This window comes from Ochotona princeps, chromosome 13 (genome assembly GCF_030435755.1).
Source record: "Ochotona princeps isolate mOchPri1 chromosome 13, mOchPri1.hap1, whole genome shotgun sequence".
NCBI lineage: Eukaryota > Metazoa > Chordata > Mammalia > Lagomorpha > Ochotonidae > Ochotona > Ochotona princeps.
Window position 1 is genome coordinate 32,002,888 of NC_080844.1, and position 63,479 is coordinate 32,066,366.

The 63,479-nt window shown below is 47.4% G+C and overlaps 3 protein-coding genes across 4 annotated transcripts in view; all 3 read right to left on the reverse strand.

Annotated features, from left to right (window-relative positions):
* Nucleotides 1-1,660, reverse strand: part of TYSND1 (trypsin like peroxisomal matrix peptidase 1) — a 5,791-nt gene extending 4,131 nt beyond the window's left edge. The window contains exon 1 of the mRNA XM_004583447.2: nucleotides 449-1,660. Coding sequence (XP_004583504.2) covers nucleotides 449-1,614 — 1,166 coding nt within the window. The 5' untranslated portion in view covers nucleotides 1,615-1,660. The remainder of the gene's footprint in view (nucleotides 1-448) is intronic.
* A 4,821-nt stretch (nucleotides 1,661-6,481) lies between these two features.
* On the reverse strand, nucleotides 6,482-19,348 carry SAR1A (secretion associated Ras related GTPase 1A). 2 transcript variants are annotated; one of them, XM_004583449.3, is made up of 7 exons: nucleotides 19,221-19,348; nucleotides 14,709-14,782; nucleotides 14,472-14,591; nucleotides 14,021-14,086; nucleotides 10,552-10,655; nucleotides 8,038-8,169; nucleotides 6,482-6,647 (listed from the first exon to the last, which is right to left on the reverse strand). In XM_004583449.3, the coding sequence occupies exons 2-7, from the start codon at nucleotides 14,764-14,766 to the stop codon at nucleotides 6,531-6,533; spliced, it is 597 nt and encodes a 198-aa protein (XP_004583506.1). In that variant the 5' UTR covers nucleotides 14,767-14,782; nucleotides 19,221-19,348; the 3' UTR covers nucleotides 6,482-6,530. The 2 variants fall into 2 exon arrangements, with proteins under 2 accessions (XP_004583506.1, XP_058527262.1); XM_058671279.1 differs by having other exon boundaries at nucleotides 14,709-14,778; nucleotides 19,221-19,306.
* A 10,098-nt stretch (nucleotides 19,349-29,446) lies between these two features.
* Nucleotides 29,447-58,204, reverse strand: PPA1 (inorganic pyrophosphatase 1). Its single transcript, XM_004583450.3, has 11 exons — nucleotides 58,048-58,204; nucleotides 54,457-54,515; nucleotides 43,389-43,442; nucleotides 42,577-42,696; nucleotides 41,071-41,157; nucleotides 39,116-39,242; nucleotides 33,753-33,880; nucleotides 32,794-32,879; nucleotides 31,513-31,582; nucleotides 30,584-30,626; nucleotides 29,447-29,798 (listed from the first exon to the last, which is right to left on the reverse strand). The coding sequence occupies exons 1-11, from the start codon at nucleotides 58,109-58,111 to the stop codon at nucleotides 29,767-29,769; spliced, it is 870 nt and encodes a 289-aa protein (XP_004583507.2). The 5' UTR covers nucleotides 58,112-58,204; the 3' UTR covers nucleotides 29,447-29,766.
* Between the last annotated feature and the right edge of the window lie 5,275 nt (nucleotides 58,205-63,479).

The following is a 63,479-nucleotide window of genomic DNA, read 5'->3' on the forward strand; positions in this document are numbered from 1 at the left end:
GCCGCCTGGCCCCATCTCCAGAGGAAGCTGTGCTGTGTCATTTCCATACAGAAAGGAGATCTGGCCAAAGAGGGATGCCAAGTGCCACATGCCCAGCCTGACAATGACAAGGGTGGCACTCTGGACTCCCAGACTTCCCAGCACTTCCAGGGGTGTGTGCAGGGGGGGTGTGTTTCTGTTCTAAGGACTAGTGAGGTGTAGGGCTAGGAGGTAGAGAAGGGTGCTCTGAAGAAACCCTATGGGGGCTCACTGAAGCCAGGCCTGGCCACTGCGAGTGTAGCTTCTTGCCCAAGCTCCCTTCAGGCCATGCCAGATGCCCCTCACTTCCCAAAGCTGGGGGGTTGCAAACAGGGGGACCCCCTACATGATCCCCAAAGCACAAGCTCTGAACCCCAGACTTGAGACCTGATGTGGGGTGGAGCATGGGGCAGCTTCACAGGGGCCTTACTCAGTGGTGTCACAGCGCACCAGGACCCTGGACTCCTCCCCGGGGACCACATGTCGGCAGGTCAGCACGAGGTGGGGTGCCACGGCCACTCCGGAGCCCCACACGGCACCGCACTCCACCAGCACAGCGGCGGCTGCCCACGGTGGTCCGGGGCTTCGCAAGGGCAGTACTCGCGGGGTGCCCAGCTCAGGTGGTAGGACAGCAGCCAGGGCGGCGTCTGCGGGGCGCAGGTGGCCGAGCGCAGTTCGCACAGCCCGGATGAGAGGGGCAGCGGCGCAGAGCAGCGTGAGGCCCACCCACTCGCGGGCCTTCCAGCACAGCGGCGCTGCCACTAGCGCCACAAGGGTCCCCGGGGGCCCCGCTGCGAACACACCACTGCCCTCGCTGCCCGGGAGGCAGCGTGCATCAGTGAGTAGCAGCGGACCGGCTGCATTGCTAAGCACGCCACGGCTCAACGTGTTGAGGAAGATGTCCGGGCAGAAGGCCCCGAATGGGGAGCCACAGGCCAGCAGCGGCGCGCCTTTGGGCACCGTCCCCAGGGACGCCACGGCCATGGCAGGCCCTCGCTCCTCCGCCACCTCCAGGCTCGGCCGCACGCGCAGCAACGCAAACCAGCCCAGCGCTCGCAGCTGATCCTCCTCCTCGTCTTCTGACGCCTCGTAGTCCGGCGCTACGCTCGCAAAGCGCCATTGCTCTGCCTCCTCGTCCCCGAAGAGGCGCTCGAAGTGGGCCCGAAAGTCTGGGCAGCTCAGGAGCAGCAGCAGCTCGGCGCGGCGCGGGGTCTGCAGGGACCGTCCGTGAAGCGGGGCTGGCGGGCCAGGCTCCAGGCCGGCGCACTGGGGCGTGCACAGCCCCGGGCGGCCCTGGTCGACGAGGCCGTTGGAACCCACAGCAGCCGTTGGCGCCCACTGCACTTGCAGGCGCAGATCGTCGCCACAACTGTCGCCGGGCAGGAATATGGCTTCGGCAGTGGCCAGGGTCTCACTGCCAGCCCGAAGAAAAGGGAGGAAGATGCCCCCGTGGCACAGCACCAGGCCCGGGTTGCGGCTCAGGATCACCCCGCTGCAGCTCCACGACCCCGCCTCCGGCTGCTTGGCCCGGGAGGCGCTCACCACGCATCCCGCCTGCTCGGCAGCCCTCATGGCGAGCCTCCACTGCCGCCCCATGGCCTCCGGGCCTGACACCTGCAGCTTCCCCAAGAACTAAGAAGCTAGTGAGTTGCTGGCTGGAGACAGCACCGCGGAATCCACGGCTCTGCAAGCGACTGGCGCACTGAGTTGGGTCTTCCTCGTCCAGCCGGATTGGCTGAATCCCAACCGACCCGAGCCGATTGGCCGCCCTTGCGGCCGACCCATTGGTGCGGGTGCGATCCCGCCTTTCCCCGCCCTCTTGCGTTCGTCCAATCTGTGCGCCGAAGAGGGAGCAGCTGTCCTGCAGGAAGAATCCCGGGAGAATGAGAGGCGTGTTGGGTCACAGCGAGATGGGGCGGAGGAGGTAGGGGAGGGCGGGTTCCTCCAGGCCTGGTGTCTCCTATTTGTCCGGCTGGAGAAAGGAAGAGAGAAAAAACGAGCGCTGACGTGGCTCAACCTGCCCAGGTCCTGACAAAGTCCTGTCAGGCTCGACCCAGGCCCCGGCGACCTTCTGCCTTTGACCCGGGGCCCAGTTCAGTATTCAGAAATGTTAAACACAAACCCTACAGCAATCCACTAGGGGGAGCTGAAGTCACTAGGCCCTTTTGCTGCCAAAGCTCCAACAAGCCGAATTTCATGGAAACTGGATTTGCTGTTGTCAATTAAACAGCCCTTTGAACAGACGATGCTGGACAGTGTCTCAAGTCAGCCCTATAGCAGGCAGTGAGCACTTTCCATGATGTTCATAACCATCTCTCAGCATGGATCTAGGTTGTTTTGTAGCAGGCCGGAATGTTAACAGGACAAGTTCTATGGGCCCTGTGTCCCAACTTCAACTCTGCAGTCGTAGCACACCAAAGCTAAAAGCACAGTAATGCCTGTGTTCCAGTAAAGCCTTACACTTTAACTTGTTCCTTGAGTCACAATATCTCCCCCTGCTTTTTTTTTTTTTAAGATTTATTTTTACTGGAAAAGTAGATATACAGAGAGGAGATACAGAAAGATCTTCTGTCCGCTGGTTCACTTCCCGGGTGGCTGAAGCTCAGATGATCTTGAAGCCAGGAACTTTTTCTGGGTCTCCTACATGGGTGCAGGGTCCCAAGGCTTTGGGCCGTCCTCTACTGCTTTCCCAGGCCACAAGCAAGGAGCAGCCATGATACAAACCGGCACCTATATGGGACCCCAGGTGTGCAAGGTGAGGTTTTAGTCATTACGCACCGGACCCTCCTTTTCAATACTGTAAAACACTTCCCTATATCACGTGTCATAAAGACACAAGCACCAGAGGTAGATGAAGCCCACAAGTCACAGTTTGAATCGGTAATCTAAGAAACACCCAATATGCCTACTTTTCCAAATCTTGGAGTACAGAGACATGAACATGGATGTTTAAGGGCCCTTGTAATGCCACCCCCCCACCAAACCTCAAGCAGTTACCATCAGCTAGACAGTGAAAGACAACTTTGATTCTGTCGATTCAACCAACACTGTCTGGTACACCCCTGGAAGAAGGCTGGAGCATGAACCCAGTGCTCCTCGTGCCATCAGCCTGAAAAAGAAATGGCGCTCTGGAAAGACAGGAGGAAGGACCGTCAAGCATCTTCCAGGAACAGGTGCTGTTGTCCTCCAGTTCTGTAGCCCAGACAATGGCCTCATCTTCACTACCCCAACTTCCCAGGAACCCACTCTGCCCTTCTGGAGTCCCATGCTTCTCCCTCCCTTAAGGGCACTCAAGCCTTCAGCATGAACTGTTAGGTCTTCCTTCCTGGGCTAATGGCAGGCCACAGCACACAGAAGTCGCCTTCACATCCAGCAAGTCAAGCTGAGACCCCCAAGTACCTGCTGACACACCTCAAACAAACAAACACCTCCACCTGCAGGGTCTACAACATTATATGAGAACAACATGGAAGCCGGAACAACCTCCAGCAATTTCACTCCTGGTTGAGAGACTCAACTACACTGGGGTTCCCATGCTGGGGTCTCAGTGCATGGGTTCTGGAGTCCCTGTGGGTTTTCTGATAGCAGAGCTTCCTACAAGCAGATTCCTTCCCCTAGCTCACCAAATGTGGCAGACGTTGATCCTCTCTGGCTTTCCATACAGCGCAGGTGCCCTGAACTTGGGCTCAGTGCTTGCTAGCACACTAACACAAGGAGGCCCCAACCGCTGCTGACCCAGAGTTCCCGCAGAGAGCCACTGACATGCTGTCCCACAGTGGGCCCCAGAACGCACTTCCAGCCCTGCATGCAGGATCTTAGGTGGCCCAGCTTTGGTTTGGTTCTGGCAGCAAATCTCAGTATCTGACACACACACCCTGAATGTCTCTTCCTATGTAGAGGGAAGACTCTGGCTGGGCCCAGCATGGTAGCCTAAATGGCTAAATTCTTGCCTTGCATGTACTGGGATCCCATATGGGTGCCAGTTCATATCCCAGCTGTTCCATTTCCCATCAAGCTTCCTGCTTGTAGCCTGGGAAAGCAGTACAAGACGGCCTAAAGCCTAGGGACCCTGCACCCATGTGGAAGACCCGGAAGAAGCTCCAGGTTCCTGGTTTCAGATCGGCTCAGCTCTGGCCATTGCATCCACTCGGGAAGTGAACCAGCATATGGGAGATATTTCTGTCTCTGCCTCTCTCTGTAAATCTGATTTTCCAATAAACATTTTAAAAATTAAAAAAAAAAAAAGACTGCCTCTCCCTCCCCACACTGACATGGTGAGTTCAGACTCAGCAGACCAACAGGGATGAAAAGAAAAATAAAAGAAATAGCAAGTTGGTTGTAACTTTTTATTAAAATGTTAAGGATACAGATTGACTTTCTTTTGTAAATGACTGTTTTACTTTCCCTGAAATAGGACATATATGCACTCTGATAAAACAGAATCGAAGTCTCAATCCTGGGAGTACAAGGCTCTGAAACTGACTTCAGCTATCATTACATGAATGCTGCTGTGCGGGCAAAAAAGAGATAGAACCTACTGCACTCCGCTTTCTCCGCTGGGGCAGTGAACCACTTTCACAAAGAGATGACCTTTGTGGAACCCATGGCTTCCTAGCTTGCTACAAAGTGACAAGGGGAAAAGAAGGGAAAACAGAAAGAAAATTAACACTGAGGCAGTCATACTTCCTGGGTTTTGAGAAGTGCAGGAAACCTCTGTCTAAAGGAAATAAAAAGTCTACTAGTTAACTACCTAATGCATTCAACCCTTAGCTACATTTGTTCACTTAAGGCTTTAGCCCTCTGCCAAACCACCAGTGTGTCAATCCATCAATGGAAAACATGCATTCTGAGACTAGGCTCTCCCCAGGCCTGCCCTGAGCACCTGCTGCTGACAGCAGGCCTCCCTGCAGGTCAGGACTGAAGATGAAAGATGAGAAATCCAACTATAGGATGATGCTGTCCCACCCCAGCAACTGGCTATCTTCATTTTCCCACCCCTCAAACCAGAAGGAATCTGTGGAATTTAGTTCAGAACTCTGCAAATAAACAGCATCACTGCAAACATTATCTCAGTCTTTCTGAGGATAATAAATGCAAAGTCAAATGAATAAAGGAAAAAATGCAGAGTTCCTTCCCTTGTGGGACCACCTGACACCCCTCCCTTCTATGGCAGGGAAGGAACATGGGCTGAGATCAGGAAAACCCTACTGCACACTAGAAAATGGGATGCATGCCCACAGCCTGCAGCCTGCTCGGGGATGCCCACAGACAGCCTACGTTAGTGTTTCCCACCACTGATTTCTGAAAAGTGAGAAAAGCAGTTTCAATCCAAACAAAAAATCTGGGAAGGCTAGACGCTGACCTTTCAACACACACAGAGGAAGGAAGGAAGGCAGGAAGGCAGGAAGGAAGGAAGGAAGGAAGGGAGGGAGGGAGACAGAGAAAGAATGATGATAATGATCGGTAAGAAGCCATGTAAGCAAAATAGCTCATTAATAGCCCAATGAAGGGACCAAATTCACAAAGAGAAAATTTTAAAGCCTACTGAGTAGATCCTTCCTGTATTCAAACAAGTACTATAACAGCAGATTGTTAACTCTTCAACTCACAGAATTAAGTTCTCTCAAGCTGTTAACTTTGTCCTCCTGTTCAGAAAAATTTCCCCCAGAATCTGTGCAAATGGAGTTGAGACAACCCTGCAGTACATGACTACTTTATAACTGAAAATGAACAAGGTGCTATAGGAAGAAATGAAATTTCATGGCAGTATAAAATCAAAGACTGCAATTTGTAATCTTGTGAGTAAAAACAATAGCAACAAACCACTCCTTGTAAACTACTCCTTCCCTGTAAAAGACACGCATACACTGAGCCGTGAGGGATGACCCCAGTCCCCACAGTGGAAAGCTGCTGCAACTGTGAGGCCAGGGTTCGGCCCTCCCCTGCTTTCCACACACAAGGCAACGCCTCCTGCTGCAAGGTGATTAGAGAGAGCTCAGGAATGCTCTCGGTAGGAGTAAGGCCGCACGGCTGGGCTCAGGCCTCTAAACTGTACTGGTTCATAATTTTATGAAATAGCTAAATGCCATTCACTAGTTAAAAAAAATAAAATAAAATAGAAAACTCTGGACCAAGAAAATTGTGAACTTAAATAGTTAGGAGGGAGACCAATTACAGTAACAACACTTTTTTTAAAAAATAGAATCGCTTTCTTTTGGAATGAACCGCAGTGGTGAGACGTGTTTTTCTTTTCAGGTGCCCCGATGATGGCACACAGCTGTACTCCCCAGGATACTGACCTGTACCAGCATGTGGGGGCAGCATTACCTTCCAACAGTGTGCAGAAGAGCACATGTCACCACTGGGCGAAGGGACAGCTGACAGAGATTCTTGGTTTCTCGCGCCAGCCATGGTTGGAGAGCTTTTCTTGCTCTATTAGAAAAGTTCATGAGGAAGCTGTGAATAGGATCAGTCCAGAGAAGTCAAACTCTTTTATTTTCACTGTCCACACATCAGTCAATATACTGGGAGAGCCAGCGGAAACCCTCGCCGTAGCCTTGCCTCTTGAGCACACTGCACATGAACACTTCCATGGGGCGGGCGTTGAGCTCCTTGAGGGTCACGTTCCCCTAAAGGAGGCAAACAAGAAAAGCCTATTAGTATCTCCACAGAAGAAAAGTCTGGAAAGGCGATCCTTGCCATCAGCTTCCCCATTCCTGAAAAGCAAACCTAAGCAGGTACATAAGAACATGGTCCAGGCCACATGAGGACCTCCCAGGGGTTCCTGCTTGCAGGGTGTCTATTCCCAGCCTCTGGCTGACATCCACTCTCAGGAGTATGTGCTCCAAACACACCATTTAACTGGAAGGTCAGGACTGTGCTGGACGAAGGTCTGGGACTGTCAGGACATGCTCATTAACACACATCTAAAAAGGCAGTGAACAGGCTGCATCAAGGGAATTAAGAATTCACATGTCACAACATTCATACAGAAGAGGGGAAATTAAATAAACTGAGGAAAACATTCCTAGAAAACTTCAGTTAACCAGGAAGAGGCAAAAAGTTTGGAAACTATATCACAGAAAAGGACGATTCTGTTAAATATGCTAAAACCTCAGACTGAAAAGCTGAAAGAATTCCTGCTGAACTGTATCTGGCCTCTGAATCAAACTGGAAGGCTCTAGTTCCAGTTCCGGTTACACTGCTGGCTTGTAGCGTGGAACAGCTTCTCACCTGTAAAATGGGGTAACAGTCTCACTTCTTCAATAAGGAACAGTGAGGATAGTAAAATGGCTTGACTTCAGCACTTCCAAAGTGATATACACAATTACTCTTCTTTGTAACTCAAAATTTCCATTATCAAAAAATAAATAATTTTTTTTTTTTGGAGGGCGAGGACTAAGAATGGTTCCTTCAAAAGAAATTTCTCAGAATCACATTTGCAAGAGAATCAGAAAATCCTCAAAAGAGCAATTTTGCCTTGTCTACCAACTCCTTAAATACTGAGGTAATCACGTATTAGAAAATAATTTAAGAGCAATTTTGCCTTCAGCAAGCTCACAGAAATATCCAAAACACAATAAATCCAAACTAAGCCTGTTGAAACTTCTCAAAATGGCAAAAAAGGAGCCCACCTTGTGGTACAGTGGATTAAGCTGTCTGCGATGCTAGCACCCTATTATCAGTGTTGGCTTGAGTCCCAGCTGCTCTGCTTGCAATCCAGCTCCCTGTTAATGTGCCTGAGATGCTGGTGGTAGATGGCCCAATGAGATGGCCTGGGATGGAGCTCCTGGCCCCCCGGCTCCTGCTTGGCCCAGCTTAGGTTGCTACAGCCATCTGAGGAATAAATCAATGAATGGAAAACAGCCACTCCCTACTCTCCCTCTTTCCCTTTCTCTGGTTCTAAAACTGCCTTTGAAATGAACAGATGTTTAAACAATAAGTAAAAAAACAATGGCAAACCAGTGACACTTTAGAAGCTGTGTACAGCATTTAGTCTCATCAAGATTTCTCTCTTACCTTCCCAGTGGTCTGTCCATAAAGCCCAAATATCTCACGGAGCTTTTCTTCACTGATTGCATCTGATCTGTCAATTTTGTTACCCAAGATAAGGATTGGCACATTGGATATTGTTTCATCAGTCATTAAAGCCTAAAGACAAGATAAAATAAAAGTGAGAAACCTGTAAAAGTCCATCGATATTGAAAATCGATTTGTACAGACCTTATACGGCATCAAACGTAAAAACATGACTATACCCACAATTCACCTTGATATTCTAGAACACACTTTTCACATTAGGTCAAAAGCCTCTTAACTGCTTCACAACAACCCCAATTCCAGGCTATTTTGGAAGCAACAGGGGGCTTTACCCACCAGCCGCAGACCATCGTTAGAAGGTCCTAAAAGACTGAGCGCTCTGGCTTAGAGCCTCCAAAGTGATTACAGGAACACTCCAAGTGCTGCCCAGTGCATGCAAACAGAAATCCACAATGAAGGATAAAACACATCCCTGCAGTCAAGAAACCAAGAAACCCTCATTCTTACGTTCATGTTCACAAAGCTAAGATTACAGTGGATAACTGGTCACAAAGAGTGGGGAAAAGTTCAGAGAAACACAATGGCAACTGGGTTTTGAAGAAAGTCTTAACAAAGCTACAGAACCTAAACAGGGATCAAAAAGAAAAGCAGGATTTGGATAGGTGGAAAGGAGGAGGAACATAACATAAAATTCAATCAGATAAGAATTCAGCAAGCCACACAGCGCACTACAGGCTAGAGTGAAGCATTGATACAGACAAGCAGCCCCTGAGCAAACGGGATAGGGAGGCACAGCCGCCATCATGGTTCCCATTGAGAAGTTAACACAAATCCAGAAGCTGGTGGGTAAAGCCCCCTTGCAGCACATTGAACTCACACATGGACCTAGCCTAGGGCACCAGCACCAATGAACAGTCCAGAGGTATAAAGGCTGTGACACAGATCCCACATCTGGGCCACAATAGGATGCTATGACTATCCTGAAGCCCAGAAAACACTGGAGAAAAAAAGCGGCTGTCTTGCATTAAGCACTGATAAAGTACCTACTATGTGCCCAGTGTTTTTGCTAAGTGCAAGGGCTTCACAATAAGACAAGATTCCCAGATTGGAAGTTCAGTTCTGGTGGGAGAAAGTCAGCAAACGTAATAAACATGGGCAATGCAGGGAGGGGTCAGGACATCTTCCCAGAGGCAGTTTTATCTGAACTCCAAGAGCTGGTGGTGCACAAGTGAGGCAGACAGGCAGGCAATAGCTCCCTGTAACTCATCAAGATGACACAAATGGTCCTCTAGGTCTGAAACATGATTCCAACAGGCAGGAGAAAGAAAGGATGCTGGAGAAATAGCGAAGATCATGAAAAGTCTTTATGTGCTACATAAGACTGATTTTATCCTGAAAGTGTCAGAACCACTGAAAGACACTACGTAGAGCAATGACAAGTTGCAGAAAGTGCCTTCTAGTATTTCAGTGCATGGCAATGGTAACAGGATCTACAATAATTCACAGGTTTCTGGACGGCAGGTGCAGGAGGGTGGTGGCTTAAGATGAACAGTTCCATTCTGAGAAAACAGAATCAGCAAGTGGGGTTGCCTAATGGTCAGCAGAGTTCAGAGAGATCTATATGGGAAAAATCTATTTGGGAATCATTGGTGTGTGGGTGGCAGATGAAGAAACAGGAATAGGCAAGGCGAGCCTTAAACCAAGCTTAAGGGCTGAGCAAAAGACCAGCCCCAGAACATTAAATCCAGGAGTATAAAGGGGAGTTTCAAGAACCAGCATGGGAGCAGGCATGCTGACTTAACCGGTTAAGCATCAACATGCAGTGTTGGCAGCTCATACGATTCCAGTTTGAGTCCCAGCTGCTCCACTTCCAGTCAATTTCCTGTGAATGGCCTGTGAAAGCAGTAGAGCACCCACATGGGAGACCTAGAAGAAATTCCTGGCCCCCAACTTTGGAGTGGCTCAGCACTGACCACTACAGCCATCTGAGGAGTAAACCAGCAAATGGAAGATCTGTCTCTCCTTTTCTCTCTGTAGCTCTGTCTTTCAATTAAAAAGAAGACAACATTGCCAGAGGAGAAAGTCGGCAGTGGGTCCCCAACAGTCTGTAATCCAGAACAGACTGTCAAGGTCTAGCAAATCCGTTCGTGGGACGGTGGGAGGCACAACCTGAGGAAGCAAATTCAAAATGTGATAAATTTTAGTATCTCGGCCAGGGTTTCACAGGGTGAACACTAAAAAGAGTGACCACACATGCCATACAAGCAGGAACAATGTTTACTAGGTTGAGCCAGACAGGAACCCTTGGATAGCAAACCACATGTTGATTTCTGCAATTAAGGCTGGGTTTCCTCAGGACACTAAAAAGCAGTGCCATGGATTTTAAGACATTTTTCTTCCTGCAACTAGAACTCCCACCAAATGTGAACCAGAATGATTACGTATCAGCAGTACTGAGTAGTAAAGAAGTAAAAAATATATATGTAAACATACATTAAGCTCAACTTTGGATTCCAGGAGGCGAGAATGATCTGCACAATCCACCAGAAAGACAATTCCATTAATTGCTGGGAGGTAATTTTTCCAAACCCGACGTGCTAAAAGACAAAGTAAGCGGTTGCCTTCAGTAAAATACATAAATATATGTAAACTGAAAACGAATAAGCTAAGGGTCTGTGAAATGGACAAACCTAGTTAGTGACAATAATTCCCGACAGATTCTCAGGAAGGCAAACTGATGGGTCCATGAACTGAACCTGGTTTTCATAAATTCAGAATTTATCTACCTTGACATCACTGCAACTCTGGGCAGTCCACCCAACCCACTCTTAGGCCAATAACCAGCTGGCACAGAACCACTGCTTCTCTTTTCAATACGGCCTGGAGTTCTTCAGTTGGCCAACATTTGCTTTACTCGTCCCTGTCCAACACCCAGTCAACTGACCTAGATGCCCCGTTCCACCCCTGCAGCAGATCTGGTTTGTAACCCTGACTCCGTTCCCTTCGCTGACACACTCATCCGATCAGCCTTGGCAAGGACTGAGCCAGAGGTGCCTAACCTGCCCGATGAAAGTTACTTTAATTGTATCATGATTTCCAAGCTGTTTAATTCTAGTCCTTGCAGTGGCATGAGTAACAAGCACATCCTCACCAGTAAATGTTTACTTCTGAAGAGTGGGATGGGGAACAAGAGCTGTAGGAACTGTCTCTTTTACTTTCTATATCACCATACTGTCACAGTATTGAGCCTGTACTGCTTTTATAAGATAAGATCTTAAAATTACAGAAATGGAAAAGGAAATGAAACCCATAGATGAATTAACCACTGCTGTAAAACAGGAGCTAGGTCATAATGAACAGTTTTTCTGTTAAGCACATTCTCCTTCAAAGAAATAAAACTACATACATCAGCACATTTCCCTTCACTTACAATGCCTGTAAACTAAATTTGTCACAGCTAATCTACAGTTCCCAAGTATCTAAGGACGGGTGTCTATTCCTTCAGCATTGTCCAGATGGTCTCAGTCAATCTCACCTTGCTCTGAATTCAATGTTAGCTGCTACAAACCTCTTTGAAAAAGACGACGCCACATAGCCATTCCTACATACAAGCTCATGATGGAAAAAAGGAAGCAGCCCCTGCTAATGTTTCAGCTATTTTCTTCCCATCTTTTTTCTATGTAAGTATTTTATGAAATCATAATCATACTACAAATATGATTTCTCAGGGTATAAACATTAATTGAGTAAAATAAATACAATTACATTAATGAAGTAACAAACCACGAAATTCCTAGGCTACTGATTGGATACTACTAGTAATCTATTTTCTTAACTATACTTTTATAAAAACTAAATTAGATTCAACCCAGTAGAATGTTCTAAAAAATTTCCAGACTCAATAAACAGTAAATCTGACATATTCTCAACAGCTTCTTAAGCCCATCTTCTCAGATTATTCTAACATTTTGAGTATTATACTCCACGTTTAGAGTCTCATCAAACATAAACTGAGTGTCCATCAGATTAAGATGCCCACTTGTGTACATCTCCAGAACACAGACACCCGACAGGCATCTGGGAACCAAACACATACTGCATGAGGAGCAGGAAAAGGAAATCTCAAAGAAAGCAAAGAGCTGGGAGAATATTCCAACTGCACCAAGATAGAAAAAGTATACAAAACAAGCCATTAATTTAAATCATAGTCACCCTACTTAGTCATTGTTATTTTTGCAACTTTCTGACAAATTTGAGATTATTTACAAACAAGTTAATTTCCTACATATTTACAATCCACTGAATAAAGGATACAAAAGAGACTTGTTAACCAAATACAATATATGACATTGCACTAGACCTGTCCAACAGGAAAGTACTTCATAAAAATTGAGGGTCAGTGCTGTCGCACAGCAAATTAACCTGCTCCTTGCAATGACTGCAACCCTACAAGCCCTGGTTTAAGTCTCAGCCTGCTTCAGATCCAACCCCCTGCTAAGGCAGGGGAAGAGGACTCCACTGTTTGGACCCCTGCATTCATGTGGGAACCCAGATGGAGCTCCAGGTTCCTGGTTTCAGCATGGACAAGTCCCAGCCACTGCTGCCATCGGGGGAGTAAATAGAAAATCTCGGTCTCCCTCTCTCTCTGCAAACTCTTTTTTTTTTAAATACTTATTTATTTTTTATTGCAAAGTCAGAAACACAGAGAGGAGGAGAGAGAGAGAGGAAGATCTTCTGTCCAATGATTCACTCCCCAAGTGAGCGCAACGGCCGGTGCTGCGCCGATCAGAAGCCAGGAGCCAGGAACTTCTTTACTGGGTCTCCCATGCGGGTGCAGGATCCCAACGCTTTGGGCCATCCTTGACTGCTTTCCCAGACACGAGAGGGAGCTGGATGGGAAGTGGAGCTGCCGGGATTAGAACCAGTGCCCATATAGGATCCCAGCACGTTCAAGGCGAGGACCTTAACCATTACGCTACCGCACCAGGCCTGAAAAAAAAATTTTAAAAGGTACCTCCCTCTTGGAACATGAAAACCAGGACTGGGGCAGGCATGGCTAGACAGAGAGTGGCACCCACGAACACATGTGTGGGCTGGTTAGTGCGGCTGGTTGGGTTGAACTAGGCTGGACCAGTCTGCTATACATACTGGCAAACAAGGCAACCAGGGAAGGGGCCGGGACAGGAGGGGGTTATTGTGGGTCAGTCCAAGTAGGCTGCAGCTCCCACTAGTTTGCGTGAGGGCCATGTGGTGTGCAGGATTAGCCTGGACTGCAACACCCATTGGTTTGCGTAGAAGACAGGGCTAGAGGCAGAACTGACCCAGCAATTTCAACCACCTGCATATTCATACTCTGATTGTGGCGACAGACTGTGCTGGCAAGCACTCACAAGAATCAGGTCTGGGATTACCTCAGATGAAGTTTCTTTAGGGATCCCCACAAACTAAACTGCTGAACTTAGAAGCCCAACCATGAAGAGAAGTACAAGTTCCATGGTCTGACCATGGATCCATGTGTCAAAGCTGAGCCTCGGGCCTGACGCCATGGCCTAGCAGCTAAAGTCCTCACCTTGAACCACGCCGGAATCCCATATGGGCGCTGATTCTAATCCCAGCAGCCCCACTTCCCATCCAGCTCCCTGCTTGTGGCCTGGGAAAACACCTGAGGATGGCCCAAAGCCTTGGGACCCTGCACCCGCATGGGAGACCCTGAAAGAAGTTCCTGGCTCCTGGCTTCAGATTGGTGCAGTACCAGCCATTGCAGCCACTTGGGGATTGAATCATTGGACAGAAGATCTTCCTCTCTGTCTCTCCTCCTCTCTCTACATCTGCCTTTTCAATAAAATAAATAAGTCTTAAAAAAACAAAAAACAAAAAACCCTCCAAGAGGCAAAAACCACATACTGTTTGAGGGAGTGGGATGAACCAGAAGCCAACACCAGGCTACCACCAAGCCTCTTACCTTGCTCGTGCCCTCCGAGATCAAAAGTTGTAAAAGTCATTCCAGCAATTGTCAGCTCTTCTGATGCTGAAAAATTGGCAAGAAAGAGGAAAGAAATAAACTCTTCTACCAAGAGGCTCAATTACCAGCACTGCAAGGCAATCCCAAAACAAGCCCCAAGTGAGGCCTTCCCTTATAATGAAAGGAACACAGTGAGAATGTTCTGAAACTGTGCTAAAAAGCCAAACGCTTCCTTTTCTCCTGCTTCTTAGAAGCAGATGGGGAAATGCGCTCCATTACGTGACCAGATCCAGAGAGTCAGATCTAAGAGTCTGTGCCTTCACTATGTCCTCCAGGTAACTTTTCTAAATAGGCTGAATTTTGGGACCTTGGTTAATGAAAGTGGAGATTTTCCACTAAACTTGATGTTGACCTTCAAAGGTTAAAGGTCACCGGGCATTTTCAAACATACTCGGATGTAGTGTTGGAACATGCTGGCCCAATCTGTCATCTTTGAGCATATGAAGAAGAGTGGTTTTGCCTGCATTGTCCAAACCCAAGAACACAAGTTTTCCAGATTTCTTATAGAGCCCTAAAACAGAAAAAAAAAGTTCATGTAAACTTGCTTTTCACATAGTGAAACCTGTAATTAAATTGTTGAAAGGCATGCACAAAACTTAAAACCCACATTTCGAGGAAATGGCTTTACCTAGGAACTGGAGAACACTGCTGAAGCCATTGTAGATCCACTCAAAGATGAAAGACATTATTAATGCTTACTACCTGTGTGAAACAGCAAAGTGGTACACATTAGCTTTCTCAACGCCAGACAACTCTCTTTTTTTTCTTTAAGATTTTATTTTTATTTTACAATAAAATAAAAATTTACAGAGAGAGGGAGAGACAGAAAGATCTTCTACCTGCTGGCTCACTCCCCAAAATGCTGCAACAGCCAGAGCTGAGCCATTCTGAAGCCAGGAGCAAGGAGCTTCTTCCAGGTCTTCCACACAAGTGCAGGGTCCAAGGCTTTGGGCCATCCTCTACTGCTTTCCCAGGCCCCTGGCAGGGAGCTGGATGAAGTGGAACAGCCGAGCCAGGACACAAACCGCTGACCATATGGGATCCCAGCACTAGGAGGCAGAATATTAGCCTACTGAGTCAGCTCAGAGGGTCCAAAACTAATCCTTATGGTCCTGATGCAAACTCACAGAGCCATGTTCCACGTATAAGGCAAAATGAAGACATCCTAACTCCCTTTCCTCCCAAGACTTAAGAATGGTAAATCCTGGGCTCGGCGGCGCGGCCTGGTGGTTAAGGTCCTCGCCTTGATCCCATATGGCCACTGGTTCTAATCCCGGCAGCTCCACTTCCTCTCTATCTCTCCTCCTCTCAGTATATCTGACTTTGTAATAAAAATAAAATAGGGGCTTGGCAGTGTGGCCTAGTGGCTAAGGTCCTTGCCTTGATCCCATGTGGCCTCTGGTTCTAATCCCGGCAGCTCCACTTCCTCTCTGTCTCTCCTCCTCTCAGTACATCTGACTTTATAATAATAATAAAATAAAATAAAATAAAATAAAATAAAATAAAATAAAATAAAATAAAATAAAATAAATCTTAAAAAAAAAAAAAAAAAGAATGGTAAATCCTGGGGGAAACCTCATTATTTGAATCACTCCTGCTCTCCTAACAGTTATAAATCTACACCAAGAGCACTCAGTTTAAGATATAATTTCCTCCTACTATGTGCCCACCTACATTATCAAAATACAGCACAGCTGTCCACAGTTAGCAAAAGCTTTAGAGAATATTCCCCATCAAGAATCTGGATCAGGGCCCTGTGCAGTAGCCTAGCAACTAAAGTCCTCACCTTGCATACTCCAGGATCCTATATGGGCACCGGTTCTAATCCCAGCTGCTCCATTTCCCATCCAGCTCCCTGCTTGTAATCTGGAAATGCAGTCGAGGACGGCCCAAAGCCTTGGGACACTGCACCTGCATGAGAAACCTGGAAGAGGCTCCTGACTCCTGGCTTTGGATCGGCGCAGCTCCAGCCATTGAGGCCACTTGGGGAGTGAATCATCAGACGGAAGATCTTCCTCTCTGTCTCTCTTCCTCTCTACATATCTGAATTTCCAATAAAAATAAAATAAATCTTAAAAAGAATTTGGATCAACAGGCCACAGAGAGGCTATGTACTAAGTAGCACTAAGCAGAAAACCAAAATGAAAAGCCTACTAACTGGAACAAAAGCATATTAACCTATCCTTGTATACAACTTCTAAAAAGTCACCCAAAATCCTTTTGGCTGGCACCATCTGCCCTGCTCCATTTACCAATGTTTTCTCTTCTGAAGCAATATTTGCCTACCCCTCCTTTGCAGATATGCATCTCAATTTCCAAACAGAAACACATCACTTTCACAGAACCACAAAGGGAAAAGAGAATCCTTTCAAATATTAACAACCAAGCTCAAACCATCTCACAAAGCCTTAAAATTCTAAAATAAGTCATTCATAATATGGCTGTAGGTTCCTAAGCTTCTTAATTCATCTATTAACGTCACTCTTCCATTTCCCATAAGCCTAGACAAAAGGGTGATCCACCACTACACAAAGTCTTCCTACATGGCTAACACACTGAATGGAATTCAAGAAGAGCTGGGGGGTTTCCTGAGGTTCTCAGAGTCAGCAGTTCCTAGTCCCAGTGAATTTTTGCTTCAGCATCTCAGGTTTATACAGAAAAAAAAAATCTCCACTCTTATGCTTCTCCACAACTTCACACTGCAACTGGCCAGCACAATCCCACAAAGCTTTCACAAACAAGCAGTGAAAGGAATATCCAAACCCCGCTCCCCTGTAGTCTTCTTAGAGTGCTAGCTGAAAAAGAAGCTGAAATATAGAAGGAACACTTCTTTTCATTTCCATACAATTACTGAATTTTACCAGGGCCACAGTGCCCTGACCTGTAAATTTACAGCCTGCTTAATGCTTACTTGACATGGTCCTTATCACATAGGGGCAAATAAAACTGGGGAGTTTGGTGAGGTAGAAACCAAGAGGAAAGCTTTTGATTTTGGTTTTGACCTTTGCAAGTAAAAGTCAAATGTATTCGGGCAGAAAGATCACATTTAGCACACTAAATTACAGTTCTGTCTGGAAACTTAGCCTGCGTGTTAAGAAATCCAATGACAAATACACTTAGAAGGCTCCACGTAAAGAACAATTTGCCTTTTCTCTACAATCACCCCCAAACCAGACATTCTTCCCCGACTGTTCTCAGCTTACTGCTTGGAGAGACACAGCTCACCTCATTAGGTTACCCCTACTTTGGTCACTCCTTTACAACCCAAGGCGTCCATGTTCACAGGCGCTACACTGGTTTGCACTACACAGCACCGTGAGATAGCTCCTGGGGTGCCTGCATCAGAGTGCCTGAGTTCAAGACTTCCACTTCCAGTTCCAGCTTCCTGCCAACGCCACCCTGAGAGGCAACAGGTCACGGCTCAAGTACTTGGGTTCTGTCCCCTGCATGCAAGACCTGGATTAAGTGCCCCAGCCCTGCAAGCATTTGGGGAATGAGCTCTCTACCTTTCAATTACACAAGAATAAATAAATTTTAAATTTTTACCTTAACATTTTAGAACTATTTCCAATTTAGATGAACTCTATAAAGGTGGCCAGAAGGGAAAAAAAAAGCAAAACTCTATACGTAAAGACTTATTTCATGGCGACTGAATTACTTGGTTTTTCTTGCACAATCTGGGCTTTCCAAGTCCTATAATGTTTCCTTCCAAAGCAATCTATGGAAAATGTTTCAAGAATCTGCAAGTGATGTTAAAACAAAACTCTACAGACATAAAGTATCTGCTACCCAAATAAAATGGCTTTAATGGCTCATACATCCTTGAGATCTCAGACCTTGCACCAAATGCAGCAGTTTCACAGCCTCTGCAGTACCTCACACCAGCCCCATCACAGCCCTCACTGGCTACACTGTTGCTGACCCCTGGGGTTGGCTGATTCTCCAGCACTGCTCCACTAGAAAAGTAACAATTCCAGGACTTAAAACTCTCAACTTTTCACAAGAAAACTGAAACTCTCCCTGTTAACACCACATCAAATTCAAATACAAACTGCAATTTTAAAAAAGCCTACTTCCTTAACCTGCCAACAGCACAGATGATAACCTTTGGAAGCCAACTTCCTTAGAACTCATTACACCTTTTAGCTGGTATTTTTAACAGTTAGTTTTCTATATGTGTGGCTACTGATTGATCCACTCTACCACCTTACACCAAGTTAGAGTACTCCAAAATTCAAGGCTTTTAAACTGCCAACAAAACACTCTGCTAATGCATCCAAAAAGCAAATCCCCTAAATCTCAGCAGATTCTCTCTCTCTCTCTCACACACACACACACACACACACACACACACACGGCGGAGCACCAAAATAACCACTAGTCAGTAAGAAATTTACACATTCCATGAGCACACCGAGGGGGTCTTTAAGGTATCTGGAGATGGCAGGCAGCTGGCTGTCATTGAGAAACTAATGTGCAAAGGTTCAGCTTCCTGGCAAACCCCCATCAACACTGCATCGTAGCCCAAGCACCACGGACCCGGCTCAAGGAGAGAGAACAGGGAAGGATACTGATGGGGCGGCGGGCCATTCAGTGCTGACCCTTGCCGGTGTGTTCCCCACCGCTCAGGCGGATTCGTGATGGAAACACCAACCTGTACGCCACACGAACGCAGAGTGAGGCGGAGCAGAGGGAGAGGTGGAGGGAGAAGGCAGAGGGCTCGACATGGGGCGCCCCCGTCTGCAGGCTGCAGGGACCCCGGGGAGCCCCAGGCGCGTGTCCAGCAGGGACACCCGTGTCCAGGGCTCCCACTCGCCTCGCCCGAGAGGGAACCGAGGAGGCGGACACCACGGCGCCCGGCACAGACGAGGACCCTGCTCTCCGCCCTGGCTAAGCAGCTGCACGGCGGCCTGAGAGGCATGCAGGCGGCCGCCGGCCTAGGACGGCGCACACCCGGCCCCAACGGCCCGTCCCCGCCCAGAGTAGCCCGGGGCCCCACAGAACCGCCTGCGTGTCACTTCCCCCACCCCCCACCGCCCCGACAGGGGCCGGCCTCCGCCCGCCTTCCTCTCCGCCATCGCCCCTCGTGTCCCGGCCCCTCAGGCCCGGCTCCTTCCCGCGCCGAGGGCCCCACACTCACAGCCCGAGGGGCTCCTCCTCCGCGGCGGGCTGCTCCGACCCTCCCCGAGCGCACACAGACCAGCAGCAGCACCCCGCACCGCCAGGCAGCTCGCCGGACGTACGTCACACGCCCCTCCCCACCGGGACTTCCGGGCGCGCGCTGGTCCCACCCCCTCCGCCAGCGGCACGTCACTCAACCCGAGGCCGGTCTAGCTGGAACCAAGCGACGCAAGGGGGCGGAGCCCAGGGCGTGACGTCGGCGCGTCTGAGGCGGGGCCTGTGCTGGCCCCGCCTGCTGCTGCTGCTGGCTCCAGCGGCGAGTCGGCCGCCCGAGACGTGGCACTGTGGGGGCTCGGGCGGGGCCGGATCCCGGGCGTGCTGGGCGGCAATGCACACGGGCAGCCGCTGGGATGAGGTGGACGCCGGGAGTCGCTAGAGGGAGGTGGACACTGGGGAACCGCTGGGGGGAGGTGGGCGGCAGTGGACACTGGGGAGCCACTGGAGGGAGGTGGACGCCGGGGAACCACTGGGAGGAGGTGGGCGGCGTGGACACTGGGAAGCCACTGGGAGGAGGTGGGCGGCGGTGGACACTGGGGAGCCACTGGGAGGAGGTGGGCGGCGGTGGACACTGGGGAGCCGCTGAGGGGAGGTGGGCGGCGATGGACGCCGGGGAGCCGGGCATGCTGTGTCTGGTGAAGGGCTGACCTTGCGGCGCCCTCTCCCTCCCAGACACACACACACACACACACACACACGCGCGCGCTTCTGCCCTGGCTTAGCTTATTTTTCAGAAGAACAGCTAATATTTACAGGGCACTTAAGTCCCAGGCAGTGCGCTGGGTACTTGGTAGGCCTGACCTCAGGCACCCTTAGGATGTGTATGTTCAGGTTCAGGATTCTGTACCAGACCCGGTTGTCCCTGTGTGCCTGATTTCCCGTGTATTTTCTCACTTCATTCTGAAGGCAGCCCTGTGAGGTTGGTGTGATGATTACTCCTATCAGAGAGAACACTATTTTTGGGTGGGGAATCTCAGTATTGTGAAGATATCAGTCCTCCATCGATAAAACTATACACTTGACGTATCCCAATAAAAGTGCCGATAGGCTTTAAGGTTAAATAAATTATCCTATTTGTTCCTGAAATTCATAAGGGAAAAGAAATATTAAGACTAATTTGGGAACAACAGGCTGTGAAAAATGGACAAAGATGGGAACCAACACTATGAGATATTACAATTCAGGATGCTTAAACGGCACACAGCCCAGGAGCCAGCACACTGCACAGACCTAGGCCCAGGTTCAGCGTGGTCCCTGGCCTCCAGCCATAAGCAGAAGCAGCTGAGGAGGCCAGCGCAGGCTCCTCTCCCTGACATCTTGAAGCACTGGCTCTGCGAGGAGTTAGGCTGCAGGACATAGCGAGTGCGTGGACACTATTTACCCACCGTGCAGCCCTGGGCAAGGGGACAAATACCTCCCCCCAGGTCAGGGTACCCATCTGGAGAATGAGGAAAACAGGTATTTCTGCATGTAAAACAATAAGTATTTCTTTTGTGTGTCTTTAAATAATACAGGGTTTAACAATATACAAAAGTGTATATTGTTATGGGCTAGAAAAACAAACAAGAGCATAGCTCTCTCACGGAATGAGTGAGACCTTTCTGGTTCTGATTAAAAATCCAGAAGCCATACAATATTGACAAAGTCATATAAATATTTTTTAAAAATTGTATGAACAATGACCATAAGCAAATTCAAAAGACAAATAAGAAAGATATTTATAAGCCTACCACAGGCAAGCCTAACAACATAACAGAAATAGACAAAGGAGGAAAGGACCTATAAATAGTACCTTGGTATAATAAAGTAATAGCAGAACTATAATCCATGCTATGTGATATGTGGGTAAGCATATTCTGTCTATACTATATAGATACGGAAGCATGCAGTTAGCCCATTGGTTAAGACACACACGTCCCACATCGGAGCATCTGCCTTTGCTTCCTGGTTCTGGCTCCTGACTCCAGCTCAACACCAGTGCAGACCCCGGGAGGCAGCAGTAACGGCCCAAGCAGTCGGTTCTGCCACCGCCGTGGTACACCTGGGCTCTGTTCCGAGCTCCTGGCTCCTCTGTGGCAGGTGTTTGGAGAGTGAACCAACAAGCTCTCTGGCTCTAAAATATTTTTTTAATGTAAAAATATGTGTTCTGTACTTATTATATACAAACATAGAATGTGACACAAATATCTATTTTTGTGTCCAAATACCTGTATCTGTACATACAGTTATAGTTTTCCATCAGGCTCCATAAGGAATTGGTCCCAGGCAAATGCTCATATCCTTATGGAAAATTGCATAATTTTTTTACATGTATCCTTCGTGTGTGTGTGTGTATATAATTGGAAACTCAGATATACAGAGAGGAGAGACAGAGAGGAAGATCTTCCGTCCATTGATTTACTCCTCAAGTGACCACAATGGCCAGAGCTATGCTGATCCAAAGCTGGGAGCTAGGAGCTTCTTCCGGGTCTCCTGCTGTGCCCAGATTTTGAGATCCTCGGAAATCACCAGAAGTCTGAAGTCGATCCAAATGCACAAGGATGGTTTATTCAAGCTCAGCACATCCGAGCCTGGGTTCTTGGTTGAGAGCAGGCAGACGGCTGACTGATAGGCCAGCCGCCGGCCAGGACCAACACCCTTACTGGAGTGTGGCCCCGAACAGCACATTCATACGTTCATAGGGTTTTTTTTTTTTTTAATTTTAGCAAAAAGGACAATTTAATTTTGTAATGGATTCATGTAAACTTCCATCATTTATGACATTAAGCTACAATCCATAAAAATTAAAATATTTTCTGAATCTAAACATGGGGCTTGTAAAAATAAATGTTTTATTTTTCATGTTAATAATACTAGTTTTGATCTTGAGTTCTCATTGTACAAAGTTGGAGAAAATTCCTTCTTGATCATTTTTATTTATTTACTTATCTATTTATTGTATTATTTTTTTTATTTCATTTTATGACACAATTTCTTAGGCTCTGGGATTCTCCAGACCCTTCCCCAAACCTTCCCCCCATAATGAATTCCTCCATATTGTTACAAAAGTACAGATCATAACCAGTCATGATTCCTTCATTGCGGGCAAGGACCATGCAGAGTCCAGCATCTCATTGTCCAGACATATTCAACAGTTTCATTGGGAAACTATCCCTGGTCTGAAAGTAGAGAAAAGCCACTACACAACTTCAACAACAATTTACAACATTATGAAGTTAATTGGCATTGTATTGAGTGACCAATATGTTAGAATATGCAAGTTCTTAACCACATTGTGTAACTACTTCATTGACATCTCAATTTTAGTTTATACACAACTGGCTGCTATACACCTTAAAATAGTTATAGGGTACTGTTCAGCTGTCTCCTGTCTATTTTCATTTTTATATTTAGGAACTTATGCTATTCAAGCGTGACTTCTACTGAACTATGAGAATTTTAGCATAGGGTTTTTATAGAGGCAGTCCATAATAGCTTGAAAACGGGTAATTCACAATAGCCTGTAAGGTGAGGGTAAATACCACACATTCCTTACCTATCTCCACTGCACAGCGTAGGCTTCCAGCAACTAAGGTAAGCACCCACTTAATTACTTGCAGCCACCAGTGAGATAACCAGACTTGAATGGGCCTTGATTCATGAGAATTGGGGCCCATCAGTGCTAAAGGTCACGTAGGCCGCTAAAGGGTTTGGCCTGCAAGCTCACAGTTTCTTAGTAGCAATGAGCCAAAAACAAATGGTTGGGATTTTGATACTGAGGTTCTTCACTCCCATGTGAGTACAGGGTCCCAAGGCTTTGAGCCGTCCTTGGCTGTTTTCCCAGGCCACAAGCAGGGAGCTGGATGGGAAGTGGAGCCAACTGACATACATATGAGATCCCAGCATGTTCAAAGTGAGGACTTCAATCACTAGGCTGCTGTGCTGGGCCCTATGTATATATATTTTTTAAGCTTTCGTTTATTTGAGAGAGGGATAGAAGAAGGCATCCCATCTGCTGGTCCAGTAACCAGATGCCTGCATGGGTCAGATCTGGACCAAAACCAGGGAACACAATCCAGTCTCACTGTGTGGTGAAGACCCTTAGGATCAAAATCCCAACCATTTGTTCGTGGCTCATTGCTACTAAGAAACTGTGTGAGCTTGCAGGCCAAAGGGCCTATGTGACCTTTAGCATTGATGGGCCCCAATGGGCCCCAATTCTCATGAATCAAGGCCCATCCAAGTCTGGTTATTTCACAGGTGACTCCAAGTAATTAAGTGGGTGCTTACCTTAGCTGCTGGAAACATGGGCTGTGCAGCGGAAATAGGAAGGGAATGTGTAGTATTTACCCTCATCTTGCAGACTATTGTGAATTACCCCTTTTCAGGCTATTGTGGACAACCCCTATAAAAACCCTATGAGGGCCCGTCGCGGTGGCCTAGCAGCTGAAGTCCTCACCTTGAACGCATCGGGATCCCATATCGACACTGGTTCTAATCCCAGCAGACCCACTTCCCATCCAACTTCCTGCTTGTGGCCTGGGAAAGCAGTCAAGGACGGCCCAAAGCCTTGGGACCCCGCACCCACATGGGAAACCTGGCTTCAGATCAGTTCAGCACTAGCTGTTGTGGTCACTTGGAGAGTGAATCATTGGATGGAAGATCTTCTCTGTCTCTTCTCCTCTCTGTGTATCTGATTTTGCAATAAAAATAAATCTTAAAAAAAAAAAAAAAACTATGAATGTGCTGTCCCAGGCTGCACTCCAGTAAAGGTTGTTAGTCCCAACCTGCTGGTTGGCCGATTGGTCAGCCATCTGCCTACTCTCAACCAAGAACCCAAGCTCAGACATGCTGAGCTTGAATAAATCATCCTTGTACACTTGGATCAGCTTCAGACTTCTGGTAATTTCTGGGGATCTCAATATCTGGCCACAACAGTGGCAGGAACCCCATTATTTGAGCCATTAATGCAGCCTCCAAGGTCCGTATTGGGAAAAAAATTGGAGTTAGGAGCTGAAATTTAACTCAGGCGCTCCAGTGTGGCCATAGACATACCTGCCCTGCCCTTGGTTCCTTATGATAGCTAATGTAATGTAAGGACCAGAGAATAATGACAAGGAAGAAAGTCCACACAGGCTCAACACAGATGCAATTTTGAACTAAATACCTCGGGGTCTGGAGCCCTCAGCTGTGGAGGACAGACTGTAAATGTGAAGACATGAAAGGAGAACAGTTTGCACATTGCACTGGTGCCACCTGAGCCAGGGCCAGTTATCTTATCCTGGTACTGGTAAGTCATCTTCTCAAAGGAATGTTTACGCCCTGCTACAGCTAAAAGGACAGTTTCTTTCTGTAGCAGCTATTTCTCAAGCGCCTTTAGTGTGAAATAAACAGAATGTGGAATCAGCATATTCTGGGGTGTCCTGCTCTGGTTAGGTTCACGATTGTGTATGGGGATGCACAGCATTATAACAATTTTTTTTTAAGAAAATGAGTTTGGGGTCACATAGCCTGACTTTGAGTCTCTGGTCTTCCATTTACTAACTGTAGTAACTCTGTGACTTTGGGACATTCATTTGTCCTTCATATGCATAAATGGGTAATAACTGTGTCTGCTTCATTCTAGTGTCTCCAGTGACTAGCACATTTCCTGGTATGTAGCAGGTACTTAGGAAAAATCATCCAGTAACTCTGTGGATGAATGAATGATTTGGGGGGGTTAAGATTTATTTATTTTTATGGAAAAGCATATTTACAGAGAGAGACGAAAGGATCTACCATCAGCTGATTCACTGCCCAAGTGGCCACAATAACTGGCCAAAGCAGGATCTCCCAAATGGGTGCAGGGTCCCAAGACTGTGGGCCATCCTCGATTTCCTTCCCAGGCCACAAGCAAGGAGCTGAATGGAAAGTGGAGCAACCAGGATTAGAACCAATGTCCATATGGGATCCCAGCACAGGCAAGGCAAGGATTTAGTCACTAGGCTACCGTGCTAGGCTCTGAATGATTTTTGTTGTTGTTGTTGTTGTAAACTAAGATTCCATCATTTGGAGCCAATGTCACAATACCACAGGTAGATTCACCACTTGAGATGTCAGCATCCCATAATGGAGAAACTGCTCTAGTCCCGGCTTTTCTGCTTCTGGTCCACCTGCCTGTTGGCACGCCCAGGAATTCTGAGCTCTTGGATGTATCCTGACCATCCTGGGCCATTGTGAACATTTGGGGAATGAATGAATTAGTATGGGAAGATTGCTCTGTGTCTGCCTCTCCCTTTCTTGTCATTGCCTTTCAAATAAATAAATGAGGGTGGGATATAATGGCCCATTTTAACAAGCCTTCCAGTTAATTCTGATACACCAAGTCAGAGCATTCTTTTGAGGGTTAATTAGGCATTACTGGGAGTAGAGGCAAAACCTTTGTGAGCTGAGTGATTTTTAAAAAATGATGTTTAAAACCCTGGGAGTTAAGGCACCCTCCTAACCAGCCAGCAGAAGGGCACCCCAGGAATATCTTTGAGGAGGGCAACTTAGCACTCAAAACTCTTTGTTGTTGTTTAAAGATTTATTTTTATTGGGAAGTCAGGTTTACAGAGAGGAGAGACAGAACGATCTATTTTTTTTTTTTGAAGATTTATTTATTTTTATTGCAAAATCAGATACACAAAGAGAAGGAAAGACAGAGAAAAAGATCTTCCATCCGATGATTCACTTCCCAAGTGATTGCAACAGCCAGTGCTGCACTGATCCGAAGCCAGTAACCAGGAGCTTCCTCCAGGTTTCCCATGTGGGTGCAGGGTCCCAAGGCTTTGGGCCATCCTTGACTGCTCTCCCAGATCATAAGCAGGGAGCTGGATGGGAAGCAGAACATCTAGGACATGAACTGGCCACCTATGTGGAATCCTGGAGCCTGTAAGGTGAGGGTTTAACCACTAGCCTATCAGGTCAGGATCCCAAAAAAACTCTTTGTAAATGTGCATACTTGCACACCTTGTAGATCCACTTCAGGGAATTTACATTCAGGGAAAAAAAAAATAAATGCTTGCCAAACTTTGTCTGTAGTCATCCCACTTCTTCAGTTACAGAGAGGGAGGGAGGGAGAGACACCTGGCTACGACAGTCACCCAAGCTGGGCACGGTCAAAGCCAAGAGACTAGTTCTTCATCTGGGTCTCCCCTGTGGGTGCAGGGTCCCTCTTTTGCTGCTTTCCCAGGTCCATTAGCAGGGAGCTCAATCAGAAGTGAAGCAGTCAGGACTCAGTTACCCATATGGGACCTCTTAGCCCACAGTGTCACACTGGCCCCCAGAATAAGTAAGTTTTTAATAAATAAAAAATGCAAGTTGGTAAGATAGAAAAAAAAATGATATGGGGCTAGCATGCTGGTTCAATAGGTTAATCCCCCACCTTGCATTGCCAGCATCCCAAATACCAGTTGTTGCCATTAGGGAAGTGAATGAGCAGATGTAAGATCTCTGTCTGCAGATCTTTCTTTTCTTTTTTTTTAAGATTTATTTATTTATATTGGAAAGTCAGATATACAGAGGAGGAGAGACAGAGAAGAAGATATTCTGTCCACCAATTCACTCCTCAAGCGGCCACAATGGCCGGAGCTCAGCCAATCCATAAGCCAGGAGTCTCTTCCTGGTCTCCCACAGGGGTGCAGGGTCCTAAGGCCTTGGGCTGCCCTTGACTGCTTCTCTAGGCCACAAGCAGAGAGCTGGATTGGAAGTGGAGCAGCTGGGATTAGAACCGATGCCCATATAGGATCTTGGAGTATGCAAGGCAAGGACTTTGGACACCAGGCCACCGCAGAGGGTTTCTCTATAGCTCTTTCAAAAAACAAAACAAAACAAAAACAGAAGCGTGATGGTGGCAGGGATTGATAAACACTTCCTGTCAAAGGTGAATATTAAATACTTCCAGGCCATATGGTGCCTATCCCCAGTCCTCAACTCTCTATTGTGTGCCTTTGGAAACGAATTTGTGTGGCTGGGCTCCAGTAACATTTTCATTGCAAAGCAGGTAGCCTGCCGGCTGGATTCAACTCACAAGTTAGAGGTCTGCTGCAAACACAGCACAACTTTCCCTTAAGTGTTCAATAGTTTCCACGTGTGTCTGTGCAGTGACCTCACTCTTGAAACTGCAAGGCACAGAAACTTCATGCGGCCATTCCTCTCTAGGACATGGGGATGTTATTCCTGGTTATGCCATTAGAAACAGCACTGCTATTTTTTTTTTAAGATTTATTTTATTTTTTATTACAAAGTCAGATGTACAGAGAGGAGGAGAGACAGAGAGGAAGATCTTCCGTCCGATGTTTCACTCCCCAAGTGAGCGCAACGGCTGCTACTGTGCCAATCCGAAGCCAGGAACCAGGAACTTTCTCCAGGTCTCCCACACAGGTGCAGGATCCCAAGGCTTTGGGCTGTCCTCAACTGCTTTCTCAGGCCACAGCAGGGAGCTGGATGAGAAGTGGAGCTGCCGGGATTAGAACCGGCGCCCATAAGGGATCCGGACGGGTTCACGTTCAAGGCAAGGACTTTAGGCACCTGGCCACGCCGCTGGGCCCAAAACTGCTATTTGTTGCTACATCCTGTGTCCTTGTCTATTTTGCAGAGAGAATTCCTAGAGTGGAATTGCTGAGTCAAAGGGCAGGAATTTAAAATTTTGATCATACTGCCAAATTGCTCTTAGGATTCTTACACTCAGAAAGCCACAGAATCCTGTGATTCTCATTGCCTAATTTTATTCCTGCTGATTTCTGCCAAATTTTAGATTTTGCAATAACTATGGGAAAGATCACAAGACCAACAGAGGTAACAGTGAACTATGTGGCAATTAATTCAGCTCTAGGACTCTTCATTCTTTAAAGACTTATTTATCTCTTATTTGAAAGGCAGAGTGAGAGAAAAATCTTCCATCTAGTGGTACACTCCCCAGATGGATACAAAAGCCCAGATATGGGTCAGGTGGAGGGCTGGAGCTTCATCTGGGTCTCCCATGCGGGTGGCAGAGTTTACCGGACCACAATATCCACCCCTGGGTGTAATTTTCAAAAGCTCTTCATAGTGTTTGAACTATTCAGTATCTCACAAGTTATATCAGCCTCCATAAGCTATTACGTTATACAGAACACTACGCATAAGAAAATGTAAAACTAGGAAAGCAAGTTAAATCAATACATGGTCTCAAAATCAGGGTGCTGGCTGGGATAGTAGACTACAGCTGTTCAGTGCTACTTGTGGGGGAAATAAAACAAGGTGGTCAGGGGAGCTTCTCACTGCTTACAAGTGCATGTGACTGCACAATCATCTCAGTAACACATCTGTTAACAACTCTGAAGATATCCTGAGTGATAAAAATGGGCTCTGTCACACTGGGGGTACTGAGGCTGGGTCGTTGGAAGCCGACCAGGGATTGTAGCTAACAAGACTGGCTGGGATTAAACTCAGGCCCATCTGGCTGCAAATGCCAAATTACAAAGTTGTTTTGGTTGACTCCAACGTAAATGACCCAAAGGGCCACTTAGTTTAATAAAGTAAAAAAAGGGCCCGGCGGCGTGGCCTAGTGGCTAAAGTCCTCACCTTGAACCCACCGGGATCCCATATGGGTACCGGTTCTAATCCCGGAGGCCCCTCTTCCCATCCAGCTCCCTGCTTATGATCTGGGAAAGCAGTCGAGGACCGCCCAAGGCCTTGGGACCCTGCACCCCTGTGGGATACCTGGAAGAGGCTCTGGGCTCCTGGCTTCGGATTGGTACAGCTCTGGCCATTGTGGCTGCTTGGGGAATGAATTGGTGGATAGAGTATCTTCCTCTCTGTCTCTCTGTATATCTGACTTTCCAATAAAATTAAAAAAAAAAACAATCTTGATAAATAAAAAAAAAAAAAAAAAGTAATGAAGGGGAAGAAAGCTATGCTTTTTGACAATATAAAAATTTTAAAAGATGTCTCCTGCAGCACCATCCTATATATCCCCCAGTTTGGGTCGCAGCTGCCCCACTCTGGATTCAAGTGCTGGGCCCTGACACTCACATTGGAGACCCAGAGAAGACTCCTAGCTCCTGGCTTAGGGCCAGTCCAGCCCTGACTGTTGTGGCCATTTGGGCAATAAACCCACAGGTAGAAGCCCTCTCTGTCTCTCCCTCCAACTCTGGCTTTCAAACAAATAAGTCTTTGAAAAAAATAAATAAATAAAAATATTCTAAATCGGGTTTCAGCAAAATAATTTTATTTCCTCATACACAGTCAACATATACATCCAGTATGTGTTCCTCTTGCACAACTGTTCACAAATGACTTCCAAATCACCTTTGCTATTATATAAGCGGGTAAGTTATCTTAGATGAGACGTGAACAATGCTTTGAGACAAGTAATATTCCGAGAGCCTTGGCCGGGTCATGGCAGATGTTGCTTTAGTGAGATGAGTTCTGTAAATCCAGGCCTTTGAAGAGTTACTACATTTGCATCTGAGGTTTTCAGGTGAAAAGGCTGTGGTAACATCAGCTTGCGCTCCAGAGAAACTGATTTAGTTTTTCTGGTGATGGAACCACTTGTCCACTGTATTCAGAGAAAAGAAGAACAAATTAGAATTCCTATTCAGCATCAACATTACCCACAATAGGAGAATTCTAACACGTAATGGGCAAGAAGGCTGCTTTCTGGGCGAAGCACACCATGGCCAGATAGGGATGTGGAGCCCAGCCCCCTTAGGGCTCACAGGCAGCTACGTGGGACTCAGGGCAACTCTGGGGGTCAATGCCCAGAAACCACGGTGACAGAGTGGCACTAAACATGGCAGCTGTTCAGCAGCCCATCCTTCCTACAAGCTACTCAATTGTCTCCTTCTCTTTCTCCCCGTATGTGTGTGGTGTGAGGATAAGTATGCAGAAGCACCTGGAGGACATGATGCTCAGCGCAGTCAGTCAGGCCTAAACTGCAAATGCTGCTGGATCTCGCTTACACGTGGGATCTGAGCAAGCAGAACTCACAGAAGTAGAGTGCAGAATGCTGGCTGCCAGGGGCCGGGGCAGGAAGGGCACCCATGCTGGTCAATGGGCACAGTGTCGCCGTTAGGGAACGGGGACAGGCTTCAGGGAGCCAATGCACGCAACACTAAATAACAATGCACTGTACATGTCAAAACTGAGGCGTGCACTCCAAAAAGCATGAAATGCTTTCTACACACACAAAAAGCATGAAATGGATTTAATCAAGCAGCCCAATTTTATCACTCCACATTGTACCCCGTAACTACAATTATTTGTCAATTAAAAGTAAAATATAAATTATTAGAATAAGATATAAAGAGACTTTATGCTTTATTTACAGAATGCAGATCTTACCATCTGTTGGTACTGTGCAAGCAGATTCACATGGTGGTGGTAACTAAAATAAAACATAAAAATTTATTAGTCTAATTCTAGAGGAGAAAAAAAAAAAGCATAAAAGTAAAAATGACAAACATTTTAAAGACTCTAAACACCAGCTCTCCCAATTTTAGGTTCTAAATGTCACATGAGAACCCTGTGAAGGTCACTCTACTGCTACGAGTGGCTAACAAATTCAGTCTTCTTAAGTCTCTGGCACAGAGTGTATGTTTCTGAAAGAGAACGGACTTTTATACATACAAACACAGGTAATGAACAGAAAGTTCTCGTTGAAATTTATGATGGCAGTTAACCACTGATTTTTGCCTTCCAACTTTGCCAGGGTTCATCGATAAACAAAAATGAATTTCCATGTGTCAGTGTCAGACTGTCCTTTCCCCTTATACTGCCATTGACAAGGCCGTAAAGACCTCATTTTCTTTTGTTTTCCTTATTTACTGTTGCAAATGTAAATAATTTATGACCTAATTTATTCTCTTATAACCCAAATCAAACAATTAAAAACAGTACAGAAAGTTCTTCCTATGATGGATGACTGAACTCCCTTACTCCCAGTCCTTCCTAGTGTTGTACGTTATCACCAACTCTTCAATCCTTGCTGTGACCAAACCAAGTCAATGTCCACTGGTTCTTTGAAAAATGGCCTCTGCAAGACAACAGGCACTTGCGTTACCTGGAACATTCTGGAATCACTTTGATTTTGCTGCCCAACTGCCCTCAGATTCTCCCTCAAACATCTTCTTGTTGTGCTCTGGGTTCTAATTTTAACACTTTACAGGGCCATGAGCATACAGGCAGTGCTCAGCTAGTTGTTGAAAGGATTGCCTATCCCCATTTAGCCTTAGCCCACAGGTATTTTCTCTCTAAAGGCAATGGGCACATACAGCGTCCACGATGGCTTTGGCTGCATCAGGATCACACTTGAAGGGGCTTTCGGACACTGTCGTATTCATGCTGTTAAATAAAACAAAAGTAGGTGTAAGATGAGACCATAAAAACAACACCTCTTTGTTACAAAATAAGGTGGAGATAGTGGGCCAGATGACATTCAAGTGTGGTTTAACTGAAAACTTTCTCATCTATATTAAATATTCTAATGATTTATGTGGGCAAGGTACAGCTATTCTTGTGGTCAATTTTATCCAAATATCTTATCAAGTACAGATTTAAGAATCTGAGATTGAACACATTTTCATTTTCACCTTTCAATAGCAGAGAAACGCAGATTGATATTCACATAAGAAACCTATTTTTTTCCTAACCAGAAAAAATGAAACAAACCCAAAAAACTCAGTTCCAATCAGTGTAGGTAAAACCTCTGACACCACATTCCTGGCAAATATAATGTCTCACAAAGCAGGACGAGAGTGCCTGGTTGGAGCTGTGGCTGCTCCATTCCCCAGCTTTTCCTACCAGTGTGCACCTTGGGAGGAGGCAGGTGGTGGCTCAAGGGCTCGGGTTCCTGATGCCCACAACGAAGACACGGACTGGCCCATCCCCAGTGGCTGCAGGAATGTGGGAAGTGACAAATGGAAGAAGATCCCTCCCCGACTCTCTGCCTTTTAAATCAAGTGAAAGTAGGGGATATCCCTGCTCTGATCTGGCTCTCTGCTAACAGACCTAGAAAAGCAGTGGAAGATGGACCAAGTGTTGGGGCCCCAGTGGCGTTCTGGGCCAGCTCTGGCCATTACGGCCACGTGGGGAGTCAAAGCAGACAAAGAAGATGTTCTTTCTCTCCTCCTCTCTCTCTATATATCTACCTTTCCAATAAAAATAAATTCCTAAAAAAAAAAGGTAATAATAATAAAATTTGAAATTGACTCATAGCTTTTTAGTAATATGCCTGTACATGACTTTGCATTTTTCCAGACACATGAATTTCAAAATTCTTTGTACCTCAAAATTGATCTTACAATTTCATTTTTTCTTGATCATGTTTCATTCCTTTTAAAGATTTATTTTATTTTTTATTGGAAAGTCAGATATACAGACAGGAGGAGAGACAGAGAGGAAAGTCTCTGTGTGCCTGGGAAAGAACACCCAAGTGCTTGGACCCCTGAGCCCACCTGAGAGACCCAGAGGAAGCTCCTGGCTAACTGGCTCTGGTCTGGCCTAGTTCTAGCCATTACAGTTAAAATGAAACATAAGAAAAAGGGAACACTTACCAGCTAATTCCCTTTCCATCCGTCTTCTTAGTCACTAGAGCTTTCCAATAGTCATGAGTGCTTTTAATAATATCAACTGCAAAGTCCTATAATTAGAAGAGATAAGCATTACAACAATAGAAAGACATTCTGTTTTCCCAACACTTAACATTTTGCCTCTTATAAACTACTTTCAGTACTTTCATAGTACTGGTACTACTATGAGTACCAGTTTGAATCTTAACTGTTCCACTTCCAATCCAGCTCCCTATTAATGCTCCTGGGAAAGCAGTGGAAGATGGTCCAAGTGCTTGGGTTCCTGCAACACGCGTGGGAAACCCTGATGGAGTTTCCAGGCTCTTGGCTTCAGTCTGGCCCAACCTTGGCCCATTGAGACCACTTGGAGTGAGCCAGTGGATAGATTTTTCTTTCATCTCTCCTCTCTCTGTGTAACTCTGCCTTTCCAATAAAATAAACAAACATTGCTTTTTAAAATGGAAAATAACATTTAAATGAGTAACATCACTACTATCTTGGGCCTTTAAGCTTTGGTTTTATAAATCCTCCTTTCTTTAAAGATTTATTTATTTTTATTGGCAAGACAGATTTACAGAGAAAAGGCGATATAGTGAGAAAGATCTTCTATCTGCTGGTTCACTCCCCAAATGGCCACAACAGCCGGAGCTAAGCTGATCTGAAGCCAGGAGCCAGGAGCCTCTTCTGGGTCTCCATGTGGGTGCAGGGTCCCAAGGTTTTGGGCCATCATCCACTGCTTTCCCAGGAAGCTGGAAGGGACATGGAGCAACCAGGACACAAACTGGCATCCATGTGGGATCCTGGAGGATGCAAGGCCAGGATTTAGCCACTAGGCTATCATGCTGGGCCCTGGTTTTACAAATCTTCAGACAAAAGCAATATGGTTAAATATCATGTCTCAGCAGAAATAGGCCCTGAAGCTGTAATTCTGAATAACACATTACCTTATCTTTAAATTCTGCATTGAAAGCAAATTCATTTTCTGGTTTTCCATCAGGAACCTTGTACCTTCTAAACCAGTCCACAGTAGCTTCCAGGTAGCCAGGTTTCAGCCGTTTGACATCATTAATATCTAAGAGCAAGACAAACATATTGCAGGATGAATGGTCATTATATAGTCAACAGAAATTGAACAAACTGTGGGTTGGGTTATCGAAAGCTCAATGCAGGGTCTGGCGTGTGTGATGCAGTGGTTACGCTGCTCTGGGAGTGCACATCCCAAACCTGAGTGCACTGTGCCACTTTCAGCTACTCTGCCTCCCATCCAGTGTTCTGCTAATGCAGACTCTGGAAGGCAGCAGGAGATAGCTCAAGCTTCGACCCCATCAGCCATGTGAGAGACCGACAGTCCCACGCTTTTGTTCTGGCCCAGTCATGGTTATTGTGGGCACTCGGGGGAATGAACTAGCAGATGGAAAACTCCACTTAGGTGTTTGTGCCTTTCAAAATAGAAATGAAAACAAATTTTTTAAAATCTTAAAACTCCATATAGCGTGACTGCTAACCACTTTGTTAAACCAAGAATCCATACACATTAAAAGGCAATCACCTAATGTCTTAAGGTAGTTCTTACTATAAATTCTAAAAGACCAGAGGAGATAGTAACTGCTATCAGGTAAGAGAAAGGAGAGATGATTGGGGGCCACATAATGAAAGAACCAGCTGGACAGGTCTTGGTAACTCCTACGAGACGGGGGAAGATGCTCAAAGTCAGGTTGACACTGCTGCTTTGGAGGGCTCCACTCCAATCGCATACTGAAGGGTAAGAGAATTTGTGACACTCCCTATTAAACATGATGAAACTGTGCTGTTCTTCCACAGTGCTCCAGTTCTGAGTAACAGAAAGTGAGTTTAAAACCTTTAATTTCTGTGCAGGAGCCCACGCTGTGGTGGAGCAGGTGAAGCCTTGATGACGACACCACCATCCATGTCCGAGTGGGGGGTTCCAATCTCAGTTATTCTGCTTCTGACCCGGCTTCCTGTGACAGCCTCTGGGAAGGCAGCCATGGAAGGTCCAAGTCCTCGGGTCCCTGTCACCCACATGGGAGGGCAGCATGTAGCTCCTGGCTTCAGCCTGGCCCGGATCTGCCTGTTGCAACCATCTGGGGGGTAAATCAATGGGCAGAAGCTATCCATTTCTCCCTAACTCCAGGTCATTCTACTTTTTAAATAAAACTTCTAATTTTATTTATTTATTCATTTTTTAAAGATTTATTTTTATTGGGAAGTCAGATTTACAGAGAGAAGGAAAGACAAAGATCTACAGTATGCTGGCTCACTTCCCAAGTGGCTGCAACAGTTAGAGCTGAGTCAATCCAAAGCCAGGAGCCAAGAGCTTCTTCTGGGTCTCCCAAGTGAATGCAGGGTCCCAAGGCTTTGGGCCATCTTCTCCTGCTTTCGCAGGCCACAAGCAGGGAACTGGATAGGAAGTGGAGCAGCTGGGAAATGAATCAGAGCCCATATGTGATCCCAGCACATGCAAGGTTACCCTGCTGGCAAAAAAAGTTTATGTACAGCCATCAACAGTTGCCAAGCTCAATATCATAAAAGTGATGTAGCTCCTGCTAACCTGCATGTAACCCAGGAGGAGCAGCCAAGCACTCAGTCCTTGTCCCAGCAGAGTGCCCTGCTTCACATGCCAGTCATAAGCCCCAGGCCTCCTGTACTTCCCATCTGACCAACGACATCAGGGTTCCCATGTTCCTCTCCTCAGGTTCCAGCACAGACTGGAAAGGTTCCAGAACTCAAGAAACTATTTTACAGGCTTACTGTAGTACAACCGGTTTATCACAAAAGGTACAATCAGGACAAGCAAGTGGGGGAGTTACGGGCGGGGTTAGCTGTAGTGAGGACACTGACTTCAGCTAGCATCTAGAGAAAGCAACCTAACACTTGCCCCACAGAACGGGGCATTCAGATGTATCTGTTTTCAAGTCATCAGATGATTCTACTACATGAAAATAACACACTAGCACACCAGTACTGAATTGGTGACAGGCATGCCTTCTAGAATGTTCTTGAGTACAAGGGTCCCCAGTGATCAGTCAGAGAGCTCTGCCACCAAGTAGTTAACAAATGACATGAACCCACACTTGCCACACAAAGTTTAAACAACGCACAGAGTCTGCCACACAGGGAAGGTTTCTCCTCCTCCTCGCTGTCCTGCCACACAGGGCTGGCATCCTCCCAGTCCTTTTCCCATGAGTTCACACACATTTGGAGGGCACATACTCCCAAGATGACTCCACTGGTAATGGTGACCTTGACCCACCCACATCCCCAATGGAGGCTGTGTTTCCCATATTTCTCTTTAACCTTCACCCCCTTCCCTACTACTCACTGTGGAATGAAATCACCATGAATGACATGCCACCCCTCAAAGGGACAGCATCAACATCAACAACAACTTGGAAATTCTTCTGCCTGAGAGACTTGGTTATTTTCTCCATGTGTTTATGCATTCAATCATCTGTCTACATGCACAAGGACTCAGGGGCATTTGTTTCAAGCTCTCAGTTTTAACCCAGGGCTGTTCTGGCCTTTGCCATGGGAGCTCGCAGCTGTGTGTGCCTTTCACAGACCCTCATTATTCCTCCAAGGCACTTCTTCTTCTTCTTTTTTTTTTTTTGCCTATAATTTTTTTTTTTTATTTTGTTTTTGATAATTTTTACATAGTTGGGTGTGAAGGGTCAAAGGCTAGAGGAAAGTGGGTTAGACCATTATTTAGACATTCTCTTCCTTCCTGGATCTGGGGGGAAGATGGGGCTGAGATAAAGCGAGAAGCTACACCCAGCCTTCCCCATTTGGGGCATGCTCTGAGGGCATGATTTGGCCAAGTGGTTTCGATAGTTCAACAGTTCTGTATGCTGCCGATCTTGCCACTCCAAGCACAATGAAATCTCTCCAGAATCCACTGGCTGACATAGTCCACCTGTTTGCCCAGGTATTCACTCCCAACACTTGACTGGGCCAAGGCACTCCTTGACTTCTATTGCAATATGCTCCAGGCTCCTCCCATCTGTCCTTGCCTTGGCCCTAGAATTGGTCATTTCTCCAAGGAGCCAAGGTTCCTTTTCACTGTTGACTGATTCTAGAAAGCCAGTTCTGGGTCTCCCATACCCTTTACTGACAGAGCAGAGACGTGCACATGCATGTCCTAATCCATGTTGTATCCATTATATTTCTCTGAGTCCCCATCTGTGCCTGTCTCAGGATAAAACATACTGCTATCCCCTGTTACCCGTTCTATCTATCTCTAAAGTTGGATCAGCACCTTTCCTCCTCATCCCCTATGGCAAAGCTATTTCACAAATTTGTTACTCAGCTAAAGATTCTTTGGTGGAGTCTGCAATCTATTCCAGAATTAATCTTTCATATGATTTTGAAAATTTGCATGTTAAGGTTTCCCTCTATGCTACATTAGCAATCTGTGGCCGCTATAACCAACACTGAGTGGCTCAAAACCAGGCCGACTTGGCACCCACCTGTGAGGTTCTGTGGGTCCACCAGCCTAAAACCAAGGTGCCAGCAGGGCTGTGCTCCTCTCCAAAGGCTCCAAGGGGAGACTGTCTCTTTGCTCTGACAGCTTTTGGGGGTTGCCTACTGTCTGGCTGGTGCCACCACTCACCACCTGTTGGCCAGCAGCATTGCACCCCTCCAATCTTCCTCCTCCCTTCCCATCTCTCTGATCACAGCTGGGAAAGGAGCTCTGCTCTCAGGGACCCCAGAACACTCTTCCCAACTCAAAGCTCACAATCTTACTGTGTCTGAAAGTCCACTGGTCACATAAGGTGACATATACTTATAAGTTTCAGGGATCAAGAGGCAGACAACTTTGGATGCAGACATTATTTTGCTACTATAAAGTTGAAAGTTTTGATAAATACGAGTATCACTTATTCAGCATCGTGTCCACACTGTCAACCCACTCACTCAGGTGTCCATGTTGTAAGTCCCAGACTGGTGAATACATTATGTCTATTGACCAGCAGATGAAGGTTGCAGATGAACTTCAGGTGGCTAATTAACTGACCTTAACCTTACAGATTATCCTGGGCTATCTGGCTTGGTTCAACATAACCAGAAAGTACTTGTGTGGCAAAGGAAGGCCAAGCTAGAGTTAGAACAGCTGTGACAGGAAAGCCAGCTCGAAGGTGTGGGATCAGAACTCAGCCTGCCACTGCGGAGTCTAAGATCAGCACAGACCACAAACCAAAGAAGGTGGGTGCCGCTAGAGGCTGGGAAAAGGCAAGATACAGACGCTGGCCTGGTGCGACTGCCAAGACAGGAAAGAGCAGATTAATTCAATAATAGGTACATGGATTAGATCATGAGCTGGAAGTAAAATCAATTTCAAGAATCAATGCTACATTAGACACCGAGTCACACCATATACACATCCTTTTCTTGAAAAAAGGACTTTGGATACTTAGATTACAGCAGTAGGCCACACCCATATACTTGTGGCCAATTTCCAACAAGAATGCTTGGATAATGCAATGAGAGAAAAAAAACGGTACTAGGAAAACTAGATCTCCACCTGCAAAAGAATGAACCAGACCCCTGCTTCACATCCTATACAAAAATCAACTCAAAACAGATGAAGACTTTAGTATCTAAGCTCAGTTTACAAACCTCTTAGTAGGAAACACAAGTTTAAATCTCCATGATCTTGGATTAGGCAACAGTGTCAGATATAGCATCACAAGCATACAGAACAGGAAAAAAAAAACAAGGAATTGGACTTCATCAAAACAAATAAAAAAAAAAATAGGGGCTGGCACCATGACAGGCTAGGCCTCAACCTGCACACCAGCATCCCATATGAGCACAGGTTCAAGTCCTGAACTGGCTCCACTTGCAATTCAGTTTCCTGCTAACTGGGAAAGCGGAGGACGATGGCCCAAGTGCTTGGGATGCTGCCAGTCATGTGGGAGGCCAGGAAGATGCTCCTGACTTTGGACTGGGTCAGCTCTGGCCATCACAGCCATCTGGGGAGTAAACCAGTGGATGGAAGATCTCTTTCTGTTTCTGTAACTCTGCCTTTCAAATGAAAACAAGCATTAAAAAAGTTAAAAGCTTACGTACTTTAAGGGATATGCTTCAAGAGAAAATGAAAGCAGCAGTCTGCAGAATGGAAGAAAATCCAGGTAAAACACATATCTGATAGTGCGCCCTGGTCAGGGTCACTGCTGCCCCAGGGCCCGCTGCTCCAGGCTGCCATGGTTAGATGGCACGGCTTGCAATTTTGCCAGCACAGGTTAAGTCTGCAGGTACCCCACACTGTGGACTCTGCAGATTTCCTTACCGTTGTAATTGGCCGCATCAGGATCGTCCACATTAATAGCAATGACTTTCCAGTCAGTCTCTCCTTCATCGATCATAGCCAATATGCCCAGAACTTTGACCTTGATGATTTCACCTCTTGCACACACCTGAGAGTCAACAATCACAGGACAATCAACGGAATGAAACTCTGGAAGGAAAGCTTTACTTGACAGATAATGCAAGCTCCGCAGGAGGGTGCCAAGGTTCTAACAACTTACCTGAAGACTCCTCCTCTAGGCAAGCTTGTGACAGCTGGACAGAGAAGTGCTCCACTAAGTGTTGCTAAGGTTGAAAATGGGTCTTATAGGCCCTATTTTCTCAAAAGTTATAGGAAAATCAGCAACATAGTATAAGAAACATTAATTACCCCAAACTATCTCTGATGTGCTAGACACTATGGTATACTACAATCTGTGTCAAAGACATTGCTTAATGCTCTTTCTCTACCTTCTATTTTATAGAGGACACTGAATTAGGCAACTTATACAACACGACTTATAATTTTACTTATGGGGCAGGACATTGGTGTAGTCTTCAAGATGCTATGTCGGATACCTGCATCCATGTCAGACTGACGGGGCGCACGTCCTACCCAGCTTCCTGCTAATGCACTCAGAGACAATAGGTGACAGCCTACGTACTTGTATTCTGCCACTCACGTGGGAGATTGAGCCTGGCCCAACTCTGGTCATTTGGGGATTTAGGAAATAAGTCGGCAATGAGTGCTATCTTTCTGCCTCTCAACTAAATAAGCAAATAAATAGAATCTTTGACTAGGTGAAGTCCCTATACCATGCTGGCATCCCATAGAGACTTTGGTAAGAATCTCAGCTGTTCCACTTCCAATCCAGCTTCCTGTTAACAGAGCTGGGAAAGTTGTAGAAGATGGTCCAAGTCCTTGGAGTTTTTGGGCCCTTCCACACACACACGGAGTTCTAGGCATCTGGCTTTGACCTGGCCCAGCCCTAGCTGTCACAGCCAACTGGGGAATGAACAGATGGATGGCAGATCTGTGTGTATACACGTCTCCCTCTAACTCGACCTTTCACATAATGAGGTATCATGTGCTGCTTTCCAGGGAGTGCACCAGCAGGAACCAGAAGTAGAAACACAACCAGAACAGCCTGGGATGCTTAAACCACCACACCAAACATCTACACCCAGAAGAACAACTTCGTGTTTTTGTTGTTTACTATTTCCCTGAGCCTTAGAGAGATCATAAATGTGGAGGGACAGAGATAGACATGAGCTTCTCCATCTGCTGGTTCCCTTCCCAAATACTCACAAAGGTTAAGGCTCCACCAAATAGTAGGTGGGAACTGGGACTGTGAGCTAGGTCTCCCACACAGGTGATGGGTTCAAACACTTGAGCTATCTTGTGCTATCTCTCAGGGAGCTAGAACTGGGAGCAGAGCTGAGACTCAAACCTATATAAGTGCACAGGCACGCACTCCTACAGGGAATGTGAGCATCCCAAGAGGGACCTTAACCACTAGGCCAAACATTCACCCCCTATCACTGCCCCAATCAGAATCGTAAAGTAACCCTGCCTGCTTGAGAAGCCCTTGCATAAGGGTCCAGCATGGGCGGCTACTTGGCTTGGGTCAGCTCACTGACCACTCCACACACCAGGCAAGGTCTGCTCTGCACAGAGATGAACGTCCCTCCGGCACCCCGGTGCACCCACAGACTCGGCCTGCTAAAGCAACACAGAACACGCCTGCTCCTAGTGCACACTTTCCTGACTAGGTGTAAATGTACAAGTTAACACACATAATTGAGTAGAATGGGGTAGAAGCTTCCCATTTGTGATCTAAAGAGACACTGTGCCCATTTCAGTAATATTCACATATTTACACTAGTTTTTGAAATACAAATTTGGTATATTTCATTTATATAATTTCAACATTGAAGAGAAACAACAGGTCTCATTACCTTACTTCCAATTTCACACACATCAATTGGGTCATTGTCGCCACAACAGCCGGTATGTTTATCATTATGTCCTGGGTCTTCCCAAGTCTAAAAAAAAAAAGAAGTACAAGGCTTAAAGCTTCTGATTCCTATCCCTCCATGCTGCTGACCCAATGGGTCATATTAACATTAACAGATAATAGCCCATAAGTCTTTCTGTGAAAATACAAACTTTCAGTTATTTTTTCTCTCGTTTTAAATGTTCTTTATAGGTGCCAGTTTGGATCGCAGCTGTTCCTCTTCTGATCATCTCCCTGCTAGTGGCCTAGGAAAGCAGAAGAGGATGGTTTAGGGCCTTGGGCCCCTCCACTTCCCCAGGCCATAAGCAGGGAGCTGGATCAGAAGTGAAGCAGCCAGGACATGAACTGGTCCCATATGAGATGCTGCCACCACACCAGTCCCTCAGATTTTCTCTATAACACATTTCCAAAAAAGAGTCAAGACAGGCAAAACAGGAAAACAGCCAGGAGCCAGGAGAGAAGATCCATACAGACTTTCTGAAGCCTTCAATGACTGGCCTTCTTTCCTCGCTAAACTGCAAGCCAGAGTCCTTGCAGGGCATCTCCAAAAGGAACAGAAACCTGTGCTTGCCAGGAAGCTAGCGTAAAACTCAGCTGTGGCTGGTGCTCTTCACCACCAGGGAGGACAGAGGACTTGGATCTGTTTGCCTAGTGAGTGGGCAGAAAGACAGCAGGCAGAAAGAGAGGAGGGTAAAGTCAATCCAGCCGACACAGGCAGCAGTAATGCTGAGACCATCAAGGACAGCCCATGGGAAGGGCAGCACTTCAGCAAGGCTCTCCCAGGAGGCCCCAATGAGGCCAAACCCTAATTGATCTGAGCACAAGGTGAAGAGCTCCCATCAAGGCAGACAAGTGAATCTGGGATTACAGAACAATCCGATGAGTCCGCCCCTTTGTTCCATAACTCTGTGGATCAGAACCCACCTCACGCTGTTCCTGTGCTGTGGGTTAAATGGCACATGACACAGAGGCAGCTCCTCAACAGTGGTCGGGAAGCAAGTGCCCTCCCCACTGCGCCACAAGAGATGGCCTAAAGCAAGAGAGTCCGGGCGAGAATAGGCCTGTGCCTCAATTGTCACAGTCAATAGGCAGAGTGTCTGGGGAAGGAGACGCCAATGCTTCCATGAGCGAGAGGGCAGCCAAGTGGCTTCAGGGTGCTGAGACCCAGCCTGCCAGATCCAACCATCAGGCATGCTTGGGACTGCATAGACCGGCTCCGCTCCGCAGAGCAGGCATTCAACAGAATTCACATATAACCAGTGCACAGCAGGAAGGAACATGCTCTGATTCAACACTGGAGGAACTCTGCTTTCAGTTTATCTTGAAAGTAAGCTTCTCAAGATGAGCTCTGAAGGCATATAAATCTCTCTCTCTTTTTTACTAACAGCAGGAAGTTAATGTTTAGTAAACTAAAAATCTACATTCTCAGCAATCCAGGGAAACATACCTGAGGGATGGCACCGTAGTTCCAGATATATCCCTTGTAAGGGAACAAGTTGGCCACATATCGGAGTTTTCCTTTCTTCACATCTTGTTTAATTGGATTTAAAGGGTCCTTGGTAGCTATCTGAAATAAAATTTTAAGTCACTGTAGGTTTTCAGGTGAAATCCCACTCACTGAAGGATCTAAGGGAATGACTTACAACATGCAGGGCCCCTAATTCTACTTCCACGATATTTTAGCCCTGACATAACTTGATCTAGATTTGTCTCTGCAGTCATCCAGGAAAGGGAAAGCCTATTTGAGGTAGGGGAAAAGAAGTTACTCATTTCAGAGCAGAAACTACAACTTGCTGGATAAACCTAACACCTGAGAAAGAAGGGGACAAAACAAATGACCAGCTTCCCTTGAAAGCATTTAGTATTATTCAAACATTTGAATGCCTGTGACATGTACAATATGGTTGCTAATAAAACTCTGATAATTTGCCCATAATAAAAAGATAACTGTGAGATGTCATCAGAAGGAAATGAGCAAAACACAATGGAAATTCCAATGAGGCTGTCTGTGGCTGAGGTGCCTGGGGAGTCAGGGATGGAAGGGAAGACCTTGGGGAAGAAACCGGCAAAGCTGAGCTTTGGAAAGGTCAGGGACAGCGGTAGGGACACGGTGTGCACAGGGCAAGCTCGAGGCACATATACCAAGAGTGATGGTGGCGGGGAGGATTCAGCCAGAGCTCAGAGAATCATGCAGATGGAGGCTGGGGCTGGGGTCGGGTCGGGGCCGGGTAGCAGGGAAGGAGGGGGAATACACGTTACCTCCATTTTTGCGTTAGACCAGCGTGGTACTTCCACCACCATGTGGAACACATCCTGAAAGAAACAGAGGAGGCGAGAGGGTCGCAGCGACTGCCAGCTGTTCCCTTTCTTTGGTGGGGTGGGTTGCACCCCGCTGCTTTCAGAGGCAAACTGTCACGGTCAGATCGCTGAAGTCAATGGGCTCGCCACAAAACGCACCAAAAAATTAAGACAGAGGATGACAGAAGAGAGGAATCACATGAAGAAAAATAGTCATTGTTGAGCCAACGGGGGGAATGTACATACTTATCCACTGTGTACATTTTTTTTAAATTTATTTATGTAAGAGGCAGATAAGAAGAGCTCCCAGCCACTGATTTCACTCCCCAGATGACAGCATTGGCCAGGGTAAGGCCAGTGATGAAACTGGGAACCAGGGACTCAATCCAGGTCTCCCACGTGTGTGGCAGGGGACCAGTTGCCTGAGGCAGGCTAGGGATCAAACCTAGGTCCTCTGCTGTGGGATGCAAGGATCAATTCCTGCCCTGACTTTGTCATTACTCTTTTCTGTGCATTTTGAACTTGTCATTTAAAAAGAAAACAAGAATTAAAAACAAAAACAAAAAAAAAAAAAAAGAAAAGAAAAGAAAACCAGAGAGGGTAGAAAGAATGTTCCCAGAAAGGGGGGAAGCGGGTTTTAAATAAACAAATCTTCCATCCCTGAAGAAAGCCATTTTCAAAACAATATTTCCAAGAATGTATGTCCTTTTCTCCCTTGACATCGAAATTACTCAAAAATGTTTCAGAAGCTCCTCTTCTCAATTCCTTTGTGAGATTACGCCCCAATCAGCCTAATTACCTGGCCACACTGCAGTTCTGGTGTCAAACACTAATCAGCTCAATTGCCCACTTTATTCTCTCAATTTGGCTGTCTTCTAAAAATCAAGTCTACTTAAAAATGATTAGAAGTTTGATCCTTAAAATGAAAGAACATGTGTCAAAAACATTTTAACAAATGACAGCTCTAATGTTCAGGGTTTCCAGCCTTAAACAGACTATATTCGGGGCCCGGCGCGATGGCGTAGTGGTTAAGGTCCTCTCCTTGCACACCCAGGATCCCATATGGGCACCAGTTCTAATCCCGGCAGCTCCACTTCCTATCCAGCTCCCTGCTTGTGGCCTGGGAAAGCAGTAGAGGACGGCCCAAAGCCTTGGGACCCTGCACCCGCATGGGAGACCCGGAAGAGGCTCCTGGCTTTGGATTAGCTCAGCTCCAGCCGTTGCGGCCACTTGAGGAGTGAATCATCAGATGGAAGATCTTCCTCTCTGTCTCTCCTCTTTATATATCTGCCTTTACAATAAAAATAATAAATCTTTTAAAAAAAAACAGACTACATTCAAGTGGATGAGATACTCTAGGCTGGAAGGGGACTAAACCACCCTGCCACTCATCCTGCACACCAGGGTGACATATGGATTCGACACAGGCTTTCTTGCTAAAGGGAGCTTCAAGCAGGCAGAATACTATTTTTCTGGGTAATAAGACTTCAGTGCAGTTTCCCTTGGTGCAAGGTGCAGAGAAAGCTAAATCCGTAATTACTGCTTACTAAAGTGGACTTAAAATGAAAACCGCTTAGATACAGTTTTCTTTTTTAAAGAATGACCTCTGTCTATTTCACATCAGAAACAGGCTCTGGGAACTGTAAGGGAAAAAGTACAAAATGACCTTGCTGATTAGCCAGCAGAAATGCTATATGCAGGTCTCTACTCACACGTGTTAAACTGCTGTCATTGCTATAAGTTCTGGGTTACACAAGCCGCGGGAGACTAAGGCATTCTACAAACCTCTGCTCCACGCTGATGATGCCTACTTGATACAACATAAAGACAAAAATTATCTGCAGGTCTGTGATGTGCAACAAGCCAGGGTTTTACAAGTTGTGAACAGCAATATCCGAAGATCCCACAAGGTGGCGCCATTACAACACAAATGACTGAGCCATGCAGGCCAAGGAGAGATTTCCAAAGAAATCTCCAACAAATGAATAACCTGCTTCTGGAAATAACATGACGTTTCCATTTGATAAATATGTACAGACCCTAAAACAGCATTACCTAAATCTACATCACTCCTGGGCAGGAAAAACGACAAAGAGGACATCTCAGAACTTTAAGTGGTCTGAAAATTAGCAGTAAAGAAAATAAAAGTCCTTTTTAACTAGCAGCTGGATTTCCAAACCTGGTGCTCCCAGCATACAGGTCCCAGGCTTCAGGTCCACAAACCTAGGTGAGTGATGGATGAGTCCTCACCTCATGAACGTGTAGTTTTCAAAACCCACGCTTGGCCCATTTTCACATGCGTGGAGCTGTTACAGTAATTACTGTGTACTCAAAACAATGAACTTGCAGTAGCCTTTAGTTAGTTCTTTCTCCATCAGGAACTATCACAAAGGAATGTTTTTCAACATTCTTATAATTTATTTCTCCTAGTCTGCGTGGTTACCATTCAGGGAGTTGCCACTGAAATGAACAGGATTTTTAGTTACTCCATCGCTATTAAAAACTTCAATATCCAGGCCTGGCGCAATAGCATAGTGGCTAAAGTCCTCGCCTTGAACGTGATGGGATCCCATATGGATGCCAGTTCTAATGCCGACGGCCCCGCTTACCATCCAGCTCCATGCTTGTGGCCTGGGAAAGCTGTTAAGGACGGCCCAAAGCCTTGGGGACCTTGCACCAGCGTGGGAGACCCAGAACAAGCTCCTGGCTCCTGGTTTTGGATTGGCTTAGTTCCAGCCATTACGGCCGCTTGGGGTGTGAACCTACCTCTCTGTCTCTCCTCTCTGTATATTTGCCTTTCTAACAAAAATAAATAAATCTTTTTAAAAAAAAGTCAATATTCATAGATCTTGCGCTGTAATATTTGTAGCATTTATGCACAAAAAAAAGCTAAGATTTTTTTTTAAAGATTAATTTATTTTTATTACAAAGTCAGATATACAGAGAGGAGGAGAGGCAGAGAGGAAGATCTTCCATCCGATGATTCACTCCCCAAGTGAGCCGCAACGGGCCGGTGCGCGCCGATCCGATGCCGGGAACCTGGAACCTCTTCCAGGTCTCCCACGCGGGTGCAGGGTCCCAATGCATTGGGCCGTCCTCGACTGCTTTCTCAGGCCACAAGCAGGGAGCTGGATGGGAAGTGGAGCTGCCGGGATTAGAACCGGCGCCCATATGGGATCCTGGGGCTTTCAAGGCGAGGACTTTAGCCACTAGGCCACGCCGCCGGGCCCAAAAAAAAAAAAAGCTAAGATCTTAAAATTTCCCTTACCACCCAGTTACAAATGCAGACCTGCTTCCTTTTATCTCAGCTGCTTTCAACCGCTCTTCAGTTCAATCCTGATTTCCTGTCCTACTGTCAGGGCTTCCCAGTACTTCTTTATTTTTATTGGAAAGTCAGATATAGAGTGAGGAAGATCTTCCATCCAATGATTCACTCCCCAAGTGACCACAATGGCCAGTGCTGCGCTGATCCAAAGCCAGGAGCCAGGAGCCTCTTCCGGGTCTCCCACGCTGGTACAGGGTCCCAAGGCTTTGGTCTGTCCTCAACTGCTTTCCCAGGCCACAAGCAGGGAGCTGGATGGGAAGTGGAGCTGCTGGGATAGGAAGCGGAGTGACCATATTGGATCCTGCTGTGTGCAAGGCGAGGACTTTAGCCACTAGGCTACCGTGCCGGGCCCACCGTGTTAGTCTGTATGCGTTAACCCTGGCTTCTCGGGGTCAGAAACCCAACAGCAGATTTGTTTCCCAGATCCGTAACCCTTTCAGCAAGGGAGTACTGGTATCATGATTTCAAAGAACCTGAAAACACCCCAAGCCTAAGTCACACGGTTCTCTTAATCAAAAATATTTTAGATTGCTAGAGCTGGCATGATGGCTCAATTAACTAATCCTCTACTTGCAAACACTGGCATCCCATATGGGCACACGTTCATGTCCCGGCTGCTCCAGTTCCCATCCAGCTCCCTGCTTGTGGCCTGGGGAAGCAGCAAAGGATGGCCCAAAGCCTTGGGACCCTGCACCCGCGTGGGAGACCCAGACGAAGCTCCTGGCTTCAGATCAGTTCAGTTGCAGCTACTGTGACCATTTGGTGAGTGAACCAGAAAATGGGAGATCTGTCTCTCCCTCTCTTTGTAAATCCACCTTTCCAATAAAAAATAAAGCTTAAAAAAATATTTGCGATTGTTTCAGGGATAAAATAAATACAGCCTGCATGCTGGTTAGACCTCTCTCGTCTGACTACGCAGGACCAGGACAGCAGTGAGCCTCCCGCAGGCCTGCCTGCCCTGTCATGTGGTAGGCAGCTCTCTCTAATGCCGGTGAGCCACAGACAGGCAACACACTCAACTAATTCCACTGCCTTGCCGAATCTCAGCAGGGAAGCAACACATGTTTTCATTAAGGGACTCAGATGCGCAGTGGCTTAGAAGTGGCTTCCAGGAGGACACGAGGAACATCTAGTGCCACTGGCGCACCATGCCACACAGTCTCTCTCTCTCTCTCTCTCTCTCTCACACACACACACACACACACACACACGGTGGCTGAGAGCACCATCAGTGAGCTGACTCCTGCACCTCTAAGTCACGCAAACACCAGCCTTCCAGGGCAAAGCGGACGTCATCCTGCAGCCCACCTCCTGTCTTCTTTTTAAATCATTATTCCTGTTGTGACACAACAAAGAAAAACAATGGTGCGAGAGATGATTTTCTTGTTTCCACTTGGAGATTAGACCTAAAGCAGCTGGTACAGATGAGGGTTACAGCTTCCTTCTGGTCTCCAGGGGGCCCCCGTGGGCCCCTAGGACGTTTCACCCGAGCTAGCACCCAGCAGCTGACAAGGGCTTCTAACGTGAAAGCTGGCTACAGGATTACAGAAGGATATCCTACGTTGAGAAAAGTAAGTGGATGGCTGAAATATTTCACTGCCATGTGACAAAGGTCTGTTTGAGAAGCTAACAAAAGGAAACACAATCACCAAAGTTCAGTGTGGGGGCAGGCAGGGGCACCACGTGGCCTGGCAGTTAACACACCGTTTGGTCACAGTACCCAGCTCTAACAGCTGGCCAGCTTCCTGCTGCCACAGTCGCGGCTGCGACACGGAGGTGCTGGCTCCAGTGACGGGGTTCCTGCCACGCATGTGGGAAACCCGGATTGAGCCCCTGGTTCCTAGCTGCCACCTGGTGCCTCATCAAAGCAGTCATTCAGGGAGGGAAGCAGCAAACTGGAGCTCTATCCCTGCCTGCCTGCCTACCTCTCAAACAGAAAACATATTTTTTAAGAGCCCAGGGAGATGGTTTTAGGTTACTAAAGTAAACACACACACATGTTCAAGAACATTCATTTGTTTCACAACTGCTCTCTGCAATTCAAACATATCCCACTCTTGTAACACCCAGCCCTCCACACACCCCTGTGAAATGGTGAACCCCCGGCCCCAGTGCCCCTTCAGATGCGCCTAGGAGGACTAAATTTTGAAGAGAAACTCTAACAACAATCTCTGGGGGTTTTTTTTGTTTTTTGCTTTTTTTTTCTGTGAAATCAAGAAAAAAGGGTCTGGATCTCCAACTGGCAGGCTTTTCTAAGACTGCAAATGATGACGGATTTTGATCACGGAAACTTTCTCCATAAGACACATTTAAACGAAACCTCAGCAAAGGTCCTGTTGGGTTTCTGAAGCGCCAGCCTGTCTGATTAGGAATTTGACTTTCTTTTAAAAGGGAAGAAATGAAGTTATGTGCTCCTGGATGTCCCCAGCAGTCACCTGAAACAGAGAGGGAGGCCCGCTGTGTCAGAGCTAGTACCAAACAGGAACACTGAGGACACCTCAAAGTACAGCCCCAGTCGTGATGTGTGAGCCCTTTAGGATTCAGACACAGCGGAGCTGGCGCTGCAGCACTGTGGACAAAGCTTCCACCGCAATGCTGCTATCCCATATGGATGCCAGCCTGAGATCCAGTCCAGCTCCCAGCTAATGTGCCGGCAAGTGCCCAGGTCCCTGCACCCTGTGGGAGGCCCGCTCCTGGCCTCAGCCTGGCCCAGCCCAGGTTATTACAGCCACTCGGGGAGTGAGTGAACCAGTGGCCGGAAGATCTCCCACTCTTTCTCTGTAATTCTGCTTTCCAAATAAAAATAAAATAATTTTTTTTAAAAGATGTATTTTATTTTTTATTGGAAAATCACAATACAGAGAGGAAAATCTTCCATCTGTTGATTCACTTCCCAAGCGAACACAACAGCTGGAGCTGAGCCAATCCGAAGCCAGGAGCCCAGAGCTTCCTCTGGGTCTCCCACATGGGTGCAGGGTCCCAAGGCTTTGGGATATCCTTGACTGCCTTCCCAGGCCACAAGCAGGGAGCTGGATAGGAAACGGGGCCATCAGGACACAAACTGGCGCCCATAAGGGATCCCCATACGTGCAAAGTGAGGACTTTAGGTGCTAGGCTACTGTGCTGGGCACAATAAAATAAATTCTTGAAAACAAAAAGAATTTAGACCCAGCCTTTACCTCCTTCCTGCTTCAGCTTTTCCGGTGAACCGTTCCCTTTCTAGACTCTTGGGAGACAGTTGGGGCCCAGCATGCCTGAGCTTTGTCCTAAATAGAGCCAAAGCAGAGGAACCTGAAGCTAAAACCCCAGGAGTCAGGGCCTGGTGCACTGGTACAGCAGCTAAATCCTGGTTTTGCATCTGCCGGGATGCAATATGGGCATCGGTTCATGTCCAGCTGCTCCACCTCCCTGCCTGTGGCCTGGGAAAGCAGTGGAGGGTAGTCTAGAACATTGGGACCCTGCATCTATGTGGGAGACCTGAAAGATCTCTGTCTCTCCTTCTCTCTGTAAATCTGTCTTTCCAATAAAAACTTAAAAATCTCTATCTAAAAAAACCAGATATTTCCAGTCCTGCCTGCGGATTGCCCAGCAGCCCACCTCACACTGCACATCACCCACACTGGAAGGGAGAAGATGAGCCCTGAGCCAGTGCACCTTGAGAAGCCGTCCCGAGGGGTGCTCAGCTGCAAGCTCTGAGAACACGATGACAGTCCTGCTTCCTGCTGTCCAGGGACTGGCTGCAGCAGGGATGAAGACTAGGGCCCTGCCCACAAAAGCGTGTTTCTGTAAACTGGCTCACACTGGAGGGTTTTGTTGTTTTTTTCTTTGAAAGACGGTTACAACAGAGGAGCGCAGAAAGGGTTGGGGGAAATCTATCTGCTGGTTCACTCTTTGAATGGCCACAACGGTGAAGCTGGACCAATCAGAAGCAAGCTTCTTTCAAGCCTCTCACAGAGGGGAAGGGGTCCCAGCACTTAGGTCATCCTCTGCTGCTTTCCCAGCTGTATCAGTGGGGAACTGGATTAGAAGCAGAGCTGCTGGGATTCAATCTGGCACTCATATGGAATGCCAGAGCCACAGGCAAAGGTTTAACTTGCTATACCATGACACCGCTGCGCACTGGAATTTTTAAAGAAAATCACATTCTTCTGCCATAAGCCAAAGCAATCAGATTTTTTTTTTTTTTGAAAGGTTACAATACAAACCTCTGCATGCCATTTCCTTATTTGAACACGTTACTTCCTTCTGGCCTACCAAGCAGTAGTCAGAAGCTCTGAGGTTCCTGCCAGTCTGGACCACTGGTGATGAAACTCAGGGGTCCCCTGCTTCCAACACACTGCACAGGGTGCCAAAGGATGAGGCCTTACACGACACCCAAGTGTAGTCTTGGAACCACTTGACGCAGTAAGAGGAACAGGTGTCCCAACATCTGTCAGCATTCTGGCCCTTGACTAAACTATTCCCCAGCCCCTGCTGAATACTAACTGAGCACTATTCAGTCCAAATCTGTTTTCCTTCCTCAGCACACCTGTCTGCCAGGGCACCATCAATAGACTTGGGCTCAAAGTCTCACAGCTCTTCGTTACCCAACATTGTCTGTGATGGTACTGTGGCGTGCTTGACAGTGTGACATACAATTATTCTATCCCCCACAGGTAATTAACACCAGCCAAACCAAGCAGGGCCATGCAAGAGAGGAGGATTCTGCTGGCAGCATCAACACCCAGGAAATCACAAGTTCCTAAATAAACATGACTCGGAGGTTCCCACGAGAATCACACTCCAATTACACAGCCCTCGCCAGTGCCTGTGGCAGGTACATGAAGGGCCCAGACCACGTGCTTCACTCCCTCCGACCGCAGCCAGCTCAGGCAGGACAGTCTGAAGCTACATGTAAATTGGATTTTCTCCCAGTGGCCAAGAATTGCTTCAGGTTTGTGCCACACTGCTTGACAGTACAGTGAAGGGACTGATGTCCTGGCGCATATGGTAGGTTAGAAGGACTGTGACGCCAGCATCCTAGAGGAGCCCTGGTTTGAGTCCTGGCTCCTCCACTTCCAGTCCAGCTCCTGGTTAATGCCTGGGAAAGCAGTGGAAGATGACTCACGTGCTTGGGTCCCTGCACCCTGGCATTAGTCTTGCCCAACCTTGGCCATTGCAGCCATTTGAGCAGTGAACCGGCAAATGGATCATCTCTCTCTCTTTCTGTAAATCTGTCTTCAAACAAACATATATTCTTCAAAAAAAAGGGGGGGGGATGAGAGGAGATAGGACTGTGACATAACAGCTAAAGATGCTGCCTGCAATTTCAGCATTCCATAAGGCTAACAGTTCCTGTTTGGGATGCTTCACTTTCTACCCAGCTTCATTCCTATGACTTGGGAAAAGCAGCAGATGGTCCAAGTGTTCAGGCCCCGATGGCCCACATCGGAGATCAGGATGAAACTCCTGGTTTCAGCCTGGCTCAGCCCTGGCTGTTACAGCCACATGGGGAGTAAACCAGCAGGTGGAGGATCTCCTCTTTGTAGCTGTTTCAAACCAACAATTCAAAAGAAAGAAAGGGGCCTGGCACAGTAGCCTAGCGGCTAAAGTCCTCACCTCAAAGGCGTCAGAATCCCATATGGGTGCCAGTTCTAATCTTGGAAGCCCTGCTTCCCATCCAGCTCCCTGTTTGTGACCTGGGAAAACAGTCAAGGACGGCCCAAACCCTTGGGACCCTGCACCCGTGTGGGAGACCCAGAAGAGGCTCCTGGCTCTGGATAGGCTTAGCTGTGATTGTTGTGGCCACTTAAGGAGTGAATCATCGGACAGAAGATCTTCCTCTCCATCCCTCCAAAAAAAAAAAAAAATGTATTTTTATTGGAAAGTCAGATATACAGAGAGAAAAGACAGAGAAGATCTTCCGTCCCATGATTCACTCCCCAAGTGACCTCAATGGCTGGAGCTGAGCCAATCAGAAACCAGGAGGCAGGAGCTTCCTCTGGGTCTCCCACACTAGTGTAAGGTCCCAAGGCTTTGGCCTATCCTCTCCTGCTTTCCCAGGCCACAAGCAGGGAGCTGGATGGGAAGTGGGGCCGCCAGGATTAAAACTGGTGCCCATACGGGATCCTGGCACATTCAAGGTGAGGACTATAGCTGCTAGACTACTGCGCCGGATCCTAGATTTTATTTTCTTTGCTGGACTCAGAACTCCACCCATGGAAAGAATCACAAGATGTGTGGTTGGACCGTGGAGTGTGTGTGTCAGATCTGGGACTCGTCCAGGGCCATACCACCCCGAACGCGCCCGATCTCGTCTGATCTTGGAAGTTAAGCAGGGTCGGACCTGGTTAGTACTTGGATGGGAGATCTGGGACTCCTCAATGACATGCATGCCCAGATGCACATGGAGAATATGGCAGTCCATTGGAGCCTGCAAAGGACATCTGGTAGCATAACAGAGGAAGGAGGGCAGAAGTTGGCCAACTACCCAAACCAAGTGCTGGCAGGAAACATCTGGGTGAATGGAGACAATAAGCTGGACTGTGTCAGCCAATGGACCTTGGAAGGATTTGCCACCCTTGGATCGGCAAGATCAATAGCATTTCAGAACTACTGAAGCCAGCTGAACAGAACCATTGGAGCATGCTCCACACCGGGGACCCTGGGATGACGTCGGGTGGCCATTCCCCATCCCTAGGTTCAGAAGCCACTGGGAGGCTGGGTGCAATTTCTCCCCTTATCTCCTCGCTTCCCCTAGATACAGGAAGAAAACAGAAAATGTGGAAAATATGATCTCACCCACTTTGCCCTAACCCTCAACCCTTCCCACCCCAATCAACTATGTGAACATCATCAAAAGTAAGATTTTTACAAGATTTATTTATTTTTAAGGGAAATACAGATCAGACTGACAGAGAGAAAAATCTGGTTCACTCCACAGATGCGACACCGGTATGCCATTTGAGTTCCTGGGCTTACCTCCCACCTCCAGTCCCAGCTCTCTGCAGTGCAGGCCCCAGGAGGCTGCAGGTTACAACTCAAGGAATTGGGCCCCGCACAGTAGCCTAGTGGTTAAAGTCCTTGCCTTGCACATGCCACAGGGATCCTATATATGGGTACCAGTTCTAGTACAAAATGCTCCACTTCCCATCCAGCTCCCTGCTTATAGCCTGGGAAAGCAGTCGAGGATGGCCCAAATCCTTGGGACCCTGCACCTGCGTGGGAGACTGTAAAGTTTAAAACATGCCAAAATGCTGGGCTGGTCAACCAATTTCTTTTAAAATTGCTAATGAAGTACTAAGATTTTTAGTTTTAAATTCATATACAAGAGAGGCCAGCATGCTTTTTTTCTTCCCTGATAGCTTCAATAGGTCTTCTTATAGTAGCTTCTTTAAGCAGCCTGTTTTTTTTTTTTTTTTTAAGATTTATTTCATTTTTATTACAAAGTCAGATATACTGAGAGGAGGAGAGATAGAGAGGAAGTAGAGCCGCCAGGACCAGAACCAGCGGCCACATGGGATCAAGGCGAGGACCTTAGCCACCAGGCCACGCTGCCGAGCCCAAGCAGCCTGGTTTTTAAGACTGACTTCTTGTGGAGTCTGGGAACCTTTGCAACTCACAGCACAGAAAGGCACTTTAAGCCCTGGCCAAGAGGTATGCAAGAAAATTCTGTGTAGAACTAGCTGATCTGAGCAAGCCAACTGTATAAGTGAAGTGCCTTACCTTGTCAGCATAGATTGGAATATCATGAAATGGGGATATGTATTGTCCTTTTTCATTTTCTGCAAAATAAATTAAAAAAAGATACTGTGATTAGTGCCATCTCTAAATGCAGGAAGTACACAAGATTTAGTTCCAATACCAGAAAAACTGGCTGCATACTTCAACTTTCCTGACCCCCCCCCCCCAAGCCTGGGTAAGCTATTCATCTGGCCGGTGTTAATCCATCCTGAGGGAAGAAACCTTTCACCCCTTGGAATGCACTGCCTCGTGCACAAGAAACAATCAGATGGGGCCTGGCACGATAGCATAGTGGTTAAGGTCCTCACCTTGCACGCACCGGGATCCCATACGGGCACCGGTTCTAATCCTGGCGGCCCCACTTCCCATCCAGCTCCATGCTTGTGGCCTGGGAAAGCAGTCGAGGATGGTCAAAAGCCTTGGGATCCTGCACCCGCATGGGAGACCCAGAAGAGCTCCTGGCTCCTGGCTTTGGATTGGCTCAGCTCCAGCCATTGCGGTCACTTGGGGAGTGAACCATCAGACGGAAGATCTTCCTCTCTGTCTCTCCTCCTCTCTGTATATTTGCCTTTCCAATAAAAATAAATAAATCTTAAAAAAAAAAAAAAAGAAACAATCAGATGGTTTTGCACTGATCTTACATCAGCTGATAGTGTACAGAACTTCCATGAAATACCTGAGGAGTAGCAGGGTGGGGACCAACCTGCTAAATTACAAATCATGTTTCTTTAAGTGGTGTTCTCAAGCACAATCAAGCTGTAACAACTCCTCCACAGGTAATTTATACATTCTAGAGATCTAAACACCAAATCCAAAAGGTGATTTGAAGCTTCCTCGTGGGGCTGACACTGTGGCATAGCATGTTAAGCCTCCATATGCAACGCTGCTGGAGGATGACTTGAGTCCTTGGGCCTCTGCATCCATGTGAGAAACCTGGAAGAAGCTGCCAGTTTGGGACTGGCTCAGCCATTGCAGGCTTTGGGTGAATGAACCAGCAGGTGGAAGATCTTTCTCTCTGTGTCCCCTTCTCTTTCAATAACTCTGCCTTCCAAATAAAAAAGCAAATAAGTGGTTTTTTTTTAAAGCTACTTCTTACAGAAACCAAAGGGTCTGCCATGCTCTACTAAAGTGGAAAGTGACCTTACCATTTCCCTAAGGTCCCCTTCTTCCCAGAGTCAACAGCGACTTTGTGGGACTGGCACGGGAGCCTCGTGGCTAAAATTCTTGCCTTGTTTGTTTTTAGATTTATTTATTTTTATTGCAAAATTAAATGTATACACAGAGGTTGAGGAGAGAAAGAGAGAAATATCTTCCGTCCAATAAGTCACTCCCAAGTGGCCACAACAATCAGAGCTAAGCCTATCCAAAGCCAGGAGCCCAGATCCTCTTCCAGGTCTCCTATACAGGTACAGGGTTCCAAGGCTTTGGGCCGTCCTCAACTAACTTCCCAGGCCACAAGCAGGGAGCTAGATGGGAAGCATGGACACTGGGGTTAGAACCGGCACCCACATGGGATTCCTGTGGCATTCAAGGTGAGGACTTTAGCCGCTAGGCCACGGCACCAGCCCCCTTCCTTTTTAAAAAGATATATTTATTTTATCAGAAGGCAGTTTCACAAAGAAAAGCAGAGACAGAAATATCTTCCATTCGTTGATTCACTCCTCAAGTAGCCACAATGGCCAGAGCTGAGCTGATCCAAAGCCAGGAGCCAGGAGCCTCTTCTGGGTCTCTCACACAGGTGCAGGGTCCCAAGGCTTTGAGCGGTCCTGACTGCTTTCCCAGGCCACAAACAGGGAGCTGGATGGGTATTGCAGCAGCTGGGATATGAACTGGCATCCGCATGGCATCCCAGCACATTCAAGCCAAGGCACTAGGCTACTGTGCCAGGCCTAAAAATAAATCTATCTTTAAAAATAAGTGATTCTTTTGTGGATGTTTCAGTTTCAGAGAGTTTCAACTGATTAGAAACAGTTACTTTACCCAAGGCCAAGCCATCTTTCCCTGCAGGCCATGGTCTACCTGCTGCCAGCACATAACCTACCTGAAAACAGTGTTTCTCTGCTTAAGTGGCTTGAGATTAGCAAATGCCCTCCAACCCCCATATTCATACCACTCTCACCCATCTAAGCCCTTCCTATGGAGAAATCCTGGAGGCAACCCTATGTTCAGAGAAAGTTTCTGGATCAGAAGTCCCGGGGGGGGGGGGGGGGAACTGTCGCTTAGTGGTCCCATCTTGAAGTCCTGGCTTTGCTTCCGGCCAGTACACACCCCTGGAGGCAGCAGATGACGGCGCCAGCGTTCAGGTCACTGCCAGCCAGATGAGAGCCGGGATGGAGTTCCAGACTCCTGGCTTCAGGCTGGCTCCGTCACATATGTTCAGGTGTGAACCAGGATGCATGACTCCCCTCCCTTCTTCCTCTAACTTTCAATTAAATACAACTTTAAAGTGGCCGGTCCCGCCCTTGCAATTTAATTCTGAGATTAAACAAAGCAGGAGCCACACCCTTTCTGGATTCTATTGGGTAGTACACTAGTTTTCTGCTCAGCGGAACCTGGAGGCTTAGGATTTACTTTCCTTTTCCTCCCACACCAGGTGGCTTCTGGTTAGGAGCTCAGTTCCCACTTAAGGGAATCTCACTGGCCTCCTCTGCGCTCCCCTTCGCAGTCCTGCACACACCAAAAACTTGCAGGCTGTGCACCACCTGCCCGCTTCCCGCCAAATACACCTGCGAGAAGTTTGAGAAGCGCCTCTGGGTATACATTTTCGAAAGCCACGGTGGTGATCGCCCACATTCTAGCAAGCGAAGAGAGAGGAGGGGCCAGTGAGGATAAAGAGAAATCCTAGGCCCTGCAAGTAGAGGCGCTGGGGAACAGGTGCCGCAGGAGGGCAGCCGCACTGGGGAGCAGGCGCCCCCGCCATGCGCGCGGTGAGCGGCACTGGGGAACAGGCGCCCCCACCACGCGCGCGGGGATCCCTCTGCACCTAGTCGCTCCTTCGCTCCTTCGTCTCACTCTGACGTCACCTGTTTGCCCCAAAGGACAACAGTTCTGGGTTTCACAGGACTCGTTCCCAGCACCGGCGCCTGGACAGCCAGGAGGTCCCCTCCGCCTTTCCAAGAGGGGACCCCAGCGAAACCCGGGCCTCGGTTTCTCCGCCTGTCAGGGTGGACTTTGCACCCGCCCAGCGCAGGCGGATCGCAGGCAGGCGGTCGCAGGCGATCGGAGCTAAACGGCGGGATTAAGGTCTCGAGAAAGTCACGGCCTTTCCCACCTCCCCTCCCCTCCCGTACCCCCGGACAGCAAGCCTCTTACGGGAGGATTAGGTCACCACCAGACAGCTTTCAGGGACCTCACCAGATCTGCGCGCCAGCCCGGCCCAGGCACGGGTCCTGCGGGGCGTGGGAAAGCGAAGGGCGGGTCCCTGGAGCACACAGGGATGGCCGGGGGACTGTGAAGGGTGCGGGGCAGCCAGGCCCCGGGATGCGCCGAGGAGCCGGGGCCACGCGGGGAGGCCCGGGAATGAATGGGCAGCCTGCGGGGTGGCGCCGTGGGCCGCGGGCGGCCGATACTCACTGAGAAAGACCCGGTACTCGAGGGTGAAGGGCGCGGCGCGCTCCTCGCTGCTGAAGCCACTCATGATGCCGAGGACGAGCCGCGGAGCCACCAACTGGCACGCGTGGCCTCAAGAGCCGGAGAAACCGCGCCTGCGCACTGCGAGGGCCGCCCCGCGCCTTTAACGCCGCCCGGCCTGGGCACCGCCCCGCGCGCAGGCGCACTGCGCCCGGCCGCCCCGCCCCGCGGCTCAGGTCCCGCCCCGCGCCTCGGCCCCGCCCCACGCCCGGTGGGCCGCATGCAGGCTGCAGGAGGGCTGCTGGGGGACTGCAGGCGGGCTGCAGGCGGGCTGCAGGAGGGCTGCTGGAGGGCTGCAGGCGAGTTGCTGGGGGGCTGCAGGCGGGCTGCTGGGGGAGCTACAGAGTGGGCTGCTGGGGGACTGCTGGGGGGCTGCAGGCGGGCTGCTGGGGGTGCACGTGGCCACGGGACCTGACCTGACAGGGCAAGTACGCCAATTCTCAGCCTTGGCCCGCTGAAAGTGGACCTCCGACCTCTCCACCTATGGACACAGGGAACTCAACTTTGACCTTCACACAAGCCCTCCCCACAGAGCAATTCCTTATCTCAAAAGGAGCTGGAAAAAAGAGGCTTCCCCAGAGAGCACTGCTTGCCTTTGGTCCTAAAGGAAACTATTGTTCTGGACATTTTAGCCAAGTTAAAACGTGTTACTGACATTTCTGATGGTTTCCAACAAAATATTCACCTGAGAGGGAGGGAGAGACAGAGATCTTCCATCCACTGGGTCACTCCCAGAATGGTCTCAGCAGACTGAAGCCAGCTCTTCCCTGTTCTCCCAGGTAGGTGCAGGAGCCCTCTTTGGCATCCTCCACTGCCTTCCCAGGCCATTGGCAGGGAGCTGGTTCCAAAGTGGAGCAGCCAGGAGTCCAAGCAGCACAGCTGGCTTTACCCCAGGCAAATGGCTTTTAACCTCTCCTGCCAGTTTCTCCTCTGGAGAGTGGAGGTATTAAAAGTGATTGATGCTGCACTTGTAGGGATGAGTAACTGAGCCTGACTCTGCATAAGCATTCAGGAACTTGTGACCCCCACACTCCCTGGTGGGCGGGTACCTGCTCTGCCCTACTGATTACAGCTCGGAGGATGTCACTGCATCACTCACTTCCCCAATGCTGTCCTACATGGTTTTTTTTTTTTTAAGATTTATTTACTTTTATTGGGAAGTCAGATATACAGAGAGGAAGAGAGACAGAGAGGAAGATGTTCTGTCCTCTGATTCATTCCCCAGGTGGCCGCTATGATCAGAGCTGAGCTGATCCAAAGCCAGGAGCCAGGAGCCAGGAGCCGGACCTCCCACATAGGTGCAGGGTCTCAAGGCTCTGAGCTGTCCTTGACTGCTTTCCCAGGTCACAAGCAGGGAGCTGGATGGAAAGCAGAGCTGCTGGGATTAGAACTGGTACCCATATGGGATCCCAGCACTTGCAAGGTGAGAACTTTACCCCCTAGGCGCTTGTGCCAGGGCCAGTAAGATCGCTTTCTAAGTAGCGTCCCTCCCATTGTCTCAGTACAGCTCCCAAACCCTATTGACACCCATTAGCAATCAGAAGGCGGGTGCTTTGCTGATCTTGTAAATACTGCATCGGGCTGTTGTGCTACAGTTAAGACACAAAGGCAAGGAAAAGTGCGTTGGATCACTAATTTACTCAGCAATGTAATGCCGGTCCGCGAGTTAAAAGACTCTCCCCAGAAGGCACAGTAGGTAGGATCAGGTCTGGAGACTTTTAAGAGACTACTCCTGAGAAAATTGCTTTCATTTTTCTGCCTGTGAGCAAATGGAACCAATTTTCTTGGAAAAGCCCAGAGTCTCTCCTGTGACTAACTTAGGAAGAGACAGAAATGATGCAATAATAATGTGCTACACACACTTTCCCTTTTGCCTCCTGCTAGCAAGATCATAAAGTGTTGCGGACTTACACACTCAATCTGGTTTCATTGGATGTGCTCATACAGCCTGTCAGCAGCACCACCAATGAACACTCAGCCTTGGTGCATGACAACTTTCACTCATGGCAAAGAGCAGTAAGCCCCACAGGTCAAGGGGAACTTAAGTTGTTCACATGTCCCAGGAGCAGAGCACAGCATCTGTCCTAGAACAACAGATGTTTAAAATCCCTGGGGACTGGCATGGTGGCGCAAAGGGCTAGGCTACCACTTGGAATGCTGGTGTTGTGTTTCCAAAACCAGCTTGGGTCTTCGTTGTTCTGCTGATGATCCACCTCCCTGCCAATGTGCCTGGGAAAGCAGAAATGGATGATTCAAGCACTTGGGCCTCTGCTCTCCATGTGGGAGATCCAGATGGAGTTGCTGGCTGCTGACTTCAGGCTGGCCTAACCTGGCTGTTACAGGGAGTTGGGCAGTTAAGCAACAGATGGAAACATTTTTTCTCTCTGTTTCTTTGTGTGTATATGTGTCAGAGACACTCCTTTAAAATAAATCAATCTTTTTAGAAATAGAGTAAAGAATCTTTGCTGGGTCAATGAGAACAAGGATTACCAAAAAGAAGGAACAATATTTTCTTTTAAAAATATTTTATGTATTTATTTATTGGAAAGGCAGATATACAGAGAGAAGGAGAGACAGAGAGAGAGATCTTGCATCTTCTGGTTCATTCCTCAAGTGACCACAATGTCCACAGCTGAGCTGATCTGAAGCCAGGAGCCAAGAGCTTTCTTCAGGTCTCCCACACAAGTGCAGAGTCACAAGAACTTGGCCATCCTCTACTGGTTTCCCAGGCCACAAGCAGGGAAGCTGGATGGGAAGTGGGGCAGCCGGGACACAGACCGGCACCCATATAGGATCCTGGTGGATTCAAGGCAAGGATTTAGTTACTAGGCCATTGTGCTGGGCCCAAAAATACTTTCTTAAATATATGAGTTTGGCAAAGGAGGAATCTTGCCATCCTCAAATATCTGTTTTGCTCTGTAACCAAATCCAATGGCAATTTCAATTCATAGACTATCTCTGTGCTGTGGGTTCTTCCAGCTTCCTCATCTCTCTCTCTCTGTCTCTCTCTCTCTCTCTCCCCCTCTCTCTCTCTGCTTGTGTCCAGCTTCATCACCATTCTCTCCCATGTTCTCTTTCTTCCTGGAGATACTGGCATCCCATGGAAGTCTGATGTCAGCCAATGCCTGTTGGTCTGATAACACGAACACTTTGAAATCTGTGACTAAGTGCGTTGAGCACTTGCTCTGACTACACTTTATGCTAGGTGAAAGGGAGGCAGCATTGTGGAAAGGTATGGTCCTGGCCCAGCCAGAAAATGCAGTCTAGAGGGAAGTCAGACTTCAACAAATAATGACAATGAACTTGGAGGAATAGCATGGTAGGGGGCAAACTGGACATTACATTTTGGAAGACAACCTCTGCCAAGAAGCGAACTTCAACCTGTGACCTGGTAACATTGGTAACCTTTTTATTTTTTTTTTCGTAATAAACATTTTTGTTTATTTTTTAAAGTTTATTTGAAAATCATTGTAGTCTTTATTTTGAAATGCACACATGTATATACTCATACATGTAACACATTTGAAACACTTGTGACAGCGATTCACAACTGGAGAACTATTACAACCACTTGAGCAGGTATCTCAGAGTATGCACCAAATCCGGGACTTTGGGCGGGTGGGAAACTGGGTGGGGCTTCTCCCTCAATATCCGCCTTTACCTCAGATACATGAATGAAACAATATGGACATAAAAAGCTTACCCACATCCCTATAGCCCCTAAACCTTTACACCGTAATTAACTATGTAAAGATTGTTAACAATTAAAAAAAAAAGAAACATTTGTGATATAATGCCTGATACAACATGGACAGACGTTGAAGACACACTCAGTGAGCAAAAGGGCAAGTCATCTATAATTCCATGTCCTTGGGAATCTAGGATATCAAAGTCCTAGATGTAGGTGAAGTGTGGTGCCTGCTGCTGAGAGGAGGAGTGAGAAGTTTTTGTTTAACGGACACAGAGTTTCAGTTTGGGAAGATGAATGAGTTTCTGGAGTTGGCTGATAGTGACAGTCGCACAATGGGCGTACCATGGACACACACACCTAAAAATGACTAAGAGAACTGACATTGTGACACAGCGAGTCAAATTGCTGCTTGCAACACTCGCATCCCACATCAAGGAGCCAATTTGAATCCTGGCTGTTGTGCTTCCTGCTAGGGCACCTGGGAAGGCCCAAGTGCCTGGGCCCCTACCTCCCCTGTGAGAGATCAGGATGAATGTCCAGGCTCCCACTTATACCTTGGCTCAGCCCTGGTGGCTGTGGTCATTTGGGGAGTGAACCAGGGGATGGAAGATCTGTGTCTGTCTCACTATGTAACACTGTGTTGTCTTCCAAATAAGTAAATAAATCTATTAAAAAATCAAGATGATAAAGATATGTAGACAGATATGTTTCATTTGAAAACTAACAAACTCTGGGACCGGAGGGTGGTGTAACAAACTAATCCCGCATCCTGTGGTTACCAGTTTATGTCTCGGCTGCTCCACTTCTGATCCAGGTTCTTCCTTATGGCCTGGGAAAGCAGTGGGGGATGTCCCAGGTCCTAGGGCTTCACCATGGGGCCGGAACTGGAAGCAGAACCTGGACTCAAATCCAGGCTATCTTTGTGAAACGCAGGTGTCTCAAGGGGCAACTTAGCCCAAGTGACCACAATGGCCAGTGCTGCGCTGATCCAAAGCCAGAGGCCAGGAGCTTCTTCTGGGTCTCTCTTGCGGGTGCAGGGTTCCAAGGCTTTGGGCCATCTTCAACTGCTTTCCCAGGCCACAGGCAGGGAGCTGGTTGGGAAGCGGGATTAGAACCAGCGCCCATATGAGATCCCGGCACATTCAAAGCAAAGACTTTAGCTGCTAGGCTACTGTGCCGGGCCTTCTCTTTTTAAAGATTTATTTATGGGGCTGACACTGTGGCACAGTGGGTAAAGTCACCTCCTATAGTGCTGGCATCCCATATGGATGCCAGTTCGAGTCCTGGATGCTCCACTTCTGTTCCAACTCCTTGCTAATACACATGGGAAAGCAATAGAGAATGACCCAACTGCTTGGATCCGCACACCCACTTGGGAGGACCCGGAAGAGGCTCCTGGCTTCTGGTTCCTGGCTCCTGTCTTCAGATCAGTCCAACTATGGCCATTGCAGTGAATCAGCACATGGAAGATCTCTCCCTCTTTCTCCATGTAACTCTGCCTTTCAAATAAAAAAGAAAAAAGAGAGAGAGAGAAATAAAAAGATTTATTTGAAAATCAAAGTTACAAAAAGAGATCTTTCATCCACTGATTCACTCCCAGGTAGTCACAGTGGCCAGAACTGGGCCAGATTAAAGCCAGGAACTTCTTCCAAGTCTTCCATGTGGGTACAGGGGTTGAGGTACT

Coding starts and splice junctions, on each gene's coding strand:
- SAR1A (XM_004583449.3), bottom strand. CDS start 14,766: ATGTCTTTCATCTTTGAGTGGATCTACAATGGCTTCAGCAGTGTTCTC. Junction 14,087..14,471: donor TGTTCCAACACTACATCCGA/GTATGTTTGAAA, acceptor CCAATTTTTCAG/CATCAGAAGAGCTGACAATT. Junction 10,656..14,020: donor TCTCGGAGGGCACGAGCAAG/GTAAGAGGCTTG, acceptor TTTGTCTTTTAG/CACGTCGGGTTTGGAAAAAT.
- PPA1 (XM_004583450.3), bottom strand. CDS start 58,111: ATGAGTGGCTTCAGCAGCGAGGAGCGCGCCGCGCCCTTCACCCTCGAG. Junction 32,880..33,752: donor ATGCAGAATTTAAAGATAAG/GTAATGTGTTAT, acceptor TTCTAATTATAG/GACTTTGCAGTTGATATTAT. Junction 29,799..30,583: donor TTGCACAGTACCAACAGATG/GTAAGATCTGCA, acceptor CTCTGAATACAG/TGGACAAGTGGTTCCATCAC.